At 34.9% G+C, this 72,089-nt stretch overlaps 2 protein-coding genes and 1 long non-coding RNA gene across 4 annotated transcripts; 2 read left to right on the top strand and 1 right to left on the bottom strand.

Moving 5' to 3' along the window:
• Positions 1 to 47,159: 47,159 nt before the first annotated feature.
• LOC141712188 (uncharacterized) lies at positions 47,160 to 50,114 on the top strand. Of its 2 annotated transcripts, none has more exons than XR_012571548.1 (5): positions 47,160 to 47,358; positions 47,633 to 48,156; positions 49,497 to 49,574; positions 49,659 to 49,747; positions 49,852 to 50,114. It is a non-coding gene; the product is annotated as an uncharacterized LOC141712188 (long non-coding RNA). The 2 variants fall into 2 exon arrangements; XR_012571549.1 differs by having other exon boundaries at positions 47,161 to 47,358; positions 47,837 to 48,156.
• A 765-nt stretch (positions 50,115 to 50,879) lies between these two features.
• On the bottom strand, positions 50,880 to 51,515 carry LOC141714164 (miraculin-like). The gene has a single exon (XM_074517698.1). The coding sequence runs from the start codon at positions 51,513 to 51,515 to the stop codon at positions 50,880 to 50,882; it is 636 nt and encodes a 211-aa protein (XP_074373799.1).
• An 18,030-nt stretch (positions 51,516 to 69,545) lies between these two features.
• LOC141714163 (uncharacterized) lies at positions 69,546 to 71,054 on the top strand. Its single transcript, XM_074517697.1, has one exon. The coding sequence runs from the start codon at positions 69,546 to 69,548 to the stop codon at positions 71,052 to 71,054; it is 1,509 nt and encodes a 502-aa protein (XP_074373798.1).
• The last annotated feature ends 1,035 nt before the right edge of the window (positions 71,055 to 72,089 follow it).

Genomic DNA, 72,089 nt, shown 5'->3' with positions numbered 1-72,089 from the left:
TTATTGCACTTTACATATATATGCGCATATGATGAATGTATGTGTAAAGTAGTTTATAAAGATACATGCTTAATTAGATTAAGGATGTGTGTATTAGATACGACACCCATGCCGTGCTTGCTAAACAATATAAAATCTGTAACGACTCAAGATTTTAAAATAAACAAATGATTATGAGATTCTCATGTTTATGAAACACGGAATAAAATACTAATCTTCTTTATTTCCGATATGGGGCGATTTTTTCAAAAGCGATTTTCATTGAACTTGTATGGTTGTGGGTTTTAAGCGAGACCGTTGTGACTCCCTCACAACCCGAAATCAAACCATTGACGAATATTGATTTGAATTATTATATTCAAGAAAAAATTGAGTATGATGGGATCATGATCGTTTTAAAATTAACAAAACCCTAAAGTTAATAATAAGTTGATCAGATGCCTTCCAATGAGTCCAATACATTAACCCCTAGATCGACAAGGAGTGGGTTCACCAAAGAGAAGTACTCCCATCTATCATGGGAGATGTGTTAAAATATATTGATACTTTTTTGACTATTGGGTTTAACTTAACTAAGTTACCACAATAGGATTGTGAACTTAGAGACATAGAGTTTGGCGAGATTTATTAAATAAGTATGAACAAATATTGTTCCACCAAGCTATCCCAGAATTATATAGTTGATATAATTGACAAATATTGTCTACCTAAATAATCATGTTTTAGGAGAAAAGCCAAATCTGACCTAACGCATGGTGATATATGGATCTTGGCAAACTAGAAAGGATGTTAGATATATTTGTGATGTCATGTCTAATAATGATTTGTGTTTAGTTTTCAGATCTTGACTAACAGGACAAATCAGGACTTAACTGGAAATCAGTACTTATACTGAAGTCAGAACTTAAGATATCAGAAGATATTCATCAGGAGATAATATCAGGACTTAAGAAGACTTTCAGATAAGAAAGGCAGCAGATTTAAGGGAAAGAAGATGAAGACTAAAATAAGAAGAGATATGCATGGAGAAGAATTCTATGAAGAATGGAAGACTTGGAGGAAAAGATAACTAATTGATATATTTTAGGATACAGAATTATATTCGATATCAATTAGAGATTATCTTGTAATCGTGTGGTATATAAACACAACATAGAGTTTACACTAGATGTGTTATCAATATCGAGAATATTATTCATTGTAACCCTAGTAGCTCTAGTGATATTTGTTCATCACCGAGGGAGAACGGTTTCATTGCAATACTGTTTTATTGTTACATACTTGTGTTCTTAATTCGATTTGATTGTATTATACACTGTATTCAACCCCCTTCTATAGTGTGTGTGACCTAAAAAGTGGTATCAGAGCCTATCTGTTAACACATATACAGTAAAAATCCAAAACAATCATGTCTGAAGAAGAACAAACTCCAACCAAGCCCACCAAAACTGAAGAAACTCCAAAGACTCAAATCCACAGTCGATATGTGACTATTAGGGTTCCCATGGTGAGACCTTCTGAGTATCCCATATGGAAAGTAAGGATGGCTATGTTTCTGGAAGATACAGATCCAGAATATCTTGACAGAATTAATGAAGGACCACATAAGCCAACCAAGCTCTCTGTTGTAGTTGCAGATCAGCCAGCAAAGACTGTACAAAAGGAGAAAAGTGAGTATACAGCTGAAGATATCTTATCTATTGCCAAGGATGCAAAGGTAAGGCATTTGCTGCATAGTGTCATTGATAATGTCATGTCAAACAGGGCAATTAACTGCAAGACTGCAAAGGAGATATGGGATGTAATATCCGGGATATATCGTGTAATTATTTTTGCTATTATATAATTATTATATGTGTTCAGTATCTATTCTGTGAGTTAATTGTTAAGTGTTATCTGTACTTGAATATTCAAAAATAATATTAATTGAGTATTTTATTTTTTATATGTCCAAAATAAAATATAGATAATTGTCATATCTTCCTAATTATTTTTATGTTGGTTTATGGATTTATAAGAATCATATGAAATTTCTAAAATCTTTTTTCGGGTAATTAAAATCTATTTTATAAAAACGGGAACCAACCGACGTCAACCGTTGTTACGTTTTTGGAACCCGAAACTCTTTCGAGAACTCCTTCCTAACCTAATTGTAATATTCCGAGCATATTCCATGTTTCGACTTTTTCGATCCGGCGTACGGTTTGTCTTGCGCGGGTCCCGGCGCAACATTTTCGATACAATATTCGTTTCGGTAAATCAATAAAACCCATATTTTCGATAAACGGGAGCTTTTTATTAAACTATCACAATTATCACTTCGTAATACGTGTAACCAGGCGCTGAGACCAAGACCGCAGTACAAATTGTACTGATTTGGATAATTATCCCGAAAACCGATACTGTTTGGATCAGTTTTTACAAATAAACGTACCGTTTTATATCCGGAATGATCCAACGGGATACTAATTTTCCGTAATTATAAATAGCCTTTTACCGTAATTTATTTCGTATCAAAATCATTTGCAGACAGATAATTATATAATTTTCAGAGAAAAACCTAATTTCCTAAAACTGTTCTAAGAATCAAATAAGCATTTGGAGGTGTTATTGAATTCGGTTTGGAAAGCTCGAGTAACCAATCTGAAGGTCTTGAAGAGCTCTACCAGATTTTGTAATCCATACACCTGCAGAAATCAAGGTTATTTTTCTAAAAATTTATTTATTTTCGAATTTATTTTATTAAAAATATGAATTTTTGTTCGGATGATTGTTTGTATGATTTGATGATTGCATGTTGTAGAGCTTGTTTTCTTGATGATTTTCATATGTCATACGTCTGATTTGAAGTTCAATAACATGTTCAAATTTGAGTTTGATTTTCGAATTTTAAAATTAGGGTTTATAACCCGTATGAATGTTCTTAATTGAAATTTGGGGGTTTCTTATTCTGTAATAGATTGATGTTGTGTTATAGTGGGTTGTGTTCTCTGTAAAATTTGCAATCTAGTCGTATAAGTTTCATGAACCAACGAGGTCTGTAGAGAAGGGAGTTGTGTTTTGAAGTTTTCCGATGTTTGCCGGAAACTGGAAAATTTCACGGCCAAATTTCGGCCAACTCAGGGATTGTTAGGATGAATTCATTGCATGGTTGTGTTCCTGGTGTTGTGTAGATGTGATCTGGAGGTGATGGTGGCCTGAACATCCCTGGAACGTGTTCTCCGGCCATCCCCGACTATTTTCCGGCGACCCCCTGAAAAATTACAGTTTAGTACCTATAGTTTTGAAAACGATGCAGTTTGGTCCCTGTAGTTTCCAGACTTTGCAAAAATTGGATTTCTGTTTTAAAAATATTTAAAAATCATATTTCCTATTTATTTTTATTATAAAAAAATTCGTTTTTAATTTCTGAAAATTCTAAAAATTATTATTTTAATTCTGAAAATTATTTTTAATTCACAAATAAATCTAAATTAATTAGTTAATTAATTTCAGTTAATTTCTAATTGATTAATTGGTCAATTAAATTCGAAAATTAATTGATTAATTAATTTAATTAATTATTAATTGATTTTAATTAATTATTTAATTAGATTTAATTATTTAAAAATGATTTAAAAATTCTGAAAAATAGTTTCGAGCTTTAAAATATTATTCTAAATTATTTCCAAGGCTCGATAATTATTCTAAAATTATTTCGGAGCCAGAATTGGCCAACCGAACCCTGTTTATTAACCCGAAATTGATCCAATGACCCGTTTTAATTCCGAAAAATGTTTTAAAAATCATTTTAAATACTAGAAAGCCTATTTATGACCCGAGACTTCTTTATAAATAATATATCATTGATTACGTGATGTATTATGTGCTATATGTGACTTGTTAATTGACTATCAGTCTATATATTCGGTGTTTACTTGATTATTGCATAACTTTCAATCCGTTAATCGGATTTGGGTAAAACGAATGGTAGATAGAAGTATGTGTTGAATAGAATTCCATGAGTAAATTATTGATAGATGCTTATGATATGTGAGCAGAAGAGACAAGACGTAGGAAAGGGAAACAGATAGTTGAGGAGTAAGACGCTTGTGATTGGAAGCGAGTGCAGTGTAGTAAGCTAATATCAGGCAAGTGTTCTGAACTTTCTCGAGATATTGTAGTATTTGATAGTCAGATTGATATTGCAAGTGCTTTGAAGCACTGAAACCTAAACTCTGATTCCAGTTATTGTTCTTGAGCCATAAACCTTATTCTTTCTAGACTATTGATTGTTGTATACCTAAACACAAATCTCAAGTATACGATGTTACTCCACAAATACATGTAAACAAAAATCCCAAACACTGAACTGAATTACTTGTACATTCAATCATTGTATCCTATGCTTTGAAAGCCCAAATCTTTGAAACCCTGAAATGTTGATTCCTTTGTTATCCAATTCTTTGATTACCCAGCATCCAAGCTTTTAAATTGCCTTATTGATCCTTACAAGGATTGAAACCCTTTCATTGTTAAACATTTATTGTTGTTAATGATTTTGGTTATTGTTTATTATTACATATTCTGTTATTATGTTAGAATTGGATTGTTTTTATAAAATTGTGGACCAGATTCGTGGTCAGACCATATAATGGTCAAGTTAGGCCAATGTGTGCCTTGGATCCAGTAGTTAGAGAAATGCTGTGTGCCTTGCTCGGGGTTAGTGCGTGACTGATCAGCAGCCTAACCTTGGTTTTTAAATTAAAAGTATAATATCCAATTCTAAATCATAATCCATTGTTCACTTGATATCATAATCATATTCACCTGATGATCATTATTCTCAATTTTGTCATTGTGACTTGCTGAGCTAGTTAGCTCATTTGTGCGATGTTGCTTATATTCTTTCCAGTTAAAAAGGAACCAGTTGGTAGCAAGGATCCCCAGTCCAGCACGAGAGCTAGGGATTCAGGTTGAGAAAGCTGAGCTAGTAGGTTTCTTTTGGGATAATTTAAGTTTGTAAAAGTTTGTAATAATGTTTAATACTCAGTTTGAGTTTGAAATAGTTGGGATTTGAACGGTTGTAATATATTAGTGTGTTTGGTTTGTGTGCATACTTTAACCTGTTGCGGTCCGTGGTGGTTGGTAAGTAGGGTCACTGCATATATTATTATTATCTTTATTATTGTTGTAAGCAGGTTATAATTAAGGTGTGTGTGTGGACCCCAAACTTCTGACCCGGGTTTGGAGGGCGCCACAGGTTTGGTATCAGAGCTACAGGTTATAAGTCACTGCACAAGCCTAGGTTGACGGGAATGGGTAGAGGGATAGGATTAGAAGTAAGGTATAGGATGATAGAACGTCGAGAGGTTGAGTGTTATGGTATAACCGGTATTAGTATAGTTTGCGTCGTGGTACGAGATTCTTATATTACGATATGATTTCAGATAGCAGAGATGGCCGACTCTTTTATTCCCGTATTAGCTGATCACTCGGAGCCTTCAGTTGGAATACCAGCATCGGATCCACATCCTGTTATTCCACCAACATTGGCTATTCTACCTCCACCGGTATTGCAGCCCGTACCATTGCAGGCTATTCCACCTCCAGGCATGAGGCCACCTGTTAGAGGACCCCCACCTGGTGATTCAGGCTTTACTAGTCATTCAGTCACAGGAGTACCTTTCCAGTTCTCTTCTTATCCTGTCCCATATTATCAGTTTGAGGCTTGTCTTGTGGAGCAGCGATTCCTACAGGGTCAGATCCAGGAGTTATTGTATATCATGCGTACCAGAGAGATGGGGAGTGGTGAGAAGCGACTTAGAGAGAGGCTCCAGGCGTTTCATAGAGCAGCTGTTGTGAGGATTGCTGAGGCTACACATGAGGACATCACCCCTGATTTCCTAGTGGAGTGGGCTAAGTAGGTTCTAGAAGAGCTTGAGGAGATAGGAGGTCCAGATTTTCCATGAGTTAGAGATTCTGAGATGGAGATGCTGAGCAGTGTTGTTATGATTATGTAGTATGTACAGTAGTGTGTAGTGTGTATCAGTAGACTTTTGAGTTGTATTTATAGACTAGCGATGTTGACTAGTGAGTAGGTTGTTGTACCCTTTTTGCTTTTACTTTTGAAGCGTCTTTACACTTGTACTACCTAAAACTTTTGATCTATATATATCAGTACCTTTTTCCTTTCCAACACTGTCATTTACTTTATCGCACCTGTTTTACTTTACTTTATTTATTGCACCAGTATACCCTGTGATACCATGTACCCTGTTTTCCATAACTGTTTATATTCTGTAAAGAAGCATGCAATATACTTAGTTATAACTGTTTTCAAAAAGAGATATTCCTGTTTTACAAAACCTTTCTTTTATACAAAGATTTGATTTAAAAGCTAAATAAATTGATTGATTCTTTACAGAAAATGCCTCCCAGAAGAAATACCCGCACCAACACCCAGAATGAAGAAACCAACAACAACAACAATAACAACCAAGATGATACAAACCAGAATGTGAACCCAGGACCCAGCAATAGCCCAGATTCTTCAAATCTTGGCCCAACAAACAGTTCACCTGGCACAACAACAGCAGAGACAGACCAATCCCCAGGTAACTTTCAAAACTTTTCAGGCAGTAAACCCACCAGAATTCAAGGGTTCCTTAGAGCCAATTGAAGCAAATGTGTGGTTAAAGGAAATAGAGAAGGCATTTGCCTTGGTAAAAGTGAAAGAGGAGCAGAAGGTTGAATTTGCAAGTTACTATCTGAAGAATGAGGCCACCTATTGGGGGGAGATGGTGAAGACATTGGAAAGCACATATGTTATTACTTGGGAAAGGTTTAAGGAATTGTTTTTAGAAAAGTATTTTCCTCAGTTTGTTCAGGATCAAATGGAGCTGAAGTTTTTAGAATTAAAGCAAGGGAACATGTCGGTAACAGATTATGAGGGGAAGTTTGAGGAATTGTCAAGGTATGTGCCGTCGTATGTTGATACTGATAGAAAGAAAGCTAAGAGATTCCAGCAAGGCTTGAAGCCATGGATCAGAGGGAAGGTAGCTATTTTTGAATTGGATACCTATGCCAGGGTTGTACAGAAAGCTATGATCGCAGAGACAGAGAGTGAGATGTTCCAGAAAGAAAAGGAAAGCAAGAAAAGGAAAGTTGAGGGAAGTGAGGGTCAGTCACAAACAGGGCAGTTTCCAAATTTTAAGAAGGGCAAGTTTCAGCCAGGGAGAAATTTTAATTTCAGGAGACAAAATGCAGGAGACGGAGGCCAGGGCAATCGTCCAGCTAATGTGAATCAGCCGAATCAATTGAGATTAACTTTTCCAGATTGTCAAGTATGTGGAAAGAAGCATGGAGGAGTTTGTAACAAGTTGAATGTGGTATATTTTAAATGCAACCAGAAAGGGCACTACTCGAGGGAGTGCCGAAATCAGCCAGCAAGAGAGCCAGCAAATAAGGATCAGCCTATCCAGAATCCAGCAGTGAAGGTTCCAGCCATTGGATTTACATGCTTTAAATGTGGGAAGCCAGGATATATGGCCAGGGATTGCAAGACACCAGCCCCAGTCAGTAATGCATTAAGGATTATGGGATCTACCACAACAGTGAATGAGACTCCGAGGGCTAGAGTTTTTGACATGTTGGTGAAGGATGCGATCCAGGATACGGATGTCGTGGCAGGTACGCTTAATGTAAATTCTTTATGTGCCAAAGTGTTAAAAGATTCGGGAGCAACTCGATCGTTTGTTTCAGAAGATTTTGATAGTAAGTTAAATTGTCCAGTTGGGTATTTAAATGAAATAATGACTGTGGAATTAGCAAATCAAGAACGTGTAACTGTTAACCAAGTTTGTGGGAATTGTGAGATTGAGATTTCTGGTAGTAAGTTTTGTGTAGATTTGATACCGTTTAAGTTAGGAGAATTTGACGTTATATTAGGGATGGATTGGTTATCTAAGCATGATGCTCAGATAGATTGTCGAAATAAGAAAGTAATGGTGAAAACGCAAGACGAAAGAATAGTAACGTTCAAGGGACAGAAGCAAGTAAAGAAGTTCTTAACGATGATTCAAGCCAAGAAGTTACTATGACAAGGATGTGAGCATTTCGTAGCATATGTGATCGACAGAAGTCAGGAGCCAGCAAAACTTGAAGATATTCCAGTTGTGAAGGAATTTCCAGACGTGTTTCTCAACGAGTTACCAGGACTTCCTCCAGATAGAGAAATTGAATTTGCAATCGACTTAGCACCTGGAACCGAACCAGTATCCAAGGCCCCGTACAGAATGGCGCCTATTGAGATGAAAGAGCTAGCAAAGCAATTGCAGGAATTGTTAGAGAAAGGAGTAATCAGACCCAGCGTATCCCCGTGGGGTGCACCGGTATTATTTGTCAAGAAGAAAGATGGAAGCATGAGACTGTGCATCGACTATAGGGAGCTCAACAAGTTGACAATCAAGAATAAGTATCCGTTACCCAGAATTGATGATTTGTTTGACCAATTGAAGGGAGCCAAGTATTTCTCCAAGATCGATTTAAGATCGGGATATCATCAACTGAAGATCAAACCAGAAGATATACCAAAAACAGCTTTCAGAACAAGGTATGGGCATTATGAATTTCTAGTAATGTCTTTTGGATTGACCAACGCCCCAGCAGCGTTTATGGACCTGATGAACAGAATTTTCAAGGAATATTTGGACAAGTTCGTTATAGTATTTATAGACGATATTTTGATCTATTCAAAGCAGAGGAGGATCATGCGGAACATTTAAGGATATCTTTGGAGATTTTAAGGAAAAAGAAGTTATATGCTAAATTGTCGAAGTGTGAGTTTTGGTTACAGGAAGTTCAGTTCTTAGGACACATAGTCAGTAATGAAGGGATCAAAGTGGACCCGACAAAGATCGAGGCAATTACGAATTGGGAAAGACCGAGAACACCCACTGAGGTAAGAAGTTTCTTGGGATTGGCAGGATATTATCGACGATTCGTTCAGAATTTCTCAAGAATTGCAACACCATTGACAAAGCTTACACGGAAGAATGAAAAGTTTATATGGAATGACAAGTGCGAAGAAAGTTTTCAGGAATTGAAGCGGAGATTAATCACAGCACATGTTTTGTCACTTCCAGATGATCAAGGGAATTTCGTAATTTATAGCGATGTTTCTTACAAAGGATTAGGATGTGTTCTTATGCAGCACGACAAGGTGATTGCGTATGCGTCAAGGCAATTGAAACCACACGAACAGAAGTACCCTACTCATGATTTTGAGTTAGCAGCTATAGTTTTCGCTTTGAAGATTTGGAGACATTATTTGTATGGAGAAAAGTGTGAGATTTTCACGGATCACAAAAGTTTGAAATATATATTTACCCAGAAGGAACTTAATATGAGACAAAGGAGATGGTTAGAATTGATCAAGGATTATGATTGCTCAATTAATTATCATCCTGGTAAGGCGAACGTTGTAGCAGATGCGTTAAGTCGGAAGGAAAGGTTAAATGTGTTATCCGTACCTGAAGAGATATATAAAGAATTTCAAAAATTGGAATTAGAGATTAGAATTTACAAGCCTGAGGAAGCAAAAGTGTACAGTATGATTTTCCAACCGGAGTTATCGGAGAAAATAAAGAAATGCCAGAAAGAGGTAATGGATCAAGATATAAATAGTTTGGTAGGTGAGGAATTATGCACGCAACAAGATGATCAAGGTATTCTTAGGTTTTCTTCAAGAATTTGGATTCCACCAGTGACGGAGCTGAAAAATGAAATTTTACAAGAGACACATAGTTCAAGATATTCCATCCATCCAGGGAGTACCAAAATGTACAGAGATTTAAAGAAGATTTATTGGTGGCCAGATATGAAGAGGGAAATTGTGGAATGGGTTAGTAAATGCTATACATGTCAGAGAGTTAAAGCAGAGCATCAGAGACCAAGCGGATTGCTACAGCCATTGGAGATTCCAGAGTGGAAGTGGGAACATATTACCATGGATTTCATAGTTGGATTACCAAGGACAAGGGCTAATCATGATGCCATTTGGGTTATAGTAGATAGACTTACCAAGTCAGCTCATTTTCTGCCTATAAATGAATGATTTTCGCTCGACAAGTTAGTTCATATGTACTTGAAAGAGATCGTAGTTCGTCATGGAGTTCCAGTGTCTATTGTATCTGATCGAGATCCAAGATTTAGTTCAAGATTTTGGAAGAGTTTTCAAGAATGTTTGGGAACAAGATTGAATATGAGTACGGCCTATCACCCCCAAACGGATGGCCAAAGTGAAAGAACGATCCAGACAATCGAGGACATGCTACGTGTTTGTGCTATTGATTTCAAAGGAAGTTGGGACGAGCATTTACCCCTGGTAGAGTTTGCCTATAATAACAGTTATCACGCCAGTATTGGGATGCCACCTTATGAAGCCCTTTATGGACGCAAATGTAGATCTCCAGTATATTGGGACGAAGTAGGAGAACGCAAAATACTCGGACCCGAATTGGTGCAGCAGACAAAGGAAGTTGTTGAAATTATCCAGAAAAGATTAATAGCCGCACAAGATCATCAAAGGAAATATGCAGACCAGTCAAGAAAAGACATGGAATTTGAAGAAGGAAGCTTGGTATTATTGAAAGTATCACCGTGGAAAGGACTAACGAGGTTTGGGAAGAAAGGGAAGCTAAACCCAAGATATGTCGGACCTTTTGAAATCCTAAAGCGTATTGGCAAAGTAGCTTATGAGTTGGCGTTACCTCCGCACATGGAGCACATTCACAATGTTTTTCACATATCAATGCTTAAGAAATATAATCCAGACTCCAGGCATGTAATAGAATATGAGCCAATAGAACTTTAAGCAGATTTATCATATGTAGAGAGTCCGATAGAGATTCTAGAGGAAAGAGAGAAAGTATTGAGAAATAAAGTGGTAAAGTTAGTAAGAGTATTGTGGAGAAACCCAAAGGTTGAAGAGTCAACCTGGGAGTTAGAAAGTGATATGAGAGAGAAGTACCCTCATTTGTTTTCTTAGAGATTCTGAGGACATAATCCTTTTAAGGGGGGAAGGATGTAATATCCGGGATATATCGTGTAATTATTTTTGCTATTATATTATTATTATGTGTGTTCAGTATCTATTCTGTGAGTTAATTGTTAAGTGTTATCTGTACTTGAATATTCAAAAATAATATTAATTGAGTATTTTAATTTTTATATGTCCAAAATAAAATATAGATAATTGTCATATCTTCCTAATTATTTTTATGTTGGTTTATGGATTTATAAGAATCATATGAAATTTCTAAAATCTTTTTCCGGGTAATTAAAATCTATTTTATAAAAACGGGAACCAACCGACGTCAACCGTTGTTACGTTTTTGGAACCCAAAACTCTTTCGAGAACTCCTTCCTAACCTAATTGTAATATTCCGAGCATATTCCATGTTTCGACTTTTTCGATCCGGCGTACGGTTTGTCCTGCACGGGTCCCGGCGCAATATTTTCGATATAATATTCGTTTCGGTAAATCAATAAAACCCGTATTTTCGATAAACGAGAGCTTTTTATTAAACTATCACAATTATCACTTCGTAATACGTGTAACCAGGCGCTGAGACCAAGACCGCAGTACAAATTGTACTGATTTGGATAATTATCCCGAAAACCGATACCGTTTGGATCAGTTTTTACAAATAAACGTACCGTTTTATATCAGAAATGATCCAACGGGATACTAATTTTCCGTAATTACAAATAGCCTTTTACCGTAATTTATTTCGTATCAAAATCATTTACAGACAGATAATTATATAATTTTCAGAGAAAAACCCTAATTTCCTAAAACTGTTCTAAGAATCAAACAAGCATTTGGAGGTGTTATTGAATTCGGTTTGGAAAGCTCGAGTAACCAATCTGAAGGTCTTGAAAAGCTCTACCAGATTCTGTACTCCATACACCTGCAGAAATCAAGGTTATGTTTCTAAAAATTTATTTATTTTCGAATTTATTTTATTAAAAATATGAATTTTTGTTCGGATGATTGTTTGTATGATTTGATGATTGCATGTTGTAGAGCTTGTTTTCCTGATGATTTTCATATGTCATACGTCTGATTTGAAGTTCAATAACATGTTCAAATTTGAGTTTGATTTTCGAATTTTAAAATTAGGGTTTATAACCCGTATGAATGTTCTTAATTGAAATTTGGGGTTTTCTTATTCTGTGATAGATTGATGTTGTGTTATAGTGGGTTGTGTTCTCTGTGAAATTTGCAATCTAGTCATATAAGTTTCATGAACCAACAAGGTCTGTAGAGAAGGGAGTTGTGTTTTGAAGTTTTCCGATATTTGCCGGAAACTGGAAAATTTCACGGCCAAATTCCGGCCAACTCAGGGATTGTTAGGATGAATTGATTGCATGGTTGTGTTCCTGGTGTTGTGTAGATGTGATCTGGAGGTGATGGTGGCCTGAGCATCCCTGGAACGTGTTCTCCGGCCATCCCCGGCTGTTTTTCGGCGACCCCCAGGAAAATTACAGTTTAGTACCTATAGTTTTGAAAACGATGCAGTTTGGTCCCTCTAATTTCCAGACTTTGCAAAAATTGGATTTCTGTTTTAAAAATGTTTAAAAATCATATTTCCTATTTATTTTTATTATAAAAAAATTCGTTTTTAATTTCTGAAAATTCTAAAAATTATTATTTTAATTCTGAAAATTATTTTTAATTCACAATTAAATCTAAATTAATTAGTTAATTAATTTCAGTTAATTTCTAATTGATTAATTGGTCAATTAAATTCGAAAATTAATTGATTAATTAATTTAATTAATTATTAATTGATTTTAATATATTAAATTCGAAAATTAATTATTTAATTAGATTTAATTATTTAAAAATGATTTAAAAATTCTGAGAAATAGTTTTGAGCTTTAAAATATTATTCTAAATTATTTCCAAGGCTCGATAATTATTCTAAAATTATTTCGGAGCCAGAATTGGCCAACCGAACCCTGTTTATTAACCCGAAATTGATCCAACGACCCGTTTTAATTCCGAAAAATGTTTTAAAAATCATTTTAAATACCAGAAAGCCTATTTATGACCCGATACTTCTTTATAAATAATATATCATTGATTACGTGATGTATTATGTGCTATATGTGACTTGTTAATTGACTATCAGTCTATATATTCGGTGTTTACTTGATTATTACATAACTTTCAATCCGTTAATCGGATTTGGGTAAAACGAAGGGTAGATAGAAGTATGTGTTGAATAGAATTCCATGAGTAAATTATTGATAGATGCTTATGATATGTGAGCAGAAGAGACAAGACGTAGGAAAGGGAAACAGATAGTTGAGGAGTAAGACGCTTGTGATTGGAAGCGAGTGCAGTGTAGTAAGCTAATATCAGGCAAGTGTTCTGAACTTTCTCGAGATATTGTAGTATTTGATAGTCAGATTGATATTGCAAGTGCTTTGAAGCACTGAAACCTAAACTCTGATTCCAGTTATTGTTCTTGAGCCATAAACCTTATTCTTTCTAGACCATTGATTGTTGTATACCTAAACACAAATCTCAAGTATACGATATTACTCCATAAATACATGTAAACAAAAATCTCAAACACTGAACTGAATTACTTGTACATTCAATCATTGTATCATATGCTTTGAAAGCCCAAATCTTTGAAACCCTGAAATGTTGATTCCTTTGTTATCCAATTCTTTCATTACCCAGCATCCAAGCTTTTAAATTGCCTTATTGATCCTTACAAGGATTGAAACCCTTTCATTGTTAAACATTTATTGTTGTTAATGATTTTGGTTATTGTTTATTATTGCATATTCTGTTATTATATTAGAATTGGATTGTTTTTATAAAATTGTGGACCAGATTCGTGGTCAGACCATATAATGGTCAAGTTAGGCCAATGTGTGTCTTGGATCCAGTAGTTAGAGAAATGCTGTGTGCCTTGCTCGGGGTTAGTGCATGACTGATCAGCAGCCTAACCTTGGTTTTTAAATTAAAAGTATAATATCCAATTCTAAATCATAATCCATTGTTCACTTGATATCATAATCATATTCACCTGATGATCATTATTCTCAGTTTTATCATTGTGACTTGCTGAGCTAGTTAGCTCATTTGTGCGATGTTGTTTATATTCTTTCCAGTTAAAAAGGAACCAGTTGGTAGCAAGGATCCCCAGTCCAGCGCGAGAGCTAGGGGTTCAGGTTGAGAAAGCTGAGCTAGTAGGTTTCTTTTGGGATAATTTAAGTTTGTAAAAGTTTGTAATAATGTTTAATTTTCAGTTTGAGTTTGAAATAGTTGGGATTTGAACGGTTGTAATATATTAGTGTGTTTGGCTTGTGTGCATACTTTAACCTGTTGCGGTCCGTGGTGGTTGGTAAGTAGGGTCACTGCATATATTATTATTATCTTTATTATTGTTGTAAGAAGGTTATAATTAAGGTGTGTGTGTGGACCCCAAACTTCTGACCCGGGTTTGGAGGGCGCCACATAGGATGCCTTGGAGACAAGATGCCAGGGAACTGATGCAATTAAGAAGAATAGGAGGACTATACTCACTCAAGAGTATGAGCACTTTGACTCAAAACCTGATGAGTCATTAACTGGTTTATATGACAGATTTGTCAAACTCTTGAATGATCTGTCACTGGTGGATAAGGAATATGATCTTGAAGATTCTAATCTTAAATTCCTTTTAGCTCTTCTTGAAAGTTGGGATTTGAAGGCAACTACTATAAGAGACAACTATGCTCTTGATGAAACTACTCTTGATGAAATTTATGGTATGCTCAAAACTCATGAACTTGAGATGGATCAAAGAAGCAAGAGGCATGGGAGAAAGTCAAGAATAGTTGCTCTTAAGGCTGAGGAGGAATCCCCCAAAGTGGCTGCCTCAAAGAAAGGAAAAGGAAAGGCTCTCATCATAAAGTCTGATTCAGATTCATCAAGTTCTGATGATGATGATGCATATTCAGAAACTGAAAGTCTATCTGAGATGGATGCTGATAAAGAGATGATAAAATTGTGTGCTCTTATGGTGAAGGGTATCACAAAGATAGCCTACAGGAAATTCAGAAAGGGAAAGAAGGTTTCCAGGAAAAGTGGAAGATCTGATAAGAAGAGTTTCAGAAAATTTGAAGGCAAAGAAGAAAAGTCTGACAGAGGAAATTACTCAAATGTTAAATGCTATAATTGTGGTGAGAAAGACCACATATCTCCTGATTGCAAGAAAGGAAAAGGTGACAAAGGCAAGGAACTTGTCACAAAGAAGAAAAGCTGGACAGACACTTCAGATTCTGAAAATGAGGTGAACTATGCCTTGATGGCAAATGCTGATAGCAGTTATGAAGCTGCTGAGTTAAAGGTACCTCAAACAACCTATGTTTTTCATACTGATGATATTACTGAGTTGAGATCTTATCTTAAAACCATATTCATTAGCTATAGAGATCAGACTTTAACATGTGATAGGTTAACTTCTGAAAATCTGGCTTTTAAGAAAAGGAATGACTATTTAGAAAAGGAGTTAGTTATGTTCCATCAAACTCAGAAAGAAATATATGATGCTTTTTATGTTAGAGATGAAGTGTTAAAATTGAATCAATCTCTAAAAACTGAGTTAGAAAAGGAAAGAGAGATTATCAGGACTTGGACTAATTCTAGCAGAACAACTCAGAATTTGCTAAGTAGTGGAAACTAAAAAGAGGGCTTAGGTTATGGAGATGATAAAAGTGAAATAGGAACTGAACAAATTAAGCCAATTAAGCCAGAAGTAAATCCTGTTAAGTTTGTAGCTAAAACTGTAAAGTCTGATTCTGAAAAGATGTAAGATAATGATACAAAAGTTAAGGCAGAGTCAAGATCTGACAAATTAAAACATGATAAACCAGCTGTAGTTAACATAGGCTTAATGACAAAGAAGCGGCTTAAGTATAAGCTGAAAGAGATTAAGAATGTAAACAAGGTAAAGCCACCTAGGAAAAATAGGAATAGAAAGGAAGGTGTGAATAAAAGCAATAATTATAAGTCTGTTCCTAATGCTCCTAGAAAGAAATGCAATAACTGTGGAAAGCTGGGATTGGCACAAGAAACTCTCTCATTTAAATTTTAACAATATAAATGAACTAGTCAATAAAGATCTTGTGAGAGGACTGCCAAAATCAGTATTTGCTCCTGATGGTCTTTGTGATTCATGTCAAAAGGCAAAACAAAGAAAATCTTCATTCGAGAGCAAGACTGAATCTTCAATTCTTGAGCCTTCACATACTACATGTTGATCTATTTGGTCCAGTGAATGTCATGTCTATTGCAAAGAAGAAATATGCTATGGTCATAGTAGATGAGTTTACCAGATACACATGGGTGTATTTCTTGCACACAAAAAGTGAATCTGCATCTATCTTGATTGTTCATGTCAAATAACTGGATAAATTGGTCAAAGACTCTGTGAAAATCATAAGAAGTGATAATGGCACTGAGTTCAAGAATTTAATCATGGAAGAGTTCTGCAAAGACCATGGAATAAAACAGGAATTCTCTGCTCCAGGAACTCCACAACAAAATGGAGTTATTGAAAGAAAGAATAGAACTCTTATTGAATATGCAAGAACTATGCTTGATGAAGCAAAGTTACCAACCTACTTTTGGGTTGAAGCTGTGCAGACTGCTTGTTTTACTCAGAATGCAACACTTATCAACAAGCATGGAAAGACACTATATGAGATGGTGAAGAAAAAGAATCCAAATCTGAAGTACTTTCATGTATTTGGATGCAAGTGTTTTGTTCTTAAGACTCATCCTGAACAGCTATCCAAATTTGATCTAAAAGCTGATGAAGGAATTTTTGTTGTATATCCACTTTCCACAAAAGCCTTCAGAGTCTACAATTTAAGAACAAGGGTTTTCATGGAATCTATCAATGTCTCTTTTGATGATAAGAAGATTACTGGACTTGAAGATTTCAATGATCATGATCAGCTGAGATTTGAGAATGAAGTTTTAAATTCTGATTCTGTAAATTCTGATAGTCTAAAGCCTGATACTACAAACTCTGATGGGTCAAACTCTGACGTTATTGAAACTGTGGTGACTACGCCAAAGGAAAATGCACCTGTACAGGATGAGCATATTGAAGATCCAACCACATCTCAAGAAGCATTAGAACCTAGAACAGGCTCTTCAAGTTCTGATTCATCAAGTTATGATGGGCCAAGTTCTGATAATTCTGGAAACTCAAATTCTGAAGGATCCAACTCAGAGAGCATAATTTCAGGGGGAGTATTAGAAAATGTTGATGAAGATATCATGGATCACGGGGGAGCATCCAGTTCTAGAGATCACCTTCCATCTGCAAGAAAATGGACTAAAGCACATACATCTGACTTGATTATTGGAAATCCTGAAGCAGGTGTTAGACCTTGAACAACAACATCAAATGAATATCTCTATCATTCTTTTCTTTCTCATATTGAACCAAAGAAAGTGGAAGAAACTCTTCAAGATGCTGATTGGGTGCAAGCAATGCAGGAAGAGTTAAATGAATTTGAAAGAAATAAAGTCTGAACCCTAGTGCCAAGACCAAAGAATAGATCTGTTGTTGGTACAAAGTGGGTGTTCAGAGATAAAACTGATAGTGATGGCATAATTACAAGAAACAAAGCAAGGCTCATTGTAAAAGGATATTCTCAACAAGAGGGAATTGATTATGATGAAACATTTGCACCAGTTTCTAGATTGGAAGCCATAAGGATATTTCTGGCTTATGTTGCTCACAAAAAGTTTATAGTCTTTCAAATGGTTGTAAAATGTGCTTTTCTTAATGCAGAATTGGAAGAGGAAGTATATGTTGAACAACCTCCAGGTTTTGTAGATTCAAAATTTCCTAATCATGTCTACAGACTTGATAAAACACTTTATGGCCTTAAGCAAGCTCCAAGAGCATGGTATGAGGTATTAGCTCAGTTTCTTCTGGAAAGTGGATTTAACAGAGGGACTATTGACAGAACCTTATTCTATCTCAACCATGAAAAGGACTTACTTTTGGTGCAGATATATGTTGATGATATCATGTTTGGTTCTACAAATGACAGACTTTGTAAAAGGTTTTCCAAGCTAATACAATCAAGATATTAAATGAGTATGATGGGAGAACTTAGCTATTTTCTGGGTCTTCAAGTCAAGCAGAATGAAGAAGGAACTTTTATTTGTCAATCTAAGTACACCATTAATTTGTTGAAGAAATTTGGAATGCAAGACTGTTCAACTGTATCCACTCCTATGGTCACTGTAATAAAATTGGATAAGGATACTGGTACATCAGTAGATATTACTGATTACAGAGGTATGATTGGCTCACTACTCTATCTAACTGCAAGTAGACCTGATATTATGTATGATACCTGTCTTTGTACAAGATTTCAAGAAGATCCAAGAGAACCTCACTTAACAGTTGTGAAAAGAATTTTCAAGTACCTTAAGGGTACAACAGATCTAGGATTGTGGTATCCTAGGGAATCAGACTTTAAGCTAATAGGTTACTCAGAAGCAGATTTTACAGGGTGAAAAATTGACAGGAAAAGCACAAGTAGAAGCTGCCAATTTCTTGGAGGCAGATTAGTTTCTTGGTTTAGCAAGAAACAAAAGTCAATTTCCACATCAACTGCAGAGGCGGAGTACATTGCTGCAGGAAGCTGGTGTGCACAAATTCTTTGGATGAAGAATCAGTTACTGGATTATGGGTTAACATATTCTAAAATACCCATTTACTGTGATAATCAAAGTGCTATTTCTATGACAGGTAATCCATTTCAGCACTCAATGATAAAGCACATAAGCATTAGGTACCATTTCATAAGGGAACATGTGATGGAAGGTACAGTGAAATTGCATTTTGTTCCCACAGATCAACAACTAGCAGATATCTTCACAAAACCACTGTGTAAAGCTACTTTTACAAGATTGATAAATGAACTTGGAATGGTTTCAGGTTCTTTCCCTAAATCTGTTTAGTTTATGTTCTGATACATCAGACCTTATGATCAGTATTTACAGATATTACTATCTTTATGTAATCTGTGCTTAAATTGAAAGTTACCTAAGTACTGATTGTTCTCTGATATGAATTTCTAAACTCTGATAGTGATATGAATATTTCTGTGACTATTCAAACCAATGAGGATAACTGTGCTAGATGCTGACCTAGTAGTCTCTAATATACTAAAGATCCCATGTTTGAAGTAATTGTTTATGTGGAAATATTTTAACACAAGCAAATTCTAATATTGAGCTTGGTTAGGTTTACTTTGTGTATCTTATTACAAAGTCAAAAACTAGAATAGTGCTTCTTATCTGTTAAGTTCTGATGTTAGTAAATCTTATGGATGTACTAAGTGCTGATAAGCCTCACTTATCAAAAGAAAAAGTAAAGAAAAGAAATAAATATCAGATACTCCTTTGAGATCTAGAGAAAAACTTATGTGGAAGGGAAGACCCAAGTGCATTGCTGGTATTAAGTAATATGCATTAGAAAAGCAAAATAAAGTTTTCTTGGTGACTTTTCACATTCTCTGACTACTGGAGAAATACTCTGATAATAGTATAAATTCTGATAAGCAGTTGTGACTCACTTACACTGAGGAGCTCCTGCGAAAAAGAATATCAAAAGATGCATAAAATGAGCACAAAATAGTTGAGGCAGACTCATGCATGAACTCATTCTATAGTAGACTTCAGACTAATGACAGATTTTGAGCAAAGTTCTTAGTTATGCCTTATTTCTAAGATGTACTGAAGTGAATCATACTTTACTCTTTGTCTAATATTTAGCTTAAAGCACACACTTATACTCCATATGAATGATGAAAACTACTGTGGTGATCAATGTTGTTTTAGATGAACAGTTTAAGTGTCAGTTGCATTAATTCTGAGGACAAGTTCTGATGGAAGTTCTGATAATTAAGTTCTGCGGAAACCATATCAGTATTTGTGTGAAGAATTACAGAATTAAACATTCATTTTTTTAGATCAGAAGCCATATTCTGATGACCTTTAAATTCTGATAATAATCAAGTTCTGATGCTTACGTGGCAGTATTTATTTCCTTGATTTATTTTTGGGTCAATACTTGAACGGTTATATTTTATCAGAATATTGGTTTAAGTGAGATAAAGACAGTTATAATTACTTATTTAGTGGAAACAATTTTTTTGAAAAACTGCATGTGCATAGTAATCATTACTTATTTCCCGTGCCCATTAACTATTGTCTTAACTACTGCATGTATGACAGGTGTAAAGACTGTTCCAATTCGTCTTAACTGCTGTCAAGTGGCGTGTATAAGTAAAGGAGAGAAAAGATTTTAAATCTTTTATCTACTTTTGTATTCAATACTCTCTCTTTTCTCTTATTCTCTCTATATTCACTGACGGTTTTTACACAGGCATTTTACCAAACACCTTTCAGGCATTCTTATTTCTCACTTCTTTTTTAATGGCACCCAAAGATCTAATCTTTAATGGAGCAAAGTTCGTCCCTAACAACTACACTGCCATTCTAACCAAGAGTGACGCTCCGTCAGAACTTTATTTTGTTCAGGACTTCTTGGCTCACAGTGAAATAGGGTTCACTTTGACGCAACCATCCACTTTATCTGGAACTCAAGTTCTGACATTCCGGCGAACGGGACTTTATGATGATGGTGGTAAGGATGGGACTCCAAGCATCACTTTTACAGCAAAGGAGGTGGAGTACGTTGTTACTCCGACAACAGTCAAGAAAGCTCTACATCTACCTGAGAACTGCCAGTTCAGTTCTGCTATTGAGGAGCCATTGCTACAACAAATGATGGCTAATTTAGGGTATGAGGAAAGTTTGGCAAAGTTGGGCCAACTTAAACGCCCACATATTCGAAGAGAATGGAACTTTTTCTTCGATTGCATCACCAAGGCGTTCGCAAATAAATGCTCAAATTTTGACGCCATTCCAATTCTGACTCAACAAATTGGGTATGCTCTCCTAAACCAGTCTCACTTTGATTATGCCAAGACTGTGTTATGTTTTATAGGAGATAGAATGAAAGAGGACATGAATGTAGTTTACTTTGCTAGGTTCTGTCAGTTAATTTACAGTTATTGTACATCAGATGAACCACAACTAGCAAGTGAACACATAGAACCTTTTAGGTTAGCAAAAAGGGCTTTTACTGACCTTTTAACTGCTGATAACAAAAAGAAAGTTCTGAGGCCCCTTAGAATTCCTTTAGCAGTAAAGCAAGCCCTTGTAAATGCTGATGCTGCTACTTACTCTGTATTATATCCTGATGTTCCACAACAACAACAACAACCACAACCACAACAGCCATCAGAACCTACTGCCACTCAACAAACACACACATCAGAACATGCCAACCATCCATCAGCACATAATCAAGTAAAACCTTCTTCTTCTAAAGCAAAGAGGACTAAGACAGTACCTCAGGCACAACAGAAAAGAAGGAAGATGATTTTAAGAGATGAGTCTGATGATGAGGTACAGGTTCAACCATCAAAACCTGTTGCTAAAGTAACTGAGAAGGTCTCTTCTCAGACAGCTCAAGAAACTGGGAGTTCTAGGCCCCTAAAAAGGCTTAGAAAGATAAACTCTGATGATCAAGCTCCCAGAGTATCTCCACCAGCTAAGAGACTTAAAAAGCAAAGAGCAAGGAGGGCTGTAGAAGAATCAACCTCTGAAGAAGGAATGGAAGCAGCAGCTGTGGAAGGGGGTCAGGAATCTCTGATCCCACAAGAACCTACTGTAGTTGAATCTCTTCCAAGTGCTGAGCCAGAACTTTATGAAGCTCACAAATCTCCAATCCAAGAGCCAGAGACTACTCCAATGCCTACACCTCCTGTGTCTCCAATGAACTCTCCAGTACATGCTGAAAACCCAGGCATAAGTGCTGAAATTGATATCAATAACTTGGATGTGCCTTTAGTCTTGTATCTGGAAGCTCCATCCACTTCACATCTTTCTCAGCACACTCCACCAGCAACTCCATTGCTAGATGCTGATGACCATGTAGATGAATCTTCTATTGCTTCACATATAATCATTCTATCACAAGATGCTGATACTGAAGATTCTGCAAGTTCTGTTGAAAAAAATATTGGTGAAGCTGCTACAAATATAAATGTTGATGCAGCTGGTCCTTCTGGACATGCACCTCCACAAACAGTTTGTAAAGCTGATTTGATTAAGAAGTTTGTGAGAAAGGATGCACCAGTTCCTTGGAGTGAAACTAACAGAGGAAGAGAATGGATCAAGGAGTGGACCAAAGTTGATTTTTTTCCTACTGCAGATGTTCTTGATGAGCACCTGGCTAAAGCTGATGAAATGCTGATGAATGATGACTTCAAAGCACAGCTCAGAGTTACTGCATTGAGTACCAGGAACCTTCAAGGTCAACACTCAATAACTCAAGCCAAGGTGGACAAAATTCAAGATACAGAGACTAAGCAAACCATGAATGTCACATTGGACAAGAAAAAGTTTTTTAAGCCAGCCTTTGACCGCATTGAGTATCTAGAAAAGACTCAAGAAAAACAGCAAGCTCAACGATCTGATATTTTAAAGAATCAAGCTGCTCAACAAAACCAACTCAATGAAATCCAAAACTCTGTGGAATTGCTTGTGTGGCGCCCTCCAAACCCGGGTCAGAAGTTTGGGGTCCACACACACACCTTAATTATAACCTGCTTATAACAATAATAAAGATAATAATAATATATGCAGTGACCCTACTTACCAACCACCACGGACCGCAACAGGTTAAAGTATGCACACAAGCCAAATACACTAATATATCACAAACCATTCAAATCCCAACTATTTCAAACTCAAACTAAGTATTAAACATTATTACAAACTTTTACAAACTTAAATTATCCCAAAAGAAGCCTATTAGCTCAGGTTTCTCAACCTGAATCCCTAGCTCTCGTGCTGGACTGGGGATCCTTGCTACCAACTGGTTCCTTTTTAACTGGAAAGAATATAAACAACATCGCACAAATGAGCTAACTAGCTCAGCAAGTCACAATGACAAAACTAAGAATAATGATCATCAAGTGAACATGATTATGATATCAAGTGAACAATGGATTATGATTTAGAATTGGATATTATACTTTTAATTTAAAAACCAAGGTTAGGCTGCTGATCAGTCACGCACTAACCCCGAGCAAGGCACACAGCATTGCTCTAACTACTGGATCCAAGGCACACATTGGCCTAACTTGACCATTATATGGTCTGACCACGAATCTGGTCCACAATTTTATAAAAACAATCCAATTCTAACATAATAATAGAATATGCAATAATAAACAATAACCGAAATCATTAACAACAATAAATATTTAACAATGAAAGGGTTTCAATCCTTGTAAGGATCAATAAGGCAATTTAAAAGCTTGGATGCTGGGTAATGAAAGAATTGGATAACAAAGGAATCAACATTTCAGGGTTTCAAAGATTTAGGCTTTCAAAGCATAGGATACAATGATTGAATGTACAAGTAATTCAGTTCAGTGTTTGGGATTTTGTTTGCATGTATTTGTGGAGTAGTATTGTAGATTTGTGGTTCTTGTTTGGGTATACAATAATCAATGGATTAGAAAGAATATGATTCATGGCTCAAGAACAATAACTGAAATCAGGATTTAGGTTTCTGTGCTTCAAAGCACTTGCAATATCACAGGATTATCAAGTAATACAATATCTCAAGAAAGTTCAGAACACTTGCCTGGTATTAGCTTACTACACTGCACTCGCTTCCAATCACAACCGTTTTACTCCTCAACTACCTGTTTCCCTTTCCTACGTCTTGCCTCTTCTGCTCACATATCATAAGCATCTATCAATAATTTACTCATGGAATTCTATTCAACACATACTTCTATCTACCCTTCGTTTTACCCAAATCCGATTAACGGATTGAAAGTTATGCAATAATCAAGTAAACACCGGATATATAGACCGATAGTCAATTAATAAGTCACATATAGCACATAATACATCACGTAATCAATTATATATTATTTATAAAGAAGTCTCGGGTCATAAATAGGCTTTCTGGTATTTAAAATGACTTTTAAAACATTTTTCGGAATTAAAACGGGTCGTTGGATCAATTTCGGGTTAATAAACAGGGTTCGGTTGGCCAATTCTGGCTCCGAAATAATTTTAGAATAATTATCGAGCCTTGGAAATAATTTAGAATAATATTTTAAAGCTCGAAACTATTTTTCAGAATTTTTAAATCATTTTTAAATAATTAAATCTAATTAAATAATTAATTAAAATCAATTAATAATTAATTAAATCAATTAATCAATTAATTTTCGAATTAATTGACCAATTAATCAATTATAAATTAACTGAAATTAATTAACTAATTAATTTAGATTTATTTGTGAATTAAAAATAATTTTCAGAATTAAAATAATAATTTTTAGAATTTTCAGAAATTAAAAATGAATTTTTATAATAAAAATAAATTGGAAATATGATTTTTAAATATTTTATAAACAGGGATCCTAAATTTGCAAAGTCTGGAAACTTCAGGGACCTAACTGTATCGTCCCCAAAAGTCCAGGGACCAAACTGCAATTTTTACACCCCGTCGCCGGAAAACACAGAGGTGGCCGGAGAACACGTTCCCGACATCCTCACCCCACCAACACCTCCAGATCACATCTACACAACACCAGGAATACAACCATGCAATCAGTTCATCCTAACAATCCCTGAGTTGGCCGGAATTTGGCCGTGAAATTTTCCAGTTTCCGGCGAACATCGGAAAACTTCAAAACACAACTCCCTTCTCTACAGACCTCGTTGGTTCATGAAACTTATACAACTAGATTGCAAATTTCACAGAGAACACAACCCACTATAACACAACATCAATCTATCACAGAATAAGAAACCCCCAAATTTCAATTAAGAACATTCAGACGGGTTATAAACCCTAATTTTAAAATTCGAAAATCAAACTCAAATTTGAACATGTTATTGAACTCCAAATCAGACGTATGACATATGAAAATCATCAGGAAAATAAGCTCTACAACATGCAATCATCAAATCATACAAACAATCATCCGAACAAAAATTCATATTTTTAATAAAATAAATTCGAAAATAAATAAATTTTTAGAAAAATAACCTTGATTTCTGCAGTGAAACAAAGCTCAGAATCTAATAGAACACTTCAAATCCTTCGTTTTGGTTACTCAAGCTTTGAAAACAGAGATCGGTAACGCCTTCGTTTTGCTGTTTGATTCTTAGAACAGTTTATGTAATTAGGGCTTTTCTCTGAAAATTATATAATTAACTATCTGCAAATGATTTTGATACGAAGTAAAATACGGTAAAAGGCTATTTATAATTACGAAAAATTAGTATCCCGTTGGATCATTCCGGATATAAAACGGTACATTTATTTGTAAAAACTGATCCAAACGGTATCGGTTTTCGGGATAATTATCCAAATCAGTACAATTTGTACTGCGGTCTTGGTCTCAGCGCCTGATTACACGTATTACAAAGTGATAATTGTGATAGTTTAATAAAAAACTCCCGTTTATCGAAAATACGGGTTTTATTGATTTACCGAAACGAATATTGTATCGAAAATGTTGTGCCGGGACCCGCGCAGGACAAACCGTACGCCGGATCGAAAAAGTCGAAACATGGAATATGCTCGGAATATTACAATTAGGTTAGGAAGGAGTTCTCGAAAGAGTTTCGGGTTCCAAAAACGTAACAACGGGTGACGTCGGTTGGTTCCCGTTTTTATAAAATAGATTTTAATTACCCGGAAAAAGATTTTAGAAATTTCATATGATTCTTATAAATCCATAAACCAACATAAAAATAATTAGAAAGATATGACAATTATCTATATTTTATTTTGGACATATAAAAATTAAAATACTCAATTAATATTATTTTTGAATATTCAAGTACAGATAACACTTAACAATTAACTCACAGAATAGATATTGAACACACATAATAATTATATAATAGCAAAAATAATTACACGATATATCCCGGATATTACATCCTTCCCCCCTTAAAAGGATTCTGTCCTCAGAATCTCTAAGAAAACAAATGAGGGTACTTTTCTCTCATATCACTTTCTAACTCCCAGGTTGACTCTTCAACCTTTGGGTTTCACCACAATACTCTTACTAACCACTTTATTTCTCAATACTTTCTCTCTTTCCTCTAGAATCTCTATCGGACTCTCTACATATGATAAATCTGCTTGAAGTTCTATTGGCTCATATTCTATTACATGCCTGGAGTCTAGATTATATTTCTTAAGCATTGATATGTGAAAAACATTGTGAATGTGCTCCATGTGCGGAGGTAACGCCAACTCGTAAGCTACCTTGCCAATACGCTTTAGGATTTCAAAAGGTCCGACATATCTTGGGTTTAGCTTCCCTTTCTTCCCAAACCTCGTTAGTCCTTTCCACAGTGATACTTTCAATAATACCAAGCTTCCTTCTTCAAATTCCATGTCTTTTCTTGACTGGTCTGCATATTTCCTTTGACGATCTTGTGCGGCTATTAATCTTTTTTGGATAATTTCAACAACTTCCTTTGTCTGCTGCACCAATTCGGGTCCGAGTATTTTGCGTTCTCCTACTTCGTCCCAATATACTGGAGATCTACATTTGCGTCCATAAAGGGCTTCATAAGGTGGCATCCCAATACTGGCGTGATAACTGTTATTATAGGCAAACTCTACCAGGGGTAAATGCTCGTCCCAACTTCCTTTGAAATCAATAGCACAAACACGTAGCATGTCCTCGATTGTCTGGATCGTTCTTTCACTTTGGCCATCCGTTTGGGGGTGATAGGCCGTACTCATATTCAATCTTGTTCCCAAACATTCTTGAAAACTCTTCCAAAATCTTAAATTAAATCTTGAATCTCGATCAGATACAATAGACACTGGAACTCCATGACGAACTACGATCTCTTTCAAGTACATATGAACTAACATGTCGAGCGAAAATCTTTCATTTATAGGCAGAAAATGAGCTGACTTGGTAAGTCTATCTACTATAACCCAAATGGCATCATGATTAGCCCTTGTCCTTGGTAATCCAACTATGAAATCCATTGCAATATGTTCTCACTTCCACTCTGGAATCTCCAATGGCTGTAGCAATCCGCTTGGTCTCTGATGCTCTGCTTTAACTCTCTGACAGGTATAGCATTTGCTAACCCATTCCGCAATTTCCCTCTTCATATCTGGCCACCAAATAATTCTTCTTTAAATCTCTGTACATTTTGGTACTTCCTGGATGGATGGAATATCTTGAACTATGTGCCTCTTGTAAAATTTCATTTTTCAGTTCCGTTACTGGTGGAATCCAAATTCGTGAAGAAAACCTAAGACTACCTTGATCATCTTGTTGCGTGCATAATTCCTCACCTGCCAAACTATTTATATCTTGATCCATTACCTCTTTCTGGCATTTCTTTATTTTCTCCAATAACTCAGGTTGGAAAATCATACCGTACACTTTTGCTTCCTCAGGCTTGCAAATTCTAATCTCCAATTCCAATTTTTGAAATTCTTTATATATCTCTTCAGGTACGGATAACACATTTAACCTTTCCTTCCGACTTAACGCATCTGCTACAACGTTCACCTTACCGGGATGATAATTAATCGAGCAATCATAATCCTTGATCAATTCTAACCATCTCCTTTGTCTCATATTAAGTTCCTTCTGGGTAAATATATATTTCAAACTTTTATGATCCGTGAAAATCTCACACTTTTCTCCATACAAATAATGTCTCCAAATCTTCAAAGCAAAAACTATAGCTGCTAACTCCAAATCATGAGTAGGGTACTTCTGTTCGTGTGGTTTCAATTGCCTTGACGCATACGCAATCACCTTATCGTGCTACATAAGAACACATCCTAATCCTTTGTAAGAAGCATCGCTATAAATTACGAAATTCCCTTGATCGTCTGGAAGTGACAAAATAGGTGTTGTGATTAATCTCCGCTTCAATTCCTGAAAACTTTCTTCGCACTTGTCATTCCACATAAACTTTTCATTCTTTCGTGTAAGCTTTGTCAATGGTGTTGCAATTCTTGAGAAATTCTGAACGAATCGTCGATAATATCCTGCCAATCCCAAGAAACTTCTTACCTCAGTGGGTGTTCTCGGTCTTTCCCAATTCGTAATTGCCTCGATCTTTGCCGGGTCCACTTTGATCCCTTCATTACTGACTATGTGTCCTAAGAGCTGAACTTCCTGTAGCCAAAACTCACACTTCGACAATTTAGCATATAACTTCTTTTTCCTTAAAATCTCCAAAGTTGTCCTTAAATGTTCTGCATGATCCTCCTCCATCTTTGAATAGATCAAAATATCGTCTATAAATACTATAACGAACTTGTCCAAATATTCCTTGAAAATTCTGTTCATCAGGTCCATAAAAGCTGATGGCCGTTGGTCAATCCAAAAGACATCACTAAAAACTCGTAATGTCCATACCTTGTTCTGAAAGCTGTCTTTGGTATATCTTCTGGTTTGATCTTCAGTTGATGATATCCCGATCTTAAATCGAGTTTGGAGAAATACTTGGCTCCCTTCAATTGGTCAAACAAATCATCAATTCTGGGTAATGGATACTTATTCTTGATCGTCAACTTGTTGAGCTCCCTATAGTCGATGCACAGTCTCATGCTTCCATCCTTCTTCTTGACAAATAATATCGGTGCACCCCACGGGGATACGCTGGGTCTGATTACTCCTTTCTCTAACAGCTCTTGTAATTGCTTTGCTAACTCTTTCATCTCAACAGGCGCCATTCTGTATGGGGCCTTGGATACTGGTTCGGTTTCAGGTGCTAAGTCTATTGCAAATTCAATTTCTCTATCTGGAGGAAGTCCTGGTAACTCGTCGGGAAACACGTCTGGAAATTCCTTCACAACTGGAATATCTTCAAGTTTTGCTGGCTCCTGACTTCTGTCGATCACATATGCTACGAAATGCTCACATCCTTTTCGTAGTAACTTCTTGTCTTGAATCATCGTTAAGAACTTCTTTACCTGCTTCTGTCCCTTGAATGTTACTATTCTTTCGTCTGGCGTTTTCACCATTACTTTCTTATTTCGACAATCTATCTGAGCATCATGCTTAGATAACCAATCCATCCCTAATATAACGTCAAATTCTCCTAACTTAAACGGTATTAAATCTACACAAAACTTACTACCAGAAATCTCAATCTCACAATTTCCACAAACTTGATTCACAGTTACACGTTCTTGATTTGCTAACTCCACAGTCATTATTTCATTTAAATACCCAACTGGACAATTTAACTTACTAACAAAATCTTGTGAAATAAATGATCGAGTTGCTCCCGAATCTATTAACACTTTGGCACATGAAGAATTTACATTAAGCGTACCTGCCACGACATCCGCATCTTGGATCGCATCCTTCACCGACATGTCAAAAACTCTAGCCCTCGGAGTCTCATTCATTGCTGGGGTAGATCCCATAATCCTTAATGCATTACTGATTGGGGCTGGTGTCTTGCAATCCCTGGCTATATGTCCTGGCTTCCCACATTTAAAGCATATAAATCCAATGACTGGAACCTTCACTGCTGGATTTCGGATAGGTTGATCCTTATTTGCTAGCTCTCTTGCTGGCTGATTTCGGCACTCCCTCGAGTAGTGCCCTTTCTGGTTGCATTTAAAACATACCACATTCAACTTGTTACAAACTCCTCCATGCTTCTTTCCACATACTTGACAGTCTGGAAAAGTTAATCCCAACTGATTCGGCTGATTCGCATTAGCTGGACGATTGCTCTGGCCTCCGTCTCCTGCATTTTGTCTCCTGAAATTAAAATTTCTCCCTGGCTGAAACTTGCCCTTCTTAAAATTTGGAAACTTCCCTGTTTGTGACTGACCCTCACTTCCCTCAACTTTCATTTTCTTGCTTTCCTTTTCTTTCTGGAACATCTCACTCTCTGTCTCTGCGATCATAGCTTTCTGTACAACCCCGGCATAGGTATCCAATTTAAAAATAGCTACCTTCCCTCTGATCCATGGCTTCAAGCCTTGCTGGAATCTCTTAGCTTTCTTTCTATCAGTATCAATATACGACGGCACATACCTTGACAATTCCTCAAACTTCCCCTCATAATCTGTTACCGACATGTTCCCTTGCTTTAATTCTAAAAACTTCAGCTCCATTTGATCCTGAACAAATTGAGGAAAATACTTTTCTAAAAACAATTCCTTAAATCTTTCCCAAGTAATAACATCTGTGCTTTCCAATGTCTTCACCATCTCCCACCAATAGGTGGCCTCATTCTTCAGATAGTAACTTGCAAATTCAACCTTCTGCTCCCCTTTCACTTTTACCAAGGCAAATGCCTTCTCTATTTCCTTTAACCATACATTTGCTTCAATTGGTTCTAAGGAACCCTTGAATTCTGGTGGGTTTACTGCCTGAAAAGTTTTGAAAGTTACCTGGGGATTGGTCTGTCTCTGCTGTTGTTGTGCCAGGTGAACTATTTGTTGGGCCAAGATTTGAAGAATCCGGGCTATTGCTAAGTCCATGGGTCCTGGGTTCACATTCTGGTTTGTATCATCTTGGTTGTTATTGTTGTTGGTTTCTTCATTCTGGGTGTTGGGGCGGGTATTTCTTCAGGGAGGCATTTTCCATAAAGAATCAATCAATTTATTTAGCTTTTGAATCAAATCTTTGTATAAAAGAAAAGTTTTGTAAAATAGGAATATCTCTTTTTGAAAACAGTTGTAACTAAGTAAATTACATGCTTCTTTACAGAATATAAACAGTTATGGAAAACAGGGTACATGGTATCACAGGGTATACTGGTGCAATAAATAAGGTAAAGTAAAACAGGTGCGATAAAGTAAATGATAGTGTTGGAAAAGAAAAGGTACTGATATATAGATCAAAAGTTTTTGGTAGTACAAGTGTAAAGACGCTTCGAAAGTAAAATCAAAAAGGGTACAACAACCTACTCACTAGTCAGCATCGCTAGTCTATAAATATAACTCAAAAGTCTACTGATACACACTACACACTACTGTCCATACTACATAACCATAACAACACTGCTCAGCATCTCTATCTCAGAATCTCTAACTCATGGCAAATCTGGACCTCCTATCTCCTCAAGCTCCTCTAGAACCCACTTAGCCCACTCCACTAGGAAATCAGGGGTGATGTCCTCATGTGTAGCCTCAGCAATCCTCACAGCAGCTGCTCTACGAAACGCCTGGAGCCTCTCCCTGAGTCGCCTCTCACCACTCCCCATCTCTCTGGTACGCATGATATGCAATAACTCTTGGATCTGACCCTGTAGGAATTGCTCCTCCATAAGGCAAGCCTCAAACTGATGATATGGGACAGGATAGGAAGAGAACTGGAAAGGTACTCCTGTGACTGAATGACTAGTAAAGCCTGAATCAGCAGGTGGGGGTCCTCTGACAGGTGGCCTCATGCCTGGAGGTGGAATAGCCTGCAATGGTACGGGCTGCAACACCGGTGGAGGTAGAATAGCCAATACTGGTGGAATCACATGACGTGGATCCGATGCTGGTGCTCCAACTGAAGGCTCTGAGTGATCAGCTGATACGGGAATAAAAGAGTCGGCCATCTCTGCTATCTAAAATCATATCGTAATATAAGAATCTTGTACCACGACGCAAACTATACTAATACCGGTTATACCATAACACTCAACCTCTCGACGTTCTATCATCCTATACCTTACTTCTAATCTTATCCCTCTACCCATTCCCGTCAACCTAGGCTTGTGTCAGTGACTTATAACCTGTAGCTCTGATACCAAACCTGTGGCGCCCTCCAAACCCGGGTCAGAAGTTTGGGGTCCACACACACACCTTAATTATAACCTACTTATAACAATAATAAAGATAATAATAATATATGCAGTGACCCTACTTACCAACCACCACGGACCGCAACAGGTTAAAGTATGCACACAAGCCAAACACACTAATATATCACCAACAGTTCAAATCCCAACTATTTCAAACTCAAACTAAGTATTAAACATTATTACAAACTTTTACAAACTTAAATTATCCCAAAAGAAGCCTATTAGCTCAGCTTTCTCAACCTGAATCCCTAGCTCTCACGCTGGACTGGGGATCCTTGCTACCAACTGGTTCCTTTTTAACTGGAAAGAATATACACAACATCGCACAAATGAGCTAACTAGCTCAGCAAGTCACAATGACAAAACTGAGAATAATGATCATCAAGTGAACATGATTATGATATCAAGTGAACAATGGATTATGATTTAGAATTATATATTATACTTTTAATTTAAAAACCAAGGTTAGGCTGCTGATCAGTCACGCACTAACCCCGAGCAAGGCACACAGCATTGCTCTAACTACTGGATCCAAGGCACACATTGGCCTAACTTGACCATTATATGGTCTGACCACGAATCTGGTCCACAATTTTATAAAAACAATCCAATTCTAACATAATAACAGAATATGCAATAATAAACAATAACCGAAATCATTAACAACAATAAATGTTTAACAATGAAAGGGTTTCAATCTTTGTAAGGATCAATAAGGCAATTTAAAAGCTTGGATGCTGGGTAATGAAAGAATTGGATAACAAAGGAATCAACATTTCAGGGTTTCAAAGATTTAGGCTTTCAAAGCATAGGATACAATGATTAAATGTACAAGTAATTCAGTTCAGTGTTTGGGATTTTGTTTGCATGTATTTGTGGAGTAGTATTGTAGATTTGTGGTTCTTGTTTAGGTATACAATAATCAATGGATTAGAAAGAATATGATTCATGGCACAAGAACAATAACTGAAATTAGGATTTAGGTTTCTGTGCTTCAAAGCACTTGCAATATCACAGGATTATCAAGTACTACAATATCTCGAGAAAGTTCAGAACACTTGCCTGGTATTAGCTTACTACACTGCACTCGCTTCCAATCACAGCCGTTTTACTCCTCAACTACCTATTTCCCTTTCCTACGTCTTGCCTCTTCTGCTCACATATCATAAGCATCTATCAATAATTTACTCATGGAATTCTATTCAACACATACTTCTATCTACCCTTCGTTTTACCCAAATCCGATTAACGGATTGAAAGTTATGCAATAATCAAGTAAACACCGGATATATAGACCGATAGTCAATTAATAAGTCACATATAGCACATAATACATCACGTAATCAATGATATATTATTTATAAAGAAGTCTCGGGTCATAAATAGGCTTTCTGTTATTTAAAATGATTTTTAAAACATTTTTCGGAATTAAAACGGGTCGTTGGATCAATTTCGTGTTAATAAACATGGTTCGGTTGGCCAATTCTGGCTCCGGAATAATTTTAGAATAATTATCGAGCCTTGGAAATAATTTAGAATAATATTTTAAAGCTCAAAACTATTTTTCAGAATTTTTAAATCATTTTTAAATAATTAAATCTAATTAAATAATTAATTAAAATCAATTAATAATTAATTAAATCAATTAATCAATTAATTTTCGAATTAATTGACCAATTAATCAATTATAAATTAACTGAAATTAATTAACTAATTAATTTAGATTTATTTGTGAATTAAAAATAATTTTCAGAATTAAAATAATAATTTTTAGAATTTTCAGAAATTAAAAATGAATTTTTATAATAAAAATAAATAGGAAATATGATTTTTAAATATTTTATAAACAGGGATCCTAAATTTGCAAAGTCTGGAAACTTCAGGGACCTAACTGTATCGTCCCCAAAAGTCCGGGGACCAAACTGCAATTTTTACACCCCGTCGCCGGAAAACACAGAGGTGGCCGGAGAACACGTTCCCGGCGTCCTCACCCCACCAACACCTCCAGATCACATCTACACAACACCAGGAATACAACCATGCAATCAGTTCATCCTAACAATCCCTGAGTTGGCCGGAATTAGGCCGTGAAATTTCCCAGTTTCCGGCGAACATCGGAAAACTTCAAAACACAACTCCCTTCTCTACAGACCTCGTTGGTTCATGAAACTTATACAACTAGATTGCAAATTTCACAGAGAACACAACCCACTATAACACAACATCAATCTATCACAGAATAAGAAACCCCCAAATTTCAATTAAGAACATTCATACGGGTTATAAACCCTAATTTTAAAATTCGAAAATCAAACTCAAATTTGAACATGTTATTGAACTCCAAATCAGACGTATGACATATGAAAATCATCAGGAAAATAAGCTCTACAACATGCAATCATCAAATCATACAAACAATCATCCGAACAAAAATTCATATTTTTAATAAAATAAATTCGAAAATAAATAAATTTTTAGAAAAATAACCTTGATTTATGCAGTGAAACAAAGCTCAGAATATGATAGAACACTTCAAATCCTTCGTTTTGGTTACTCAAGCTTTGAAAACAGAGATCGGTAACGCCTTCGTTTTGCTGTTTGATTCTTAGAACAGTTTATGTAATTAGGGCTTTTCTCTGAAAATTATATAATTAACTATCTGCAAATGATTTTGATACGAAATAAAATACGGTAAAAGGCTATTTATAATTACGGAAAATTAGTATCCCGTTGGATCATTCTGGATATAAAACGGTACGTTTATTTGTAAAAACTGATCCAAACGGTATCGGTTTTCGGGATAATTATCCAAATCAGTACAATTTGTACTGCGATCTTGGTCTCAGCGCCTGGTTGCACGTATTACGAAGTGATAATTGTGATAGTTTAATAAAAAGCTCCCGTTTATCGAAAATACGGGTTTTATTGATTTACCGAAACGAATATTGTATCAAAAATGTTGCGCCGGGACCCGCGCAGGACAAACTGTACGCCGGATCGAAAAAGTCGAAACATGAAATATGCTCGAAATATTACAATTAGGTTAGGAAGGAGTTCTCGAAAGAGTTTCGGGTTCCAAAAACGTAACAACGGGTGACGTCGGTTGGTTCCCGTTTTTATAAAATAGATTTTAATTACCCGGAAAAAGATTTTAGAAATTTCATATGATTCTTATAAATCCATAAACCAACATAAAAATAATTAGGAAGATATGACAATTATCTATATTTTATTTTGGACATATAAAAATTAAAATACTCAATTAATATTATTTTTGAATATTCAAGTACAAATAACACTTAACAATTAGCTCACAGAATAGATACTGAACACACATAATAATTATATAATAGCAAAAATAATTACACGATATATCCCGGATATTACAGCTTGTCTCCCTGCTTCTACAAGATGATGCCAAAAAGGGGGGAAAAGTAATTAAATCCAAATGCACAACTGATCAACCACTAAAGGGAAAGGATGATGATAATGAAGACCAGGGAAACTCTGAAAAGAGTAGAGGTCTAAGTCAAGGCAGGGGTTCTTTATCAAGGGAAGCCAGAACTACAAGTCAAAGAACAAGTTCTGATACTAAAAGGATGAGTTCTGATGAACAAACTCTGAAACTTGATGAAGAGATCTCCAAAAGGCTATTCCTAAAGGACAATCCAGGCATGGATATTGAAAGTTTGAAGGAAGAAGAAATTAGACTGAAAGCTGAAAATGACAAATATAAGTCAAAGTCTAAAACTCAAGTCACAGCAAAGAAACCACCTAAGCCTAAGGGCATTGTGATCAAAGAGAGGACAAATTATGAGGCATCTAAGGCCAAGTCCAAATCACATGTGGAAGTTGATCCTAGATTCAAGGGTAAGGCAAAAGTTGATGAACCTGTAAAGATATATATACCAACCATAGATCTGGAAGTAAATGCTAATGAAGATACAACTCTGATTTTGAAGGAGAAAAGGAATATTCAAGCAACCTCTGACAGAGCTCAAGTTGTCTTGACATCAGAAGAAAAGGAAACCTCTAACATTGTTCATGTCAAACCTTCAACAGTTCTACTACCTGGGTTTACTAAAGCTCGACAATCTGCTCAACCTATGAAAACTTCAACAAATGATTTTCAGGGTAGATTGATCCAAGAAAAGGAAGCTAGAGATAAAAAAGGAGTGGGTAATCCTGATGAGAAAAGAATAAACAACTTTACCTCAGATCCTACATCTCTTACTGAACCAGGAGTAGGGACAACTCTAGAAAGACTATATCAATTAGAGTCTGTATAGATGGTCTACAATTCCAAGCTGAAAGAAGACATAATGCTTTATTTTATGACAGATGGGAGAGTATTCCAGATAAGAAAGGATGCAATTTGGTTGAAGTATTATGAAGAACTACAACATGTTTTATTTATACTTCAAGTGAAGAACAGGTCAACAGATGATGCTGCCAGATACTTAATATCTGATATTCTGAGGCAGAAGAAACTTTACTCTGTAAAGTCTGACAGACCATACTATCCAAAGTACAGAGCTCACAATGGTGAATTAGTTGAGATGAAGCCCAATACTACCAAGATCACTACTTTTCTGGGTGTTAAGGATGTTGAATTTAATCTGGAGTCTGACAAAGCTTATCTGATCAGACTGGATCAGGAAATAAGGAAAGCAAAGATTAATGATCTCAGGGCTGCTATCTTTCAGACAGGAGAAGATACAGTTGAACTTAAAGATGTTAAAAGGAGGATGATAAATGAACTTGAATATGCTGAGAGAACTCTTCTGAAGAACTATCTCAGAACAACTCCTGACATTCAAGAGATCAAACACTGAAGCCAGGTCGAGGACTACAACTGTTAAATTTTGAAGGATATACAGGCTATAGCTGATATCAGACTTTAAGGATGGTAAAAGCTACAAGGACTGTGAGTTGTAGTTATCTAGTCAAATTCTCATATGTATTTGTACTTAATGTTTTTGACATCATCAAATATCTATTGAACTTGTATATTATGCTAATTTACAAGTTGGGGGAGATTGTTAGTTATATTTGTGATGTCATGTCTAATAATGATTTGCGTTTAGTTTTCAGATCTTGACTAACAAGACAAATCAGGACTTAACTGGAAATCAGTACTTATACTGAAGTCAGAACTTAAGATATCAGAACTTAAGTTATCAGAACTTAAGTTATCAGAACTTAAGATATCAGAAGATATTCATCAGGAGATAATATTAGGACTTAAGAAGACTTTCAGATAAGAAAGGCGGCTGATTGAAGGGAAAGAAGATCAAGACTAAAATAAGAAGAGATATGCATGGAGAAGAATTCTATGAAGAATAGAAGACTTGGAGGAAAAGATGACTAATTGATATATTTTAGGATACAGAATTATATTCGATATCAATTAGAGATTATCTTGTAACTGTGTGGTATATAAACACAACATAGAGTTTACACTAGATGTGTTATCAATATCGAGAATATTATTCATTGTAACCCTAGTAGCTCTAGTGATATTTGTTCATCACTGAGAGAGAACGGTTTCATTACAATACTGTTTTATTAATAAGATTATTCTTTGTTATATACTTGTGTTCTTAATTCGATTTGATTGTATTATACACTGTATTCAACCCCCTTCTACAGTGTGTGTGACCTAACAAAGGATATAGAAGATATTCTTTCCGAGTTAATAGTTAGGGCTATTGATTTGATAAAAATAGTGGGATATATATTGTGAATATATATATGAATAATCACTTGAACATAATTTAATGATCATCTGTAGACAAAATCATTTTATGCACTTTAATATTGTAGATATCAAATGACAAATAACATAAATAACTTCTCTATGTAATAGTCCTTGAGAAGGACAAGCTGACATGAAATAATTTCATCAATTGACATGGGAACTTGAGGATTGTCCTCAGGTTCAAGGATGTCACTCAAACCCCTCCGTTATTTCTTCTAGCTGATAATAAAACATGTGTTAAACAAAATGCTTACCATAAGTAAATTGATTATGCAATTGATGTTTCATGTCTCATGCTTATAATTATGAGTGTTGAGCTTTAAAAGCAACAAGAGCATAATGATGCTTATAATATAATTGAGCACCTTCAAAAGATGTTTGAAGGATAGGCTCTTCAAAAAGATATGACAATAATAAAGCACCATACTTTTGCATTAATGGGAGAATGATATTCGGTTGGATCACATGTTCTAAAGATGATAGGTATATGTACCTTGATATTATGGGTTTCATGATTGGTCTAGAGACTTAGCTTGATTTGATCAAACAATATTTGAATAACTTCTATTCTCAGTTTATTAAGAACAAAAGGAATGAGATAGATAAAACACTCACTGAGTTGTTAAGAATATTTAGAACTGCTGAAAATAACACGGTAAAGACATGAATTACGTTTATATTGATGATGTACATATGGAATGAAAATGGGAAAGGAAAGTGGACAAGAAAGGTGAAGATTTGATCTTATTTGGTGCGAAACCAAAGTCCAATCCCAGAGGGGTTTTGAAGCCTGATAGTGGTGTTGCTAAAGGAGATGATTATCAGTTTTGTGGAAATAACTGGATGATTCGAAGTTAAATTGTCGAGCTTGTTTGGAAGATCTAAAGAAGAATACCAACAATGGTCAAGCTTCAGGTATCGGGTTAGAATTGGAATAAAAGTTGTTGCTCTAGTTAAAGGAACTCGATACCTAATTTTGCCCATAAGACGAGATTGAGAACTTGATAAATTGTTATTATTTGCCTGACTTTAGCGGATACATTAAATCAATTTCTTGTCAGGACAAGAAAGGTTTTCATTTTAATTAAATAAACAATAGTTGTTTATTCTATTTTAATGATAAGGCTTATAATGTTGCAAAATTAGTTAACAATTTATATGTTCTAAGATGACTCAAATTAAACATTACCTCTAGCATTATCGTTAAGCCATATTAATGATAAACGCATTTCTGAGTTACATATAGATGGATACTTGGATAAGTTTGATTTTGAATCATATGGAATATATGAACTTTGTCTCATTGGCAAAATGACTAAAGCTTCTTTTACCTGATCAGGTGAAAAGGCCACCAAATGATTTGGACATATACATAATGATGTATGTGGTCGAATGCGTATGATTGCAAGGGGTGGCTTATACTACTTCATAACATTTACTGATGATTTCAGTAGATATGGATATATGGTTCTTATGAAGAACAAATTCGATTCTTTTAAAATGTTCAAAGAATATAAGGCCAAAATAGAAAAGCAAACAAGGGAAAAGTATAATAGTTTTATGATCAGATCGTAGAGGAAAATAATTAAGCCTTAAATTCAAGAGTTTCTTGAAAGAGTGTTATTTGTATCATAACTTACTCCTTCTGAAACACCTCAATGGAATAGAGATTCTGAGAGGAGAACCGGAAATGAAATTAGGTGAGTCAGAGGTTTTCCCTGACTTTGTCCGTGTCAACAAACAATTATGTTGGACATAGTTAAGCGGATCTTCCAATCAGTTTCTGGGGTTATGCTCTAGAAACGGCTGCATATACACTTAACCAAGTTCCAACTAAAACGGTTCAAAATACTCCGTATGAGATATAGAGTGATAAATGTCATAGAATGTCATTTATGAAAATTTGGGGACGTGAAGCGTTTGTAAAACGTTTAGCCTCTGATAAGCTTGGAGCAAAATTAGATAGATGCTATTTTGTGGGATACCCAAGTGAGACTAGGTATAGTTTTTATAATCCTTCCGAGAACAAAGTGTTTGTTGCTCGGGCCGCTGTATTTCTTGAGGGAGAACTACTTTCTAAGAAAATCAGTGGGAGGATAATACATCTCGATGAAGATCGAGAATCACATGATAATATTGAACCGAAGTGGAATAAGATTGGGATGTATATCAAAATGTTGAAAGTAATCATGTCCAGGAAACACAAGTTATTCATAGATCTAGTAGTATTCACCATGAGTCCGGGAGAAATTATGGATTTCTTTTGACTCAAGATAGTGATGTGATGCTTACGGATAATGATAAGCCTCTCACCTACCAAGATGCTATGAACAGTCCAGACTCCGAGAGATGGCGGGAGGCCATGAAATCCGAGATGGAATCCATGTAATTCGAATTATTTATAATGTTAATTAAGTATGACTTAATTAATTAGATAAATATTGATATTCGAATTTACTAATATTAATTATGAAATTCAGTTGTTAAATAATCAAGTGTGACTTAATTATTATACAAATAGGAATTTCGAATTAATAATAACTCCTAATTAGTTAAGAGTTATAATTCTTTTTCTACTCTCTATATAATAACTCTTGTGTGGCTGATTTTATGTGTAAGACTTTTACTAAAACCCTAGCCACCAAGAGAGAAGATGGAGAGAGCAAGAAGAAATAAGTTTGTGCTGGTACACATCCAATCCTTAAGATCAAGTATTCGTGTGGATACCGATAGAGCGTAGATCGCGAGAGCGGGATGCGTGGTGATTCAACAAGCTTTTGATCTCCATTAGTTAACCAATTTATAAAGTTTCTTAAGGTAAACAATCTGATCTACGAATTAAAAATATATTTTTTCGCATAGATCTTGCGGCGGGTTTCGAAAATTCTTGTTTTTCACGTTTTTAATTACCGTTTTCGTTGCGTTTATGTGCTCGAAACCCTACACCATGATCATGCCAAACAGGAAAATATTACTTATGTTTGAGATTGTGGTGCACGAGCATGTTCAAAACTGCATAATCATGATATTTATATTTAATATTTTATTTTTATTTTATTTTAGGTTTTTATCCCTATATATATAATGCTATTATGTAACAAATGATAATCTTTGATTATATATAAACCCTAGGATTTTTCCCCTATTTTCTTGTGAATTCAAGAATTCTTCCTTGTGGATTCGAGGTTTGTTTTCTGGATTTAGGTGTTTCAGGATTTCTCGTTTGATAGTCCTCGTGAGGATTAATGTTTGTTTTTCCTTCTCTTTCATCCTGCATTAAGTGGCATCAGAGTAAGGATTTCACCTCGTTCTACGATGATCAGGAGACGCATAACCGGAGGTTCTAATGATGGTGAACGTGAGGCTGCTAATGCACGGGTAATTGAAGAGTTAAGACAGTCTATGACAAGATTGAAAATGATGTTTCAACAATATACGAAGGTCAGAAGTACTAGAGCCAACAAAAACATAGTTGAAGAAATTTGCCTTAACAAATATAATGGTTCTGGTCCTTACAATAATCAATATCGTAACGATTCAAGATTCAGACCGATATTTCGTTATTCCATGAGAGGTCAGGAATTGAGGATTTCTTAGACTGGATTTTGGAGGTTGAGTGTTTGTTTGAGTTATAAAGGTTGATGAATATAGACAAGTGAAACTGCTGGCCAATAAACTAAAAAGTGTTACAGCTGTATGCTGGGAGAAGTTGCAAACAGATTGGAGACGTAAAGGCAAAATACAAATTCAGTTTTGGAGGCGGATGAAGCGATTAATATTTGAGAGATTTTTACCAATGGGTTGTAAGTATAGAATGCATATGGAATTCAAGCAAGATGATGATGCAGTTCCGCAATATGACCCTAATTAATGACGCTCACAATATGTTTCATATTTATCCTCAACCAAAAAAGAGTAACTTGTTATGTGTGAAAAATATAAAAGAGTGTGGTTGTGAAAAACTGAAAATTATTTGGAAAAAATTGAAGGAGTTGATTTACTGAATTTTAAAAAAAAAATTGTGTCGACAAATTTTGAGACGGTAATATGACTGAAGAAGATAAGATCGAAGATATTGAGAAACACATAAAAGAAATAATTGGTGAGCCTACAAAGATGAGAATAATGGTGATGACGAACATCGTGATGAAGGCGTGCAGAAAGTATTCTTGGATGATTATAACTTGGGGGATAATTTGCAACGTCAGAGCTTAACTCAATCATTGTGTATGTGAGTCCCTAAACTTTAGAGATTGTGGTAGAGTATGAAAATTATGAGAGCTTAAACATGATATGCATGGTTAATAAAATTAAATTGCATGTAAAAGTTATGTAGCACCGTTTATTGTTGGTTGGGATAATCTTTTGGTTGACATTTGCACAAGTAAAAATTATATAGTTGACACTACTAGTATGAAGTACATGATGCTACAGTTTTTGATAGTTTTGAGGTGAATGGATATCAATTAGTCTTGGATAGACCTTATTAGTTTGATCAGAATTTTTGTTATAACAGTCGAGAAGAAATAGTTGGCTTCATAAATAATGTTGAGAATTATGTTTTGTATCCTATGGAAGATAAGAATATCTTAAAACAACCGTATGAATGTGTGATACCTCTAACATATGAATTTTTTGATATATCAATTCTAAATTTGTGTTTGTGATGGTTAATCATGGTTGGTTTAGATTAATTCTTGTTATGCTCTCTTGCCTAAAGTTTATTTCAAAGGAGAATGTTAAGTATAAGATATCAATGAAAAATTTCCTATAAAGATACCAACATAGATAAAAAAGAGACGTATGATGTTCAGATTTTAGATGAGAACTTGAGTTCGAGTTTTTCAGAATTGGAGGATACTGATGTAGGACAAGAGCTCCGTTTTTTTTAAAGATTATCTTGACATCAATACTTGCAAGTAAGTAAGAGAGGATAACAATATGATCATGCTCACAAGCCGCATGATCATGCCAAAATAAAAAATATTCAATAAGCTAGGGAGGACAACAACAAGATCATGTTGATGGGTTGCATGATCATGCCAAGATAGAAAAAATTACAGAGGTTTGAGTTTATGGTGCACGAGCATACTTAAAATTGCATGATCATGCTATTTATGTTTAATATTTTATTTTAATTATGATTTGTTTTTATTTTGTTTTAAGGTTTTTAACCATATACAAACAATGTTATGTAACAATAATAATCTTTAATTGAATTAGACCCCTAAGAGTTTTTTTCCTACTTTCTTGTGAATTCAAGATTTTTTTTCGTGAATTTGAGGTTTACTTTATAAATTTAAGATATTTCGGAGTTTCTCGTTTGAGAGTTTTCGTGAATATTAGCCTTTGTTTTTCCTTCACTTCGGGCCTGATGTTGAAAAGTCTCAATTGTGCAAGGAAATTGCTTCCGTGTAGAAACTTGGCGCCTACAATATAATCTAAAATGTCAGTTCTTCTTACAACATATATGCATATTACGTGCAATTGTTTGGAAATTTTGACGAGGCATATACTAATTTATTATTGAAGATCGAACTTATCCTCCCTCAACAAAATAAATGATAATTTTTTTTTAACTTTTTTCAAAAGGTCAAATAAATTGATAAGTGTATATAAATATAAAGCATTAATCGTCAATACCATTCTATAAGAAAGTTTGGCTAGCAACCTAGGCGATATAATTTTATAGAGTGAATTGTTACTTATTTAATATGAAAACAAATCACATTAATGTCGATGCTGTATCAAAATCTTAGGTCTTCTTAAAGAAAAATCGGAAAGATTTTCCAGATTTTTTGAGTGTTATAGGATGGTGAGGGGAAACACTCGCCGAATAGCAATTAACAAGTTAAATATATTAAATATGAGAGATACGGGCTTTACGAGTACCTGCATTATAACATGGGACCCCAAAAGGACACACATTAACACTTTATATATTTTAATTTTAGGTTTTAAATAATCTTATGAATCTTGACGACCAAGCCTATCGTATTAAGTGTCTTATACTAATTATATATAGGATATATTTTTAAAATAATAATAAAATGAATGTATGCTTAGAAGACAATCAACAAAACAAGACTAGTTGTTGTAGCATTTTCGATGGTCCAACCTGTTAACCAAAAATTCATGTAATATATCATAATTATTATTATAGAGATTATTTAAAAATAGTATACACTCCAACCTGTTAGTGATGTTGGTCATATTTGTTGAACCTCTGAAGACTTGTAGCAGTATGTCAAATCATTTTGTTATCATCACTACAACAAAATAGGCCAATTACGACGACCAACTTACGACGGAAAAAAATGCGCGCCCAACTTACGACGAAAAAAAGTAAAACGTCGTAATTATTTACGACGAAACACAAAACCGTCGTAAGTTTAGTATTTTATTAATAAAATTATGCACGACACGATTAAACAAAAGTGAAAATAATTTGATGTTGCGACGATTTAAATATTTCGTCGTAAGTTAATTATTTTTATTAAAATTTTAAATTGAAATTGAATAAAAAAATATTTTATCTAAATTTGCAACGGAATATTTGCGACGGAAAAAATCGGATCGTCAAATTTACGACGGAAATTAAAATTCGTCGTAAGTTATCAAAGAGGGAAATTTAACTTTTTTCCAAAAAAATTGGTGGGAAAATTAAAATCATTTGAAATTGCGACGATTTGAAAATTTCGTCGTAAGTTAAATATTTTTATTAAAATTTAACTTGAAATTAAATAAAAAAAATGTTTTCATCTAAATTTTACGACGAAATATTGTGACGGAAAATATTGGAACATCCAATTTACGACGGAAATTAAAATTCGTCGTAAGTTATCAAAGAGGAAAATTTAACTTTTTTCCAAAATTTGGTCGGTAAATTTGACTGTTCTAAAATTTTACAGATAAAAATTTAGGACGGATTCCGTCGTAAATTAGCACACGAATTTTGATAATTTCAATTTTTAAAAAATATTATTTCATGATCTAACCATATTAATATCAGCATTTTTTTTTTTGGGTGACATTTCAAGAATTTCAGAAAAAAATTAAATTTTTTGCTAAAATAATTTAATATAAAACATTGATCATATCACTAATATATATATATATATATATATGTGTATATATTGTCATCCATGCGGTTGAATCGATGAAAAATATTTTTAAAATAATCGAACCACAAATTCAGAACTAAAAACTAGTTAGTTGTCCTAGTCAAACTGATGTTTGACTCTTAAAATGTCAAACCAAATAAAACTATTTTGATATGAAATTTTGGTTATATCATTAATATATATATCTATTGATATCCATACAGTTAGATTGTTGAAAAATATTTTTAAAATAATTGTAACACTAATTCAGGATTCAACACTAGTTAGATGTATTAGTCAAACAAATGCTTGACTGTTAAAATGTCAAACCAAATAAAATTATTTTGATATGAAATTTCGTTTATATCACTAATATATATATCTATTGACATCCATACGGTTGGATCGATGAAAAATATTTTTAAAATAATCAAACCACAAATTCGGAACTAAACACTAGTTAGTTGTCCTAATCAAACTGATGTTTGACTGTTAAAATGTCAAACCAAATAAAATTATTTTGATTTGAAATTTTGGTTATATCAATAATATGTATATCTATTGACATCCATCCGGTTTGATCGATGAAAAATATTTTTAAAATAATCGAACCACAAATTCAGAAATAAACACTAGTTAGCCGTCCTAGTCAAACTGATGTTTGACTGTTAAAATATCAAACAAAATAAAATTATTTTGATATGAAATTTGGTTATATCACCAATATTTATATCTATTGACATCCATACGGTTAGATCGTTTAAAAATATTTTAAAATAATCGAACCACAAATTCAGAACTAAACACTATTTAGCCGTCTTAGTCAAACTGATGTTTGACTGTTAAAATGTCAAATCAAATAAAATTATTTTGATATAAAATTTTGGTTATATCACTAATATATATATCTATTGACATCCATCCGGTTGGATCGTTGAAAAATATTTTTAAAATAGTCGAAACACTAATTCAAGATTTAACACTAGTTAGCTGTACTATTCAAACTGTTACTTGACTGTTAAAATGTCAAACCAAATAAAAATATTTTGATATGAAATTTTGGTTATATCACTAATATATATATCTATTGACATCCATCCGGTTGGATCGTTGAAAAATATTTTTAAAATAGTCGAAACACTAATTCAAGATTAAACACTAGTTAGTTGTACTATATAAACTGTTGCTTGACTGTTAAAATGTCAAACCAAATAAAAATATTTTGATATGAAATTTTGGTTATATCACTAATATATATCTATTGACATCCATACGGTTAGATCATTGAAAAATATTTTTGAAATAATCGTAAGACTAATTCAGGATTCAATACTAGTTAGCTGTACGAGTCAAGCAAATGCTTAACTGTTAAAATGTCAAACCAAATAAAATTATTTTGATATAAAATTTCGGTTATATCACTAATATATATATCTATTGACATCCATACGGTTGGATCGATGAAAAATATTTTTAAAATAATCAAACCACAAATTCAGAACTAAACACTAGTTAGCCGTCCTAGTCAAACTGATGTTTGACTGTTAAAATGTCAAACTAAATAAAATTATTTTGATACGAAATTTTGGTTATATCACTAATATATATATATATATATATATATATTGACATCCATCCGGTTGGATCGATGAAAAATATTTTTAAAATAATTGAACCACAAATTCAGAAATAAACACTAGTTAGCCGTCCTAGTCAAACTGACGTTTGACTGTTAAAATGTCAAACCAAATAAAATTATTTTGATATGAAATTTTGGTTATATCACTAATATATATATCTATTGACATCCATATGGTTAGATCATTTGAAATTGCGACGATTTGAACATTTCGTCGTAAGTTTAATATTTATATTAAAATTTTAACGTGAAATTAAATAAAAAATTATTTCCTAATAATTTGTAAAATATTTATATATTAAAAAAGTAACATCTAATTTTTCCTAATATCTTTTTTTGAATAATTTTTATAATGATTCAACCGACAAATGGACCACTTTTTCTGATTTTTTCCAAAGAAAATACCCCGCCTTTGACTAAAAAAACATAAATCTCTTTTTTTTTTTGCAAAGACGAACTAAAGCTTAGCAAAAAAAAAAGAAGAATAGACAAAAAAATATGATAAAGTGATAAAAGAACAAAAACAATTTATTTTTGGGTGAAAAATGAAAATTTATTATTAGACCAAAAAATACAAAATGCTAAAATGGTCGGACCCATCTAAGTTAACCCGACCCATGTTAAAAGCCATCAGTTGAAATATCCTGGTATTATTCCCAATCGCAAATCACAATAATTCATTTGTAGGGTTTGGGTTTCCATCAAAACTAAAAGCTTAGCAAACCAAAAAAAAATATACAGTGTATCACCATCCAAATCCAGGCTCATCAAGCTAATCCGACCCACTGATGTCCAATCCGCCGCTATTTGGGGCACCGCTGCTCTCGCTGGCGGTACCTATCTCGTTCAGGTCTCTCTCTCTCCCCCCCTCTATCTCTTTGTTACGAGACTTTCATTCTCTTCTATTTAGGGCTTCTTTAATTTGGGACTTCTTTGATTTAGAACTTTTACGGTTTGGGGATTTTGAAATTGGGGTTTTTCGATCTAGGGTTTTCCTTTTCAAATGGGTTTCAATTTTAAAGGTTCTGCAGTTTTTATGGCTTCCAATGGGGCGGCATGGCTGCATTAACGGTATTTTTTCACTTAGTTTGCTTAATTGTAATGTGTGGATTGTAATGTGGCAGATGTGAGTTTTGTTCTTGTTAGCATCAACTGGAGAATCAAAGTTTGGTGGAGTTTCTTGACATATTAAAAAGCTAGGGTTCTATCTAATTTGGGGGAAGTTTGCCGAGAGCTTACTTAGTTAAATTGTTGCTTAAATGAAATCTAGATAGCTTTGTACAGTTATAATCTTCGATTTATAAATCTCGTTTTTGATTTTTACTTAGTTTCAGAAGGCAGAGCGAGGACTACAAAGAGCGGGTCTTGCACCTTTTTCCAAAACAGCACCTTTAAAATGGGATGATGCCCAGAAATGGATAGCAAGCCCAACATCCAACCAGACTAAGAATGGGCAGCTTCATGGGCTGCAGGATGGAGTAGGATTGAGGAAAAATAATCAATTCGGCTATGGAAGCAGACAAACATCGATGAAAGTTTTTGTTGAAGTTCCAGACCAGACATTGATTTCTTGCAAAGAAGCAGATACCAAGTAGATGGAACTGAGCCAGGGAAACTGGAGGGCCAGTACTTTGTCTCTGTACTTCAGGTACAACTTTTTGTGTGGGTTTTCTTGCAACTTTTTTGGTCATTTTTGTACTCTATCTCTTGTTTAGTTCAGCTTGTGTTAAATGGCTTTTGTGGTGACTTAAGCACAAGGACTGCACAATCATATTTTTTTGTAGCTTAGATTATTGAGTCATCTTATAGAAGGGTTTTTCTTTTTCAGTATTTTGTTTTGTAACTCCTAGATAAATTGGGGACTCATGTGTGTATTATTATATTTCTGGTAAACTTAAGGAAGTCTCTAATAAGTAGTCGGATTAAAAGAAAGTATATTAAACAGAGTCTCACAAGGTTTGAATGAAAATCGAGAAATAAGTGCAACCAAATTAGTGTTACTTACCAGGAGACCAAGTCTTACTAGGTGTACTTGTTGGCTCACTAAGTAAATACCTTAACTTGTATTGATTTGGATTCCTGGAAGTGTTCATATTTCTAATGCTTACAAGTGCAGTGCAGAATTTGATATTTCAGGATTAATGGCCTAAATTCCAAAATTCATAACTTGAGTTTCGAGTGTCCATTTTCTGAGTTTAAACATGTTCTGAAAACCTCTTGAAACACCCTATAATCTGGTACTTTGATACTGTGCAATTTCCTGTGTTTTGTATGTCAAAAACCTGTGTCAAAAATTCTGGACAGATTGTAAATCCCTTGGAGTCTTATGTTCTATGTCCTCTATTTTGATATGAGTTCGCTGACAGCGAGGGCCTTCTGATTGCAAACATATTTAATCCTCTTCATTTTTATGCCTGTAATTAATTTTACTTCAGTTTGCAACTAGGGAAATCAAAAGTAGAACTATAAAGTAATGCATGCCAGATTTTTAGTTTCACTTATGTATAGATTCACGAGAAAAATCATAAGTTGAGTTTCGAGTATCCGTTTTGCATGATTCAAGATGTTTCGGAAACCTTGTGAAATATTCTAGAGTCTAATCGAATTTATACTGCTATATTGATTGGTGCTTAAATAATTTAGGCAGAATCTGAACTTTTGTAAATTTGATCGCTTTCTCTCCTTGTAATTTTTATGATTTTGCTTCGAACAACAGAGTCAATTTGTGTTTAGAATGTATTTAGTACTCTTCGTTTTCCCATGCTTTGAGATTGTTGTAACTTAATAGAGTATTTACCTGTTTAAAATACATTAAGTATCTTTCGAAAGTGAAGTACTAAATAAATTTAGCAAGTTTATGGATGGAGAAAATCGAATTCTGAACCAAGTACCTGAAGTATCCTTACTTAGGGCACTCGTTGATTCTCACATAGCTTAACTATACTTGTTTCGAAATGCCAAATTCTTATTGAACGATATTAATCTCAGTATTACCAGCAAAAAGCCACGAGATTACGTCGGGATATTACCAAAATACAGCAGGACAACAGGACAACAGGACAACAGGTGACATTTTTTAATTAATAATATGTATACCTAGGCTAATATGCATATAATCTGCTTAATTAATTAAGTTGAGTCATTTTACAGGAACATGATGGGTGAAGCCATAAACTCTCTGAATGTTAAGGATCTGAAAAACCTGGAAACCAAACTTGAGAAAGGACTTAACTAAGAAGGTATAGTCTACAATGACATTTCATTCTTGCTCGATAATGATAAGCGAATAACATTTTTGTAGTAATCATTTTTCCTCTTACAATTATTCTTCATAATAATGCAGACTGAGCTTTTGTTTGCGGAAGTTGAGTACATGCAGAAGAGGGTAACATAAAGAATTGTGTGCAACAATGTACAACCAATGGCTCAAGGACATTATATTTTGTTGGATTTAGTTAGTGGCTTCTACTTAAGTTTTGTCATGTATTGTTCAATTTAATACGACTTTGTTAGCTGTACTTTTAATGTTTTTATGTATTTTTTTTGTACTTTATGATATTTGAATATTATTCCAATTATAGTGAAATAATATGAGTTCTTCCACTAGTTTTGATTGCTTTTTGTTTGGCATTGTATTGAATTTAAAAAATGGCTGGAAACTGAAAAATCAGAATTTGGCTATTTTGGAAAAACAAACTTACGACGGTTGTTCATCACATATTCCGTCGTAAGTTACTAATTTACGACGTATAGTTGCGTCGTAAATTTCTGTTTTATTTTAACGAAGGTGGGTCTCACAATTAAACATACGACGTTTCCTTCGTCGTAAGTAACTAACATACGACATTATTATTCGTCGTATGTTGATAACTTATGACGGAATATTTCGTCGTAAGTAGATTTATTATTTTATTGAGAATGTGGGTCCCTCCTTTCTAACTTGCGACGCAATTTTATCTTGTGACGAAAAAACGAACTTACTACTCGACCAAAAACGACGATTTTTTTTCGTCGTAAATGACTCAATTACGACGATTTCAGTTCAAAAAAACTGTCGTAAATGGCCAGATTTGTTGTAGTGCATGTTAAAATAAAATATTCTATTTATAATAAATAAAAATAATAATTACATATTGTTTTTAAAATATAGCCAATCATTATAGTTAACTCTGGTGAAATACAGTCTCTTATAAGTTAAGTAAAATTTTAGATAATTAGTATTTTAATTATTTAACCAATCATTATAGGCAACAAATTATTGGAGATGCTCTTACAGGTGATATAAGATTATAAGATATTAAACTCCAAACAATCTTGTTATTTATTTAATAGGCAAATTAAGCACCCAGGTGGTGATACCTAATTAGAATCTTAGGCCTTCTTAAAGAAAACTTGGAAAGATTTTACAGTATTCAAAGCCAAGCGTCTAGTTCCACTCTTTTCAATTACAATACCAAGGTCACCGCAAACAGGTCTACAAGTGTTGCACACCCCGGGACAATACACAAACTTGTACCAGTTGTTGCCACCTTCAAGTTTCTCAATTCTAAACCAGTTCCTTATTGTACTACTGCCAGGATCCCCTACAGATCCTCCAAGTGAGACGAAAGTTTGACCAGAATCTCCACTATCAATCCTCCACACAGTTGGTTCCCCATTATTCTTGTAAGAGCAGATGAATGTTGGGCCCGAAAATTTTACGTTCAAATCCGAAGATTCTCGTACTATCTGTTCATCTGGGTTCACTGGTGAAAATATCATGGGAGTACCTCTATTGACCTCATCCGCCTCTTGGACAACACCTAGCGGACACTGGTAGTTTCCTTGACTGTTTATTTTGAGTCCACCACCGTTGCCTCGGACAACAGGCAATATGTAGTAATTTGTGCCTGTACGGAGCTCCTGTCCATCTATGTCAAGGACTTTATCATTTGCTGCGGATGCGATCAAGAGGCTGTTTAGAAGTGGAATGAGGAGGAAGGAAAGTAAGATAACTGTGGTCTTCATTTTAGATTCGTGGTTTGATGGTGCGCATTACTCAGAATGACCATGTTTCTTTTTATAGGGTAGACCTGCTTGATACGGTGGAAAGGTTTAAATTGCAAAGGAAGTTGCTGCTGACTATCAGTATAAAAACTTGGCGCCTACAATCTGATCCAAAATGTCAGTTTTTCTTAGCACATCTTATCATTTAACTCGTAGACATTGAATTAGCAGTTTGTCGACAATTTGTACTTTGACATATGCTAACGTGCGTATCAAGATCAAACCTATAGTTCTCAAAAAAGACTAAAAAAATTAGACTTGTTCAATATTTATTCTTTGATTTTTTTTAAAGGTATGTTATTATGTACAATTTTGTCCTAGCTACGATCTATACTTATTATATTCTATCCTATTCTATCATATCCTATTATATAATACTATCATAAATCTCGTGCCATGCACGGGTTTCCATTAATATTTTAAATTTTTATTTATCAAGTTATATTATATTTTTAAAATATTTATATAAATATATAATGATTATAAATTTATAATAAAAATAATAGAATGACATGTGGTCGTAATTGTTGAGAAACTCACTAACAAGTATAGCAACATAGAGGCAAGTGTATAAAGAATTTAACAAGTTTAGGCCAAGACCACAGTTAACAAAACAAAACATGCAGGTAAACAAAATCAGTAACTGAAATAACGAAGAGAGAAAGAGAGATGTACCCGAAACCATAGCTTTCAACAGTGACTGAAATAAAGGTTTACAGATACAAAATGCCAAGAAAATAATCACAGCTGAGTCACCAGGCCTTGCTCGAAGTCCTGGCTGCTCTTGAAGAGATTATTGCCCCCTACCTGCTGCGTTTGGGATGTGCGCAATATCTCCACCAGGATAAAACAGCTCGGAGTTTATGTTAACAGCAGCAACAAAACCTCCACTTCGACCAGCACCTCAGTCACCGGAAAATATCAGCACTTCAGGACTTATGGGAGAGAAATGCAGAGAGGTTGAAGAGAAGAGATCAGAATGTAGTGTATATTGTATTCATTCAGTTTAGCCTCTATTTATAGGAGAGGAAAAATGAAACTGTCCACACACTTAATGTCTGAATTAAACTGCTCCATTAATGAAAAAATCAAAACTGATCAGATTTTGAATTCATAAATGAAAAAATCAAAACTGAACAGCTTTTGAATTTAAATTATTTGTAACAGCTTTTCACATTAACACCCACATTATTATCAGAACTTAAGTTAAATTCTGATTTGACTCATCAGTACTTAAGTTCTGATTCTGATATCAGAACTTATTAAGTTCTGATTCTGATATCAGAACTTATTAAGTTCTGATTTTATTCATCAGTTCTTAAGTTCTGATTCTTATATCAGAACTTGTTACAGATCAGATTATTTGCAGGTTCAATATATTTAGACTATTTAGCCTATTTCAGAACCCAGCCTAATAATCCAATCACCGATAAATAAATTCGAATTAAAATAATTCTCAAATAAATAAAATCCTCGCCCAGGTCGCCTCGCGTACGCGAGACGCCGAGACATTCGCCCAAATCGCCCTTCGACCCGACCCGACCCGGTCCGGTCCGGTCCGGTCCGGTCCGGTCCGGTCCGGTGCGTGGCGGGGCGGGGCGCGCGTGTGTGTGTGCGCGTGAAGCACACAACAACACAATGGACCATCACACACCTTAGTAGTTGTATACTACTCATGTGGGTAATACCATATAAAGCACACAACCCCCTTTATTTATTTCAATGTGGGACAAACATTCTCAAATTTTCCAAGCTTTTCCAAGCTACTTTCATCTCTCATTTCATATGGATTTCATTAAGAAAATTCTTAAAACCATACATGAAAATTTAAGTTCAAATATCATTGAACAATTTCCAATCATTAGATTTTAGGATTAACATCAAGAACATAATTAAATTAAGCTCTAAAATCCTAATTTTCTAACAATCCCCCACAAATCCATACAGAAATGTGATCAATTTCCCATCATGACTTGTTTTTCAGAGTCGGTACCCTTCCGGGTTTGAACCCTCCTAATTCCTCTACTTCAATGGCTAACGGACTCAGATGGAATGTTTCACCTTGAATCTTAATCCGTTTAGTATAACCATATTCCATAGACGACGACAAGTCAAAGGTTATGGTGCCAATCTACGGCTTTGAGACATTAATGGTCATGTCTCGATCCTGTTCGTCGAATGCTTCAAGGATTAACCCTATCCTCTAATTGCGACCACACAATTACATTCGCTTAGCTGGGCATCTCCAGAGATATACTGCCTCTATCTCGTCAAATGACTTGATCCCATTCAGAGTTTCAACACTCTTGCTTTTCTGGCAGTGTCAGTACCTTCTAGGTTTACAGGGGATAGACTCAGATACTATAGTATCATCTATGTAGCAAAGGTACTCCCAACTCATCCTTACAGCTTGTTATTACCCATTGAATACACTTCGAGGGATCTCCTCTCATGTGTATTGGGTTCCCACTGTTGATGAATTATGATGGGTTGACAATCCCATCCCCAACCTTGACTTAAGGACCACTGCAGGTTCCAGTCCTTTAGTAAGAGGATCAGCTATATTATTCTGAGTTCCTATGAACTCTATAGCTATGATCCTATCAGTCACTAAACCCCTTATAGACTTGAGTCTAACTTGGATGTGTCTCTTAGTTTTAGCATTATGCTTTTTACTGCTAATCTTGTCGATAGTTGTTCGACTATCACAGTGAATAGCAATAGCAGGAAGCGGTCTGCTTACTACAGGTATTGCAGACATAAGTCCATGTAACCATTCAGCCTCCGTCCCTGTGGCATCAAGTGCACACAACTCAGCCTCAAAAGTAGACCGAGTAACAATAGTCTGTCTACTTGACTTCCAGGATATTGCTCCACCAGCCAAGGTGAACACGTATCCAGTCACTCCATTGGAACCAGACTTCTTAGCTATCCAACTTGCATCACTGTACCCTTCAAGCACACCAGGAAATCTCCTGTAGTGTAAACTAAGGTACATTGTGCCTTTTAGATATCTAAGTACTCTATCAAGAGCATCCCAATGAGTTCTGTTTGGACAGCTTGTATATCTCGCCAATTTAGACACAGAATATGAAATATCTGGTCTAGTACAGTTAGCAAGATACTGCAAGCTCCCAATAATCTGAGAATACCTTAACTGAGACACAGGCACTCCTGAAGTATTCTTGACAAGGGCAACTTTCGAATCATAAGGTGTACTAGCGATTCTACACTGTGAATAACCATATTTCTCAAGTATAGATTTCTCTATATAATGAGATTGAGTCAAGGTTATTCCTTCAGTGGACTGAATCAATTTGATTCCAAGAATCACACTTGCCTCACCCATATCCTTCATTTCAAAATGCCTTTTCAAGAATTCTTTAGTCTCGTTAATAATCTCAATATTGGTTCCAAACAATAAAATATCATCCACATATAGGCACAAGATAACACACTCATTACCTTTAACTTTAGTGTAGACACACTTATCACTTTCATTAATCTTATAACTGAAAGGCAATATAGTTTCATCAAACTTTTTATGCCAATCTCTGGGAGCTTGTTTCAAGCCATAGATGGACTTGATCAACTTACATACTTTCCTTTCATTGCCTGATGCAACAAATCCATCAGGCTGATCCATATAAATCTCTTCCTCAAGTTCACCATGAAGAAAAGCTGTCTTTACATCCATCTGATGAATGATAAGACCATGGACTGAAGCCAATGCTATAAGCATTCGGATTGTTACCATTCTTGCAACCGGAGAGTATGTATCAAAATAATCAATTCCTTCCTTTTGCTTAAAACCCTTAGCTACCAGTCTAGCTTTGTACTTATCTATTGAGCCGTCAGGATTCAACTTCCTTTTAAAGACCCATTTGCACCCAATAGTAGAACACCCAGGAGGGAGATCAACCAACTCCCATGTTCCATTGGAAACAATAGAGTCAATTTCACTCTTGACAGCGCCCTTCCAGTGCCTTGACTCAGAAGAATCCATAGCTTGCCGGAAAGTTAAAGGTTCGTCCTCGATATTGTAAGTGATGAAATCACCTCCAAAATCCTTGACTATTTTTGCACGCTTACTTCTCCTTGGTTCCTCTAATTCCTTAGGAATAGAGCTACTACTAGGTTCCGCCCCCACATTTGTCATCTTTTCCACATGATCAGGAATAGAACTTGATGTGTGAGTAGGATCTTCCTCAGAAGTCGTTTCAGGTATTCCAGTCTTCATAGGGTAGACATCCTCAAAGAATGTCGCATCTCGAAATTCAACTATCGTGTTTGCCACTATACCATCTATGTCAGATTTTAACACTAAAAATCTCATAGCTGTAGTGGTTTCAAGATAGCCCAGAAAGATACAGTCAACAGTCTTTGGACCTAGTTTCTTTCTCTTGTGTTCAGGAACAAGCACCTTAGCAAGGCACCCCCACACACGAAGATACTTAAGACTAGTCATCCTGCCTTTCCATAACTCCAAGGGTGTTTTATCCATGTGTTTCAGAGGGACTCTATTCAAAATATGGCAAGCCGTATTTAGAGCCTCTCCCCACATGTATTTAGGCAACCCAGAGTTAATAAGCATACTATTAATCATATCTTTAAATGTTCTGTTCTTTCGCTCAGCAACCCCATTAGACTCAGGTGTGTATGGTGGAGTAACTTCATGAACTATACCATTGTTTGCACAAAATTCATTAAAAGCATTACTCGTATACTCACCACCTCTATCAGATCTCAATCTTTTTAGTAACTTACTAGTTTGTTTTTCTACTTCAGTTTTATATATAATGAATTTACTAAGTGCTTCATCCTTATGTCTAAGTAAATAAACATAACAATATCTACTACTATCATCTATAAAAGTAATGAAGTATCTAAACTGGTCCTTGGTCAACACACCACCAAATTCACAAATATCAGTGTGTACTAAATCTAACAAGTCTGAATCCCTAACAACGTTATGAAAAGGTTTCCTTATCTGTTTAGCAGACACACATACTTGACATTTAGAATTCTTTTCTATGGTATATTTTGGAATCAACTCTAAGTTCATCATGTTCTTAAGAGCACCAAAGTTTAAATGACCTAGTCTAGCATGCCATATATTTGAGGATTCAATACAATTAACAGTAGGAATAACATTATTATTCAAACTTCCCAAAACGGGATCCACATTAATAACAAATAAACCATTTGACAAGTAACCCTTGCCAAAGAATGTACCAGTGTGAATAAGAACTACTTTATTACACTTAAACGAAATTTCAAAACCACTAGAAACTAAACAGCTTCCACTTATTATATTTCTACGCATGTTGGGAACATGATGCACTCTCGTCAGAGATAGAATACGTCCTGAAGGGAACTTCAGATCCACGTTTCCAACTCCATGTACTTGAGCAACACTAGCATTCCCCATCTTCACAGTCAAGCTATGATTCTGTTGATAAGATACAAATAAACTAATATCAGCACAAATATGTACATTAGCTCCAGTATCTATCAACCATTCATTTGACAGATAGGTAGAAAATATCACAGGGTTGTAGGATACATACCGGTCAACGTTGGTTTCAGAAGCCGTAGCCTCACCAACAACCATGTTCACTACAGGCCCACTTGCGGTTCCAAGCACAACATTTGCTTGTGCTACCTCGGTTTTCTTCGCTTTCTTCGTAGGGCAGTCCTTACTCCAGTGCCCAACCTGCCCACAAGACCAGCATGGTTTGTTTGCCTTGGGTTTCTTGGCCTTGTCCTTGTCACTCTTAGGTTTATTACTATTAGCTTTCTTAGCAAAAGCCTTCCTCTTTTGTCCTACAGTTGCTATGTTTACCTTCGAGGTACCGTGTTCAGTTGGCATCACATGTCCCTGTTTGGACTTGTGTTGTTCTTGTACCGAGATGTCCAGCATAAGGTTGGTCCAGGTGATCTCTCCTTTCTGTCTTTTCAGGGAGAGAGAGAACTCTTCCCAAGACTTCGGGAGCTTTTCAATCACACTCATCACCTTGAACTTCTCCGGGAGATTCATTCCAGACTCCTTCAAAGCATGCACTATCATCTCGAACTCATGCACCTGCTCAGTCATGGACTTATTGTCCACCAGCTTGAACTCGAGGAACCTTGCCACAGAATACTTTTCTAGACCTTGTGAGTCAGTATTATGTGTCTGGTCCAGCTTCTCCCATAAGAGTTTTGCAGAGTAGGCATCAGAAGAATAGACATCAAACAAAGTGTTTGTTAGTGCCGCCAGAATGGCCGCCCTAGCCACTCCATCCTTCTCAGCCCACTTCGCAAAAGCCTTAACTGTGTCAGCCTTCTCTTGATCCACTACTGGTTTCTCATATTCCACAACCGGCCACAGACCCTTTATAGTCAACCACAACTTCATCCTTTTCTGCCAGCGAGAAAAGCCAATGCCACCGTTGAATTTCTCCGGTAAACCGGTTAGTTCAACAGCTTGTGGGAAACTATAGGTGGTCCAATCAATGGCCCCAGCAGTTACACCCGGACTGCTACCACCACCAACGATAACCTCACTTTCGTTAACCATTATGCTAAATTCTATATAACCAATAATCTCTTCAAGAATGTTGAGAAACTCACTAACAAGTATAGCAACATAGAGGCAAGTGTATAAAGAATTTAACAAGTTTAGGCCAAGACCACAGTTAACAAAACAAAACATGCAGGTAAACAAAATCAGTAACTGAAATAACGAAGAGAGAAAGAGAGATGTACCCGAAACCATAGCTTTCAACAGTGACTGAAATAAAGGTTTACAGATACAAAATGCCAAGAAAATAATCACAGCTGAGTCACCAGGCCTTGCTCGAAGTCCTGGCTGCTCTTGAAGAGATTATTGCCCCCTACCTGCTGCGTTTGGGATGTGCGCAATATCTCCACCAGGATAAAACAGCTCGGAGTTTATGTTAACAGCAGCAACAAAACCTCCACTTCGACCAGCACCTCAGTCACCGGAAAATATCAGCACTTCAGGACTTATGGGAGAGAAATGCAGAGAGGTTGAAGAGAAGAGATCAGAATGTAGTGTATATTGTATTCATTCAGTTTAGCCTCTATTTATAGGAGAGGAAAAATGAAACTGTCCACACACTTAATGTCTGAATTAAACTGCTCCATTAATGAAAAAATCAAAACTGATCAGATTTTGAATTCATAAATGAAAAAATCAAAACTGAACAGCTTTTGAATTTAAATTATTTGTAACAGCTTTTCACATTAACACCCACATTATTATCAGAACTTAAGTTAAATTCTGATTTGACTCATCAGTACTTAAGTTCTGATTCTGATATCAGAACTTATTAAGTTCTGATTCTGATATCAGAACTTATTAAGTTCTGATTTTATTCATCAGTTCTTAAGTTCTGATTCTTATATCAGAACTTGTTACAGATCAGATTATTTGCAGGTTCAATATATTTAGACTATTTAGCCTATTTCAGAACCCAGCCTAATAATCCAATCACCGATAAATAAATTCGAATTAAAATAATTCTCAAATAAATAAAATCCTCGCCCAGGTCGCCTCGCGTACGCGAGACGCCGAGACATTCGCCCAAATCGCCCTTCGACCCGACCCGGTCCGGTGCGGTGCGGGGCGCGCGTGTGTGTGTGCGCGCGTGAAGCACACAACAACACAATGGACCATCACACACCTTAGTAGTTGTATACTACTCATGTGGGTAATACCATATAAAGCACACAACCCCCTTTATTTATTTCAATGTGGGACAAACATTCTCAAATTTTCCAAGCTTTTCCAAGCTACTTTCATCTCTCATTTCATATGGATTTCATTAAGAAAATTCTTAAAACCATACATGAAAATTTAAGTTCAAATATCATTGAACAATTTCCAATCATTAGATTTTAGGATTAACATCAAGAACATAATTAAATTAAGCTCTAAAATCCTAATTTTCTAACAGTAATTTAATAGAATAAATAGATTATTTCTAGTAGTTTAACAATTTAGTAGTTTAGCGGATATGTAACATTATTATTTATATCTTTTAATAATAGGATAAGTTGTATTCGTAGTTTAGTAGGATAAGTATACTATATTTAGTAGTAGTTTAATAATTTAGTAGTTTATTAGATATATAACACTATTTATCTATTTTTGTAATAATCAAAATTAGGGAATTATCGTTGAACTAAACCGTTGAACCAAATTATCTCTATTCCGGCTATTATAATTTAGTATAGATGAGTAAAATAGATAATTTGTAAAATATTACGAAAGATAGAGGATTCGAAACTCATCAAGCACTTGTCTAAGACTAATTTACAATATTAATTATCTAATATACACAATTATATCTTACAAGTAATATGATTGAAAATATTAATAATTAAAATATATTTTCATGTACATAAAGTAGAATAGGTGTCATAAGTTATAATGGAGATAGTTTAAAGAAGAAAATTAATTTATAAAAAAATAAGGTATCCAAAGGAAAGGAATTTTTTTTAAGATATTGTAATTGGAGCATGTATTCAAATTTATGAAATAGAGAGTTTTGAATTATCTTTTAAAAAAATTCTAAATAGAATAGTTAACCTAATTATATCCTACATATAATACGAGTTAAAACGATAATTATAAAATATTATCAAAAGTCAAGTTTTGATACCCGATAACGACAAATTCATCAATTCTGAATACACTAAGTAACAAATAAAATAATATACTAAATTCAGTTCAAGGAGAGACTTGTGTGATACAATGACTTTTCCATAGACCCGAAATTTTTTCACACCTAGAATTTGTATTTGTATTTTGAGTACATGAAAAGTACACAAACATGAATTACACGACCGAGATTTACAGTGTCGGTTTGGTGTATACCCATTGGTTACGTGACATGAGACGAGATACACGAAATAAATATTTTTATAATTGAATATTAATATTTATTATAAATATATTATAAATAAGTAATTTATATTAAAATAATATGTATATATATTTATTGTAACAACATGTATTTTGGGACCGTTAACTAATAGCGGAAACTCAAAATGAGAAATAAATTATATTCAATCGAAACAGAAAATAGCTAAAAATTCTGATAAATCTAGATGTTTTGATACTAAAAAAATATTAAATATCTGAAAACAAAATTAATAAAGTCTCAAATTTATTTAAACCAACTACAAAGATTCCAGCTAAAACAGGTGACTCTCATCGCAATCCCGTTCACCCCAGATTACATGCGGAAGAAAAACAATACGAGTGAGTCAAATGCCCAGTACGAATATAATATAACATAATATTAAATTTTCAATTGACAAATCCTAGAAAATGAACTCAACAAAAACTGTACGAGTACCAGGCTGAATCACAAGTAAGGTGGATACAATAAGGGTCTCTTAAACAATCTGTATTCGCTAAGTCCGGATCACAAAGCAAACACAGTCCAGGCGTTTCTTCTCCAGTAATTCATAAAAAGAAATAAATGAAATGCACAAAGTATTTCTACATAACAGAAACGATCATGATCTAAACACAATCTCATACCCCAGAGATGCGCTCGTATACTTACAACACTGATACTGCCTAGTTCACCTTTACTCCAAACTCCATGTTAATATTGTCTATGATTTACCCACATAGATCGGTATAAGAGCCCAATGAATTGGTTACAAATATTGTCAACCTCATTTTACAGAGCAGGACAGAATAAAGCAATATCGCAATAAAGTCGTGAGACGAAATAAAGATAAATGAAGTGGCAATGTTAACTTTAAAACAGAAATAAGAAATGAATGTAGTTATGTGTACAAAAAGTACGCACAGAGTTTAAGGATCTCGATTATATAAAATCAACACGATAATATCAATAAATATAACAAGTAAATGACAAATTAAATAATAAGAAATGGAGCGGAAGATTCGTACAACGAGGCACACAGAGAGTGTCAAATAGTGGATAAATTGACTCAACAATAAATAAAATGAATATTTGTAATTTAAATGAGAAGCAAGAAGAATAAGTAACAAAGGGTGTAAAAACATAAAAGAGTCACAATTATAATTTCTTAATCAATAACAAGAATTAAAAGTAAATTGACAAATTTACTTGAAGAGAATAAGAATTCGTATCATAATATAGAGATAGAAAAAGAAAAAGAATTAAGAAATTCGTACCTTCTTTTTACGAGAATGAATAACAGAAAAATCAATAAATCTTGGTAAACACTACTGCGACAGTTTACTACTGGAATCTATAATCAAATGAACTATGAAAGTTTCTGGAAAAGAAAGAGACATAAATTAAGGTAGAATAGATATAGTTTATATTAATAATTATACATAAACAAGTAGCACAAGAGTTTAACATTCTTCTTGGCCTCGGTAAACAAATCCAAAAGAAACAAGACTGGTAATTCATGCAACAACTATCTACATGATACAACTTGAAACTAACTCAGCTAATTTACCAGAATGAAAGATATGATGCGATCTTACGAAGGAATAATGAGCAAAGCATTTGATACTTGAATTTTTAATTAACCACGCTAACTAAGAATTGGTTACTTTTAAGCTAATTAATGCTATTCACTTTCTACAAAATTAGATTGAGCAGGTAGTGTTAACAACAATATTAAATTATGCTATTAACCACGTCATACAATTTTTACTTGCATACCAGTATCATTTTATTTTTTTAAAAAACTCTAATATTAATAATTAAACACGTGTCAAAATTAATGACATGATAAGTAACTCATTTTGACACCATACGAGTATGCATTAAGTTAATAACTAAAAATTAGCTAACATTCATATCCATTTTTATGAACAACCATTACGAAGCTTTTAGTTATATTGCATTTAAACATACCAAATAATACTACCCTTAAATTGTCCTGCCTCATTATAAATTATAACAGAGAAAGCCAAATCAAAGATTACAAACAAACATAAATGCTACTAATTACTCATTTAATTAACATTGAATCACATACCTTAACCCATTTATCATGTAAAACACCATTATTTCTTTCTTTCTTTTGTTAATAGCTAAAACAATATTTAAATGATGCCCATAGAAAGCTTAAATGCTAACAAGCATGGACACTGCCGAGTCCCCGTGTCGGATTCTCGGACACACGTATCCCCGTATCGGACACACGGCTTCGATACTAATATGAAATTTTATCTTTAGAAATTGTAGTTAAAATCTATTTTAGCAAACTACATTTACAAAATTAAGTATCCATGTCTCTTAGTTACTGCATAAGTATTGATTATCGTATTCAGTTTTGCATAAACTGAAAGATTATACTTGTATTTTTGTGTTTTAGATTAATAAATGATGCATTTGATTCATTTTCAAGCAATTTCTGGTTTTGTTAGTAAGTTTTATTATGTTTAACATGAAATATATATGAATTTTTTATTTAATTCGCACTCTCGCACCCGTGTTCTTGCTTCCTAGCACTACAAGAAAACAGTCAATAGACATCACCCATTTAACATCGGTTGTATTGGCAACCGATGTTAAAGAGTTTTTGGACATCACTTTCTACATAACCGATGTTAAAGTGATATCTATATATCTTAATGATTACTCCCTAATTTACCAATGGATAAATAAATTTACCCATGACCCAAATCCTATATATTTTGCCATATCCATGGACTATCCAATTAGCTTCAATTGACCCATCTTAATTACTAATTACCTATTTTTGAATTTCAAAATCAGCCTATCTATGGAAAATAATTTCAAAAAAAAACAAATCATGCATGATTTGCTCATTCTGTTACATCACTCTTTCACTTTTCCTCCATACTCTCTCTCTCTCTCTCTCTCTCTCTCTCTCTCTCTCTCTCTCTCTCTCTCTCTCTCTCGCGAATTAGAAGGTACAATGGATGACCATTGGATCTGAAAACTGAATCTTGGCGCTGAAACGTTATCATAATCATGGAATTTCAAGGTATTGCTTATCACCAGTTTCTAATTTGCTGTTGGATTATTATCTGTTATTTTGTCATGTGATTCACAGGATTATACATTATGTACGTTAATCACTAATGGTAGGATCCAAACGTGATCGTGGTCGTAATACTAAAAATATTTTGAATGCATCGCACACCTCAGGTAATCAAGGTATGAAATTTGATGAACATGTCTCATTGCTACACTTTTTGTTTTGTTTTTGGTAATGATTTTTCAGTTTTTGTCCAATCAGAAAAAAAACGTCGCGCCCGTGGCCGGAATGTAGATTCCATTCTTACAGACATGACTAATTCTCAGAGTGCAGATAATTAACAGATGATTTCCTCCTGCAATGATTCATGTAAAGTTTCTTCATTTTACTGACGTAGTTTGAATCTAAAAGTTATTATGCAGACGTTAATAAGGCTATCTTTATTCTTTGCTTCAGTTAAACCCGGATCTGATCCAATAAATATGCGTGGAAATGCATTTTCGGATAGTAGCAAGGAGAATCAGAATCCACTAATTTTTTCAGGTTAAGCATCTCTCAGCCGATCAACTATTGAACATGGCCAAAGCCAGACATTCTAACAATTTTGATGTATAGTTAATGTTGTTTATTTGTGATTGTTACAGGTACCAAACCGCAGCCGTTCAATCAGTCTTTGAGGACTAATAATGCAGAATATTCTAGCCGTAATCCTCTAAAAACAATTAACGGTAACTTGAATTGCAGGACAGTTATGTATGTAGATAGGCCTGGTATTTTAAGTTAACTTTGTATTCCCCTTTCATGGATGCAGGTAATTCTGCAAAGCTGTATCCTTTGACTGAATTATCAAAGAATATCGAATTTAGTCAGAATTTACAGTCTACAGGTTCGGCCACTTTGAATGGTTTTTGTTTGCTTCTTAATGTAATACTAATGTTGTGTTTACACAATACCATGATCAACATTCAGTGGAAATGAAAATAATTTTTTCTCTATTCTTTGCTTTAGTTAAACCCTGTCCTTATCCAATAATTTTGATTGGACATGCATTGTCAGATAGTCGCAAGATTAATCAGAGTCCAATAATTCCGTCAAGTATATCATCTCTCAGTCGATCAAGTATTGAACATAGTCAAGGTCTGTCGTATACTGTGGTCCACTTTGACATGTTTTTTTTTGCTTCTTAATGTAATACTAATGTTGTGTTTATACAATACCATGTTCAGCATTCAGTGGAATTGAAAATAGGTATCTTAAACACACAGAGCTGCAAGATATTAACGTAGAACTATGTAAGCAACAAATCTCCGGAGATTTTCCATTGTGTTTGGAAGATTTAGGCAAACAGTTTCTGCGCACTCTTGACACGACAAAGGCTGGTAAATTCCCAAGTTTACATTTATAGCTACAATATTTTTAATTTTAATATATCTTTTGATTATGCAGTTTCAGTTGTCGGTAATTACCAATCCAGTGATAAGGATAGCTCTCCATGAAGTTCAGGTTGACATTAATTTCCAACCCAGTTTTGAGAAACTAGGTACTAACGGATATTGCCTCAATACTAAACTAAATGCAAAACCAAACCTGAAACAACTTGGTAAACAATAATAAGTGTGGTCAGTTTTTTTTTTTTACTAAATAATCCTGTTTGATAATATAAATGTCTTTACTGGAAATTGCAGGAAAAAAAACCAAATGAGGGTGCGTCAAAAGAACTGCAGTTTTAAGGAACACAAGATATTCCTGAGTACACTGACGGATGATCCAACTGTTAGCGAAAGCATTGTGCACAAGCCTGTGGGAACTGCGTCACCTTCACATGCTTCTCAAACATCAGGCACATTTTACTTCACTCATAGTTGGAAAAATTTGTGTTTAATTTTATATGATATTGGCTGAATTGGTTATGTTCTTCTCCAGGTAAAAGAAAAAATAGGCTATGCGAAAAGAGTCCGCGTGACAGAGAATTACTCGATAATTCTTCATACACCCGACCTGGAAACACTTCACGTTCATACTGTTCTCAAATATCAGGTCAAAACATAACCAACGTTATTTTTTATTACAATTGTCCATGGTTGTCTTATTGCTATATTGATAAAATACAATTTTCAAATTATTAAATTCATCACACAATTTGATAAATTTTGGGTCAACCATGTAGGTGCACAGATAAATGGAGAAACATGCGCAACTCCTGATACTCCATGCGTTCATAAATTACGACCCATGGGATTTGAAGGTGCGTTTCAAAATCAAAATTGTATATTAGAGATGCTTACTATTTATGCAAATAAAGATAGTAGTAGTTGATCTTATTAACAATGTTGTTGTTGTAGCAGGAGACCAACGAAATATTGCAGCTCCAAAAAATACTCAAAGTGCCAAGAGTACTGTCACTTTTGCACTGCCCGCATCCACTATATTTAAACGACCACAAGTAACTTTAGGTTCCAGCAGTGATATCGTTGTAAAACAACAATCCAAAAAAACCAGTGGTAAAATTAGTCCAGGTTCTTCAACATATGATACATCTTCCGTAAAAAGTTATTATGAGCGAGGAGAAAGTCCAGGTTCTAAGAACTTATTAGGAGAATTTAACAATGTTGAAGATTGTGACAGCAGCGATAGTGATTGTATATCTACCGGTATGAACTTAAATTCAGTTTCATTCTTAATTACTCTGATGTTCCACAGTCATAATATTTCAAATTTTGTAGGTGATTGTGACGATGTTGATGTACATGATTTTGACAATACTGTTACTAAGTGGAGTGAGTACCTCGATGTCGGTGATCCTGATAGAATTTGTTCAAAGTGTCAGGCCATCATATGGAATCATGAAAGAAATAATAAAAAAGCGACTAAAAAGCCTCCAACTTTCTCTCTTTGTTGTAAAAATGGTCAGATAATTCTTGAGAAAGAAAAGCAACCTCCCGAGCCTCTCGCTTCACTCCTTACTGGTGGATCCCGTTTTAGGCATTTCAAGGAAAATATTAGAATGTACAACTGTATGTTTGCCATGTCTTCCACCGGAGGTCAAATTGATCGTAGTATCAATCGTAGCGGTGCTCCTTACTGTTTCAAGGTAAAAGGTGTAAATTACCACAGTATGGGAAGCTTTGTACCACTTGATGGTGAGATCCCCAAATTCTGTCAACTCTACATATATGACAATGAAGATGAAGTACATAACAAAATAAATGCCGTTAAGGGAGGACGCGATACCGTGGATGAAGAAATCGTTGAGTCATTGTTAGAAATGTTGGATAAACATAATCGTTTGGTCAAAGGTTTTCGTATAGCACATGAAAGAATTAGTAAGAATCCAGTTGATGAATTTAAATTGGTTCTAATATCTTCGTCTTCCGCATCTGGTCGACCTAACCATATTAGTCCATCGAATGAAGTTGCCGGGTTGATTGTCACTGACAAGTATGTTAAAGGATGCAGGGATACAATAATCCATTCGAGAACCAATGGATTGGAGAGAATTTTTGAAACAGATCCACAGTTTATGCAGCTTCAGTATCCTATTCTTTTTCCTCATGGAGATATCGGATATTACCATCAAATCCCTTTAAACAGACCAAATGAAAAAAATCAGAAACAACGTCAGAATACCGAAGATGAAGATCCGGATGAAAAGGGGGAGAGCGTTCATCACGATGAAAGAATATTACAATTATAAACTCATGATACGGCCTTCAGAAGGTATGTTCAAAATCATGACCAAAATTTGAACACTTATATATGAATTAATTCTACCATTCTAATTTTCTCCGAAATTGTCTTATGTATATTCAGGTTTGACTCCACATCTGGGAGGACGTTTATGGCAGCAATATGTTGTTGACGCATTTACTGCGATTGAGCAATACAGACTTGACTGGATCAGAGGTCACCAGACCATAATTCGTTCTGATATGTACCACAACATATGAGATGCACTAAACAAGGGTGACAACAATCCTGAAAATGTCGGCAAGGCAACAATTTTACCAGCCTCCTTCACTGGTAGTAAAAGATATATGAACCAGTATTTCAAGGATGCAATGGAAATTTATCGAACACTTGGACACCCATCATTGTTCCTTACAATGACCACTAATACAAAATGGCCTGAAATTCAGAGGATATTAAAATTTCTACCTGGTGTTGATGTTGTTGACGCACCCGACGTCGTTGCAAGGGTATTTAAAATGAAAGTTGACCAACTTCTTGATCAAATAAAAAGTAAGAACTGCTTTGGACGTTGTATTGGAGGTATGCTATTTTCAGGATTTCTTCCTCTAACAAATTGCTTATGATTTAAATTTAATATGACATGTATGTAAGGCTTTATTTAACTATTTTCATCAATTTCATATTACAGTAATGCACGTCATAGAGTTTCAAAAGCGTGGATTTCCACATGCTAATATGGTTGCATCCAAACGATCGTCCCAAAACAACTGAACAAATAGATTTTATCCAGAAATTCCTGACCCAAGTATTGATCCAGTTGGTTACGAAGCTGTCAAGAATTACATGATCCACGAACCACGTGGCACTGACTGTGTCAATTCTTCGTGTATGGTTAAAGGCCGTTGTATTAAACATTTTCCTAAAAGGTAATTATGAGATCTTTTACATTAAATTAATTTTCCAAAGACTCCTGGAAGAATACAACATTTAATTTTTCACCTTTTAGTAAAACATTCCTTTTAGATTTATTTTAATTAAATTGAAACATCGTTCTTTCCTTTTTAACAGGTATCATTCTCACACATACTTTGATGACTGTGGCTTTCCCATCTATAAGAGGAGGAAAACTGGAATTACCGTAAAGAAAAAAGAAATTGACCTGGATAATCATTATGTTGTCCCCTACAATCGATATCTTCTAATAAGATTTCAATGTCACACAAATTTGGAGATTTGTAACAGCTCTAGATCATTGAAATATCTGTTCAAATATTGTTTAAAAGGACATGATACCGCCACCATGTGTCTGAGGAAAAAAACAAACAACAAAAAAGGGTGCACAACCACAATCACTCCTGAGAAACGGCTGCTTGATGAAGTCAAGCAATACTTGGATGGAAGATATGTTTGTGCATCTGAAGCATCATGGAGGATATTTGGTTTTGACATCCATTCCCGGTGGCCTTCCGTTGAACGATTGCCAGTACATCTACCGAATGATAAGCATGTGTCATTTAAAGGCTCAGAAAATCTAAAGGAAGTTTTCGACAATGCTGGAACAAAGAAAAGCAAATTAGAAGCATGGTTTGATGCAAATAAAACATATGCAGAGGCCCCAAATTTAACCTATTCATAATTTCCAAGCAAGTTTACATGGCATCCACAACCTGGTATCTGGAAATAGAGGAAAAGAGGTGATGTCATCGGTAGGCTTGCTGAAATACATTCATCTAGCGGTGAACTATTATATCTCCGCATGATCCTGCTCAGGATTAGAGGTGCTGTATGTTTTAATGATTTAAAGACAGTCAACAGTCATGTTTATAACTCCTTTCACGAAGCCTGTGCCGCGCTAGGTATCCTCCAGAACGACCAGCAATGACACGAAGCTATAGGTGAAAATGCGCATACATCCATGCCTCCACAATTACGTGCCATGTTTGTCAACATTTTAGTATACAGTCCAGTCTCTCATCCGCGTAGCCTTTGGGAAACTCATTGGGGATGCATGTCAGATGATATTCTTCTTGTGAGGCGACATCTCACTGGGAATCCAAACCTTTGTCTATCAGATATTGAGATCCAGAATTACGCTCTTGCAGGTATGAGCCACTAATAATGATTTGTACATATTACATGTTCCATGTTTGGATTAATGTTATCAAGTTTTATTAATTTTATTGCAGAGATAGAGAAATTGTTGAATGATATTGGTAAAAGCCTTAGAAACTTCCCAGATATGCCATATCCCGGAGATGCTTTTTTTTTTCCAACTCTAAGAATAGACTAATTCTTGAGGAAACATCCTATGATATAGAAGAAATGAAGAGAATCCACACAAGAAATCATAGTCTTCTCAATGATGAACAAAAGATAGTCTATGATTCCATTCTTGACAATATCAACCAGAAAAAAGGTGGTGTTTTCTTTGTTTACGGAACTGGAGGATGTGGAAAGACTTTCTTATGGCAGACACTGTGTTATCGATTACGATCAGAGCATAAGATTGTGCTTCCTGTTGCCTCATGTGGTATAGCTGCTGTGTTGCTTCCTGGTGGAAGAACCGCACACTCCCGCTTTCACATTCCACTCAAGCTTGATGAAAATTATTCTGTCGGTTTAAGACACGGGACTGATATTTCTGAGCTACTTCAGCGAACTGATTTAATAATTTGGGACGAGGCTCCTATGCAACATCGTCATACTTTTGAATGCGTTGATCGATCCTTGAGAGATATTATGTCTGCTATTGATAAAAGCAGAGCTAAAAAACCATTTGGTGGTATAACCATTATTTTTGGTGGAGATTTTAGGCAGATACTTCCTGTCATTCCAGAAGCGTCAAGGGCTGAAGTTGTCTGCTCTACCTTCAATAAATCCAAGCTTTGGGAATCCTGTGAAGTATTTTTATTGAAGCAAAACATGTGGCTTAATGCAGGAAATAATGATTTGGAGAACAAAACCATTGCGGACTTTAGCAAGTGGCAGCTTGCTGTCGGTGATGGCAAAGAAACCAATATTTCTCCAAGTCCAGACACTGGTGAAATGTTAATAAAGATTCCTGATCAATATATCATTCATACGTCCGGAGATCCAATCCAGAAGCTTTTTGAAGTGACATACCCAGATTTTATACAAAATATCTCTTCACATGAATACCTCAGATCAAGGGCCATACTTACACCTACCAATATCGTGGTGGATGAGATTAATACAACGATACTTGAAAAAATTCTTGGCATGGTTTACACTTATCTGAGTCAGGATTCAATTGATGATGCAGGTGATGATGATAATGATTTCAGATCCGCTTTTCCAGTTGAGTATCTAAACTCTATCAATATGCCTTGCATTCCTAAGCATGAGTTAAAATTGAAGGTAGGAGTTGTCGTCATGCTTATGAGAAACTTAAACCAGATCATGGGATTATACAATGGTACAAGAATGATTGTGAAATCCTGTAGGAAGAATAGTATTGAATGTGAGATTTTGTGTGGCTCTCATGTTGGAACGAAACATCTAATACCTAGAATTGAGATGATTCCAAGTGACACGAACTGGCCGTTTGAATTTAAACGCGTTCAGTTTCCGATTCAAATATGTTATGCCATGACGATTAACAAAAGTCAGGGACAATCACTTGATACGGTTGGGCTTTACCTTCCTAAAGCAGCTTTCTCAAACGGACACATTTATGTTGCTATATCCAGAGTGACACGACCTGAAGGCCTCCATATTCTCATAGATAGTTGTGATGGTATTAGCACAAATATCACAAATAATGTAGTTTTTGAGGAAGTGTTTTACAATCTTCCAAGTGTAGACAATTGACATGACATATTAAGAACTTCCTGTAACATTTTTCTATATTTCCTTCTTAACTCTGGATTTATTGTGTTTGATATATCAATGGTGTGAGTTCAACATCCAAAATGTTACACTTTTTTTTACTGCATCCGTCTATGAACATAATATAAACAATAAATCTCCAATTATTTTGTCTATTACAAATATGTATAATCTGTTTGATTAGGAAGATTTTCTTAATTGTTTATATATTGTACATATTTTATTAGGAATTGGATTTCAGTTTTACCTTTTTCTGTTGGCAAAAACCCAAATGATAAGGTTGGTTAGTTGTCATAATCACATCAAACATTTACCTTAAGAATTATCAGTAAATTAAACCGAGATATTACTCTAATTCTCAATTAAAGGAATAGATTTGCACTATCAATTTCGAGCTAAATTGTTGGCATCTCCCTAATGCCTTGCTGGTTAAATATATTTTCAACATTTTTACAGGAGTTTTATCTTTTGCTAATCATCATCCTTTTTTTCTCTCAATGGTTAAACCATTTTGTAAGATCTTCAATTCTTTAAGCGATTTATATAGTTCTTAAAATATTGAATGTATAAATATCTTACCTGCTGAGTTGTTATTAAATTTTTGAATGAACTTTTTTCTTGCTCTTCTTATAGTGATCTTTTTCAATGAAATCATTTGATCGTCTATCCAATCTCGACAAGGCAAGCACTAACTGGAAAATTAAGGTCAGGGTTACCAGGATGTGGGCTAACATGACTTTAGAGACGAACTCATTGAAAGGCTACAATCTTATTCTCCTTGACGATGATGTATGTTTTAAATTTATTCATCTTTGCGTTATTTGCTGTCAATCCTTTTTTCCAGTATTATATATTTATGTCATTTAAATTATCTAAATGTAGGATAACCATGTTCATGCCTTTGCCTATCATAACATTTGGAATGGATTCAACACGAAAATTGTGGAAGGTGGTGTCTATGTTTTTGACCAGTTTGCAGTTAAAGATCCTGTTGGAAACTTGAAGCCTGTGCAGTCA

The sequence above is a fragment of the Apium graveolens genome, chromosome 3, assembly GCF_009905375.1.
Source record: "Apium graveolens cultivar Ventura chromosome 3, ASM990537v1, whole genome shotgun sequence".
Classification (NCBI taxonomy): Eukaryota; Viridiplantae; Streptophyta; class Magnoliopsida; order Apiales; family Apiaceae; genus Apium; species Apium graveolens.
Note: the sequence above shows the minus strand (reverse complement) of the source record. Positions and strands in the feature narration are given on the sequence as shown.

Bases quoted from the DNA above. Each gene is read 5' to 3' on its own strand.
- LOC141714163 (XM_074517697.1), top strand. From the start codon at position 69,546: ATGAAGAGAATCCACACAAGAAATCATAGTCTTCTCAATGATGAACAA.
- LOC141714164 (XM_074517698.1), bottom strand. From the start codon at position 51,515: ATGAAGACCACAGTTATCTTACTTTCCTTCCTCCTCATTCCACTTCTA.